Source organism: Poromitra crassiceps, assembly GCF_964638095.1.
Source record: "Poromitra crassiceps genome assembly, chromosome: 3".
NCBI lineage: Eukaryota > Metazoa > Chordata > Actinopteri > Beryciformes > Melamphaidae > Poromitra > Poromitra crassiceps.
This window is the reverse complement of record NC_139625.1, coordinates 48,000,596-48,055,970: the sequence shown is the minus strand read 5'-3', so window position 1 is coordinate 48,055,970 and position 55,375 is coordinate 48,000,596. Positions and strand designations below refer to the sequence as shown.

Here is a 55,375-nt window from a genome sequence, read left to right as displayed (position 1 = left end):
ACAGTACTGGTAGAGATTGAGGGTATCCTGAATTCGAAGCCACTCGGGTACCTCTGCTGACATCTCTGACCCAGACCCCATCACTCCGAACATTCTCATAATGGGGCGGCCGGACCCTTCCTTACCCCAAGTGGTGTATGCAGATACAGAGCTACTTGGTCGGCGTCAATGGCGACACAGTCAGGTCCTCGCTAACCAATTCTGGACCCGGTTCACGAAGGACTACTGTACCTGCCATCCTTACAATCCAGGCAGAAATGGCAGAGGGACACTCCAAACCTAGCGGTTGACAGCACTGTGATGATTGTGGACCCCAACTGCCCAGGGCTCTGTGGCCGGTTGGTAAGGTGGATCGAGTCTACCCTGGCAGCGATGGACGGATTCGAGTGGCAGATGTGAGGACGAAAGACAGAACATACACTCGGCCTGTCACACGTCTTGTTGAACTGCCTCCCCTACCGGAAACTACAAGTAACCCCCCTGATTAGTCATTCTTTTTCATGACAAATTTATCCTAAATTTGGGGGCGGCTGTAAGAAAGTGTGACTAGGTCACTACAAAGTATCCTTTCAGTGCCCTCTGGAGGCCGCCAGTGGTACTGTCTCTTTAATTGGTTATTGTTTATTTTACTCAGGCATAGTTCGGTCGGCTATAGAGGGGCCTGATCCCACATGTGCTCTGTAGAAGTCAGTTTGCCTTTTCACCTGACAGAGTATGTGTTCATGGAGAATGTAAGTTGAAGTTCTTCATCATTTGATGGATAATTTGTATATTTGTCATGTTGTGAATTATATTTGTCGAAGTTCTATCGAGTGTCACCTTAGTTATTGGGTTTTTGACCGAGAATAAGATTTATTCTCCTTTAGTTTGTCAATTAACCTTGCATGCTAATTAGCATATTAGCAGGTTAGCATGTTAGCTGATTTTGGCTAGCAGCTTAATTTACTTGGAATACACTGGGAAATAAGCTACACTTGTCGGATTCTGTCATTTCCTATTTTCATTAGCATGTTAGCTTAGCATTACGAGCTAAGTTAGCCTAACATTGAAGATTTGCATTTATTAGCCTCTGGTGATGGGTTGGCTGTGTGTTATAGACCTGTATGCTGGCAAGTGTCTACTATATATTTATGTTATTTCTGTGATGTTTCGGTAATATGCCTAGTATTTCTATAGTATTACTGTGATGCTCTGTTAATATTTTCTGTGATATTTAGAGTATTTGGTCTAAATGGTAGTTCACTTCCTTTCATTTCAGCAACCATACAATGTACAATGTACATACACTGTGCCTACCTGGAACCTGAATAAACGTTATTAAACGTATACCTGCCTACCTGTCCTTATCGGCACTCCACAGTAGATAGTCAAACTATCTGATTCAGCCATCTACCTCATCCTTCACACAGTCCTTCACAACTACCATGATCAGAATGTGACTCACTGCACAATATATCTCAATTTAAACAGATGTTCAGAGAAACAAGACTTTGGGGCCCAATTCATTTATTTGTAGAAAAGGCATGCCAAATAATGATACCATACACAATGGAACACCACTGTCATCGGTGTCACACAACTGTGAGGTCATCGACGATGTCACTCAACTGTGAGGTCATCGATGATGTCACTGCAACCATAGACATATAAAGGCTAGATGGCTTACCCGCGCTGCCGGTCAATGGAGAGCGACGTCGTCGCATGGTGGCCATCTTGCTACGGCAACACAGCTTTATATATATCTATGGGTTAAAAAAACGCTAACATTTTATTATTATTTTTGGCTCCAAATTACACCAAACTTAAACTGAAGCATCATCATCATGAGATGAATTCACGCACCTAGTTTCATGCAGTTTCATCCATTTTGCTAGGAGCTATGAGCATCTGTTGTTGGGTTAGTATTATCACATCAGATGATCATAACTCCTAGGGAAATGGATGAAACTGCATGAAACTTTGTGCCTGAATCCCTCTCATGGCATAGATGCTTCGGTTTAATTTTGGTGTAATTTGGAGCCCATCAAAAAAATAGTGTTTTTAGTGTTTTTTTTGTTGTTGTTGCCATATCTCGGGAACGGAATATGCTTGTAATAAACCAAACCGTTTGTAAATCCGTCAAGATTTCAGCGAGTTATGAGTATTTTTGTCTGTGCACCCTCCAACTGTCAGGATCGGAGTGAGAAGTGTGGATCTAATCGCGGGCAGTTGATGACCACGGGAAACTTGGTAGGTCTGGAGAAGCCGGGGTGCTGTGGAACTTGGTAGCTTGAAAGCTGGGAGCTGCACTGTTCGGGGTTTGGGAACAGTTGGTTGCAGGTTGCAGACGTTGCTTGAGATTGGTATGATCCTAATTTAGATTATCAATCACTGGCCAGAGCCTGCCGGAACAGGCCTTTATAGATCCGAGCATGACACCACCTGTGCTATGACATCATACCGTTTGTGACATCATCAGAGACATGACATCACCTGTGCTATGACATCACTAGCGAAAGGCATGAAAGACACTTATGAACCATGACATCATCAGTGATCGATGACATCATAGTCGGAATGACGACGTCAAAGTAGGAATGATGACGTCATCCTAACAGTACCCTCCCCTCAACGGACGTCACCTGGCGTCCAATGAGGCCATCAAGGATGGCATCTGGGAGACAAAAAATCCGTAGGTTCTGGTGGAGGTGCTCTTCCGCAGGTGGTTAGATGCAGGTGGTTAGGCCCCAAAGGGGGTGTAAGAGAGTGAGGTGCTCTTCAGCAGGTGGTTAGATGCAGGTGGTCAGACCCCAAAGGGGGTGCAGGACAGTGGAGGTGCTCCCCCCTAATACAGGATATCGAAGCCATAGATGGACCGATACGTGGATAGAACTTCCACCGGGTCCGGTGGATCCTCTGGGACCGGCCATCCCCCGGGGCACGATCCAAACATGGGAGGCTGGGGACCATCAAAAGGGTCAAATGCCGCCGTCTCCGAAGGCAGAGCCGCAGGGGGATCTGACACAGCGAGGCCTGCCCTCCCGACCTGTAGTTTGGGGAGGTCACCCACCGTCTCCTCCTTTAAACGCCTCTTATTTCTTCTTGCTCTTGACCGAGGGCTGACGCCACTACGGGAGCCTCCCAGCATGAGTTGTTGGTCCAGCATGAGTTGTTGGTCAAGGACAGGAATTGGCTGCTGCTGGGGTACGGGTTCAGACTCGGCGAGGGGAAGGTCCACAGGTTGTGCCTCAGGTACAGGTTCAGACTCGGCGAGGGGCAGGTCCACAGGTTGTGCCTCAGGTTGTGCCTCAGGGCCAGCAGACTCGGAGGCCCCCTGCGGGGGGACGGAGCCGATCTGCAGGCAGCGATTGAGCTTCCCAAAAAGACGGTCGACAGTCCTCTCCAACTCGTTAACCCTCTTGGAGACACACTGCCACTCCTGGGTCCTGCAGGGAGCGCTACCCAACCGTACAGATCTTTCGGCTGGACACGTAGAGTCTTGATCCAGAGAGAGTACCACGGGCCGGCGAGCGGTGGGACCACTTACTGGACGCCGGGAGCAGGAGGAGAGGTAATGCCCGGCTCGACCACAGTACAGGCAGCTCCGGGTGTCCAAACGGCGCTGCCTCTCCTCTGGTGTGATGCGAACCCTGCCGGTCAGATCACAGTACAGATGGCTGCTGGGACTCGAATGTGGCTGCCCCTGCTCTGGGATGACGCGAACTCCCCCCCAGAATATGCCCTTAGCAGCTGGGGGCGGCCGAGAGGCAGAGCTAGAAGCAACGACCGCTGTGGGCGGGGGAGTAGCAGGCCTGGAAACCTCCGGAACGGCGGTGCGCTCGGAAGCTGGGGCTTCGAGACGATCTAGCCGGCCAATCAAGAGGGCGTGCCGATCAGCGGCTGCGGAAGCCAGAGCCTGGATTGCTTTTTCCTGGTGGGCAATCAGGCGTCTTGACTCAAGTGCGAGGTCTTGCAGAGGCTGCGGGGTGACACCCTGGGGGCCTAGCCCTTCGAGACGATCTAGCCTTCTATCGAGACGATCTAGCCTTCGATCTAGGTGCTTAAGTATGATATGGAAGTCTCCGAACGTGATAGGACGAGTGGAGACATCAGGATGAGTGAAGGTATCAGGATGAGTGGAGATATCCAGCTGACCGCCTGGTGGGTCAGCTGAAGCGACCGGCCGGGTAACTGGCGTTGGGGCGACTGATCGCCCAGAAGCTGGGGCAGGAGGGGCAGGGGGGGCAGGAGACTGCGGAATGACGCCCTGGGGGCCTAGCCCGTTGAGACGATCCAGCCGGCCAACCAGGAGGGCGTGCCGAACATCGGCTTGGGAAGCCTTGAAAGCTACGTCCCGAAGGATGTCATCGAGGAGCGCCTGCCCCCGTTGCATTTCGGAAACAGCAGAAATCAGCGCTGTCAGGGGGGTGTCGCCTGGTGGACCACCTGACGTGGCCGGCGGGGAAACTGGGGTCTCGGGGGCCTCCTCCTTGACTGGCGGAAGTGTGTCCGCTGGATCCGCTTTAGAGTGATTGGGGGCCTCCTCCTTGATTGGGGTGAGAAATTTGCCCGCTAGATCCATTTTTGAGTGATTCATACTGTCAGGATCGGAGTGAGAAGTGTGGATCTAATCGCGGGCAGTTGATGACCACGGGAAACTTGGTAGGTCTGGAGAAGCCGGGGTGCTGTGGAACTTGGTAGCTTGAAAGCTGGGAGCTGCACTGTTCGGGGTTTGGGAACAGTTGGTTGCAGGTTGCAGACGTTGCTTGAGATTGGTATGATCCTAATTTAGATTATCAATCACTGGCCAGAGCCTGCCGGAACAGGCCTTTATAGATCCGAGCATGACACCACCTGTGCTATGACATCATACCGTTTGTGACATCATCAGAGACATGACATCACCTGTGCTATGACATCACTAGCGAAAGGCATGAAAGACACTTATGAACCATGACATCATCAGTGATCGATGACATCATAGTCGGAATGACGACGTCAAAGTAGGAATGATGACGTCATCCTAACACCAACAGCTACCATAGAACGTACCAGAAAGCCTGCCGTAGCAAGATGGCGGCGCTTCAACGACGCTGGTGACTCCGCCTTAAGCCATCTAGCCTTATGTCTATGACTGCAACTATGAGGTTGTCGATGATGTCACTCACTGCAACTGTGAGGTCATCGATGATGTCATAAGTGCAGTTGTGATGTCATCAGTGATATCACACATGCCAAGATATACATAAGCAATGTTTCAAGTCGACTGCTAAGTACTTTATGGGCTCTGCCTTACCTCAGCCAGATTGTCCCAATAAAAGCATTAGTGGAAGCTACAACTAATGAGAGCTTCTTGTGGTGCTGTAAAGTTAAGTTAACAATGAAGAATACCCTACTCAAACGCAATCTTCATTCCTATGGCATTATCAACATCAACTAAACTAGTTAGTTAACTTACTGGTCTTTAGCTCACACACACACACAACCCCAAATAACTTGTTTATTTTATAATGAAAATTAACAATTTAGACAAAAGCTTACTTGTCACAATAAATGCTTCTCACAAATTCGGTCATGGAGATGCTGCCAGGGTTTCCCAGCTCCCCGTCTTTCTGACTGTGACTGATACCAGCTGGAAGCCTGTCGACGCTGAATCCAGAGCTGTCTTTGGGCATGTTTGCTCTTCGCAGATGGAAATCTAAAAAAAAATCCAAAACTTTCTCCACTCTTTATCGTCACCCGGCACCCCCAAACACAAGAAGACCTAACCATTTCTCTTTTTTATCGTTATCTCTGTCTGTTTACGTTGCTACGCACGGCTTAAACCCATCCACTTGGGCTATCCATCAAAGATGGCGGCGGCGCACCCAGAATGCTTTGCGGTTCCTATTCCCGTACAATAATAATTCATGAGACATAAAGCGCTTTTCAAAGACCCAAAGACGCTGACAATATGAGTCAACAAAAAACAAGTACGAGCAACAAAGAGAAATGAGGGAGAGGGAACAGATTCGTAAGGTCGCTCTGGAGTTACTTCCTACCAAGTAATAGGAAAATAACCACCTGTTATTTTCCTACCAAGATGGCCGTGTGGTGATGTAACAGAATACTATCAATTGACAGCTAACAGCATTACCATGTGGTGCAGTTTGATTAGCACTTGCAGTTGAAAGAGACGAGCTGTTGCCTGGCAACCACTGCCTGCCTGGGAACCTGCCTGGCAGACCATACTGAGGGAACTAAGGTTCCTCAGGCAACATGAGGAACCTATAAAAGAAGGAAGAGTCATTACATCATACCAACATTCTATGAGGCCAGACTTTGGTTCCATTTAAAAGGAAAAAATGTCACAGTTCTATTGAAGCCTATGGGAGATGCAGGTAGAACAACAGACCTGGGCACTATATGGCCCGGGGGCCAGAACTGGCCCTCATGATGGTGGTTCTGCCTGGCGCCGGAGGTCGAGGGCAAACTAAACTATTTTACTCATGAAGCTAAACAAAATTGAGAAGGGAGCTCCTTGAATTTTACAAAAGTAGTATTTAATCCCGAAGTAATATATTCGTGTACACAGCAGTGTTACAGACAGAATATATCTTCAAACGGGTACACGGGCAAACAAAACGCTACGCGCGTTTCAACCACACTGGGTCTTCATCAGGCTGGAATAGCTGGGCGTCGGCCACCGCACCTGAGTATAAAAGACATACGTGGCACAGTTCAGAGGCAATGACGTGAGGTGGGCAGTACTATGACATCATACTGTAGGTAGGGCCATCATAAAGCAACACACACTCACATAGAGTAACAACATAAATAAGCACAATAAGGGTGTAAACAACAACTCATGAAGCTAAAACATCAAATGAGATTACCTAAATTGGCTGTTTGGAGTGATTTTCAATATAATACATGCTGAAGAATAAGTACACACTATGTTTTCTATAATTTAATCTAGTTATAAAATTAGGGGTTGCGGCATGAGAACATTTTCTTGGCCCCCGGCAACAATCTGGGTTTCTCATGCGGCCCCCCCCCCCAGGAAAAATAATTGCCCACCCTTGATGTAGAAGCACGCTCTCAACATATCTACATTGTATGACTTTAAGAGGAAATGCGTCTGTTTGTCTGTTCCGCGGGCAACGTTGCAGACAGAGTAGGAAGGCTGATCCGTGAGCGGCTGCTTCTGGGACGCGGGTCGGGGTCGTAATCGGCCTCGGCTGGGTCTACTGGGCGAGGGTGTATGATGTTGTCAGACCCGAAACACCCCACGACCCCAGTCAACATCACTGATGACGCGTCCCAGCGCATGCTCTAGCATGTATTCTGAACCTACGGATACTATTTGGAAACCAACAGCTAATAGACTATTCTGTTTAGAATCAGAATGAGAAAACTTTATTGATCCCAGAGGGGAAATTGGGTCATGCAACAGTTGCTCATGCTCAGGTAGGGAAAATATAAACATAGAGACATTAGAACAGGCATAGGAATAGACCATAAAAACAAAATAGAAGTATGGTAGCCTATATACAATAAAGTGTTACAAAATGTGCCTTCTCCTCCAATCTATCAAGTACTGATTTAGGCCCTAAACAAGGGCCCAGATTGCGCACATTAGGAAAAATCATTCAGTAGACTCTGGCCCCAAGCAGAGAATTAGAACGTTGTTATGATGTAATAAATGACTATTCCTTCTTTTATAGGTTCCTTGACGCAACACACACAGGACCACAAGGAAGAGGAAGTCAAAATGACGGGTGAGAGTCAGATTTACTTTCAGAAATCCAAGTAGGTCTGTAAAGCTTTGATAAGAAATACCCTGAAGAATCAGAGTTAATAGAAGAATCAAAGCATTATTAGAAGAATCAGAGAAGAATCATTAAACATTAGTTCAAAGTAGAATCAGCATCTATGTTCAATATGATCTAGGCAGATAGACATCTTGCCCCTGCTAACTAGTTCATATCACTGTATAGATTAAGATTGTTCTTCACAGCCACAAAAATCAGAATATGTGAGATGATTGGCAGAGTTCCTACACACTTTCCATTTTTAAATACAGAATATTTTTCCAGGCAGACCCTATGTTGTTGACTGGATATGATTTTGGTGCAGGCCCTATGTTGTTGACTGGATGTGATTTTGGTGCAGACCCTATGATCTTGACTGGATGTGATTTTGGTGCAGGGTATTTGATATAATGCATGCTGACAGCAGCTGAGTCATAAGAGCATCCCTCTGAACATTATTCTGATTCTAAACACAAAATGTGGACTCAAACTTGGCTCAAAATAACATCAAAGATGGAATGATGTGTGTTATGGACCTGAACCACAACATTTTCCAGACATTCTTTTCCCAAACTAACTAAACTAAATTCCCAAACTATTCAAGACCTGGAAATGATCAAATTAATTTGTAATACTTAGGGACAGTCCGTTATTTATGAGAGGGGGGGGGGTATGGTGCAGGGGCGACTTTGTTTTCGTTTTTTTCCTTCACCCTCCCCAGATCTATAAATATTTTTCCATGTCCCTCCCTGAGTGACTGGAGATAAATGCATGACCCTCCCTCCACCATAAATAACCACACTTTATCATATTCACACCAAAGGTAGTATTGAAGAAAATATGACCTTTTCCGATGATTTGGCTACATTTGATAGCGCCCTATGACATCGGGGGAGAGAGGGGGCGGGGGGCATATAACGTTTAGTAGGCTACCCAGCCCAATAACTGCCTCATCTCCTAGTTATAAAGCCTACAGTAGCCTAGCCAGGGCCAGCGCGTGCCATTCTACCGCTCTAATGTGCGCACGGCGGCGCAAGCACAGTAATATAAGACTCACAATGTATTTAGCCTATAGCCTATATCATCAGCAGATTCACAACTTAACAAAGGCGAGTTGTTGTTACGAGCTGTTGGCAAATAAAGCTTGTTTACCTTTCAGAAGTGGACACCAGCGGGGGCTGCGTCAGCAAAGGTCTTTAAATAAATCCAATCATCCTCTATTAGGATTCTCTCTGCCAGTTCATTTTATATGGAGATTGTTGCCAGTCCATTAAGTCTGTCTTGTTTCATTGTAGGCTACTACTGCAGAGGTAGTTTCAACTTTGAGAAACTTCAGATTTTGTATCTTGGAATTTTGGTCTCTCCAATGAATGGGCAGGCAAAGTGCGCACTGCGCACCGCACAGGGAAACAGATTGTTTTGGAACCCAGAAACAACGTTAGAAATATCGCGCTAATTTACTGATTACACTAATACTGGTACACACATATAAGCACATGGCCTAGGCTACCTTAACCCAAAGTTAATGATGTAAATTATTCTACTTGTAGGCTATGTCCCTTTTCCTCATTCAAGCGGGATGGAGAAGACATGATGGCCCGCCCTCCTCTGCCTCTGATTGGCTAGTAGTAGTGCTTGTTTAGGCATGAGGAGTGATGATTGGTTGGGTTAGGGTAAGAATATCAGGGTAAGCCAATCAGAGGCATAGTAGGGCGGGCGGTTCGTGCCGCGGACAGCGGGGAGAGAATGGATCTAGCGGGGAAGAGCATGGAAGAGGCAGAGTGCTGGAGAATATTTGGAGAGCTGCAAGTGAAGGCGCACAATTTGCCGCCCCTCCAAGTGCCGCCCTAGGCGGTCGCCTATATGTACGAACCGGCCCTGAGCCTAGCCAACTGCATATGTGTCAACAATTCCAGCTCTGAAACAATATAAAGCGATGATAAACGTTTCCAGTCGATGCACCAAGCAAACAGCAGGACCGAGTGAGGGCCTGTACACAGTGCATAGGAGCAGCGGTTTACGTGAAAGGAAGGAATGGGAGATACCAAGTCCAGTCACCATACAGGTATACCATAGATATAAATAGGGGAGTAAACACGAATTTTGGAACGAAAAAACGCATTTAAAATATATACAAAATTAAAAAAATGAATGTTGTATAACCCTCCCTAAAGCCAAAATAAAGTCCCTCCCCAGTACTCAAAAAAATATTTGATACCCCTCCCCCTTTCTGCACCATACCCCCCCTCTCATAAATAACGAACAGTCCCTTATCCAGACCCTGTGACTCTGGCAGAGCTGCAGCTTCCTGAGGAGGTCTGGGTCCAGGTGTTCAGCTTCCTGTCGGTTCAGGACAAACTGAGCGTGCGTGCGAGCTGTCGGCACTTCAGAGAGCTCCTGGACAAGTCCTCCTGCCTGTGGAAAGGCTTCTTTCTGGTCCTCAGTCAGTTCTCGGCCTACAATCGGCAGTTCTGGAGCAGCCTGGCTCAGAGGAACATCGGCAGTGTGGTGGTGCGGAACGGCCGGAGGAAGAACCTAAAGCAGCTCGGCATCTGGCTCCCCGCCATCAACAGCGTCGCCCTGGAGAACTGGTCTGAGGCCAGCGCCGACGAGCTCAAGCTCTTCTCCAAGCTGCGGCGTCTGGCCTTCAGGTCAATTGCTATCTTTAAAGCAGCTACAAGGAAATTTAACTTGTTATGAAATGTAATACTGATACCTCACATCTGACCTACATCAGCAAATGAGACCATCAGCGAGGAGATATGCCATTTCTATTAGTTTTTCTAAATGCCTCTGGTCTCGCAGAGTGCCCGTCACATGTTACAGTACGTCAGTGTGAAACGGGTTGTAATTTTAGTTTTGGCTGGTGGATTAAGCAGTGACATCAACCTTATGCAGTAATTAAAACAGCGAGGAGCCTCCGTGTTCAGGAAATGCGGTTTTCTTTCCAGGCGAACGGTTTCCCCTTTTGTCGACAGGCGGCGCTACAATCAACACAGAATGAGAGTTCCCTGTAGCTGCTTTAATGTCCACAACAAAACACTCAATATGTTTTACTGTGCTTTTATTGAAAGTGTTTTAACCTTCTGCGGGTTTGGCAATGCTAATGAGGCACAGAAAACAGGAAAACTGTAACAAAAGTCAGTAAACTCTTAGGGATTACGTTGCCAAGTATGGAATGCATCTACAGAGATAGAACGTTGAAGAAGGCAAACATTGTGGGTGACCAGAGGCACCCCCTTGTCTCCCCATTATGTGAATTGTTGCCATCTGGGCATTGATATTGCACCCCTCTATACCTTGTGATTATGCTGCAAACCAGTTTTCCTGTGGGGTCATATAACGTATCTGTCTATCTAGGTCGTCTGTCATCCCGCTGAAGGTCTCAGGGTTTCTGGCTCCTCTGAGTCAGCAGCTCACCCAGCTCAGCGTGTGTAACGTCCGCCTGTCCTGTCCCGCCGCCACCTTCTTCCACGCCGTGTCCACCATGACGCGTCTCACCTCGCTGCTCTTCCATCACGACGGCAGCCTGCGCGTTCCTCTGGACCATTTTCATGCCTTGCTCAAAGGCCTGCCCAACCTGCAGCACCTGTCCTGGGAGATGATCACCTATAAAACACTGACGCATGACTTCTTCAACCCCACTGCAGGTCAGCACATGCACAAGCACGCACGGACACACACTCGCACACACACACAAACACACACACACACACACACACACACACACACACACACACACACACACACACACACACACACACCCTCAGAAGCCTCATACCCATTGAAACTGAGGGGGCAGTGTTGTGTGTGTGTGTGTGTGTGTGTGTGTGTGTGTGTGTGTGTGTGTGCAAAATTCATGGCATGGCAGTCATTAGTAGTAGAGCATCTATCCCCTTTTCAAACATGTGAAAATGAAATGTTAGTTATTATAGGCATAGTTTGCATAGCAAGTTAGTTGGCTACTTGTGCAAATTTAGCATTGTAATGTTAGCCATCCCTCAATCATGTCTACATGTCATGTAGAGATGTTATGGCAGTGAGCTGATCGTTTTTACCACCACTATCACAGGTTATACTGTAGTTAGCAAAACACTGAATTCCATTTGATGTCTCCAGGCCACGATGCTGTTCTCTAAAATAATTTGCATTGTGGATATAGTCTTTTTATGTCAATAAAATTCTGGATGAAGCAAGGTTTAGCTATTTTTCAAGAAAAGTGGGAGCAGTGTAGAAGCTCGTGTAGAAGTGAGTGACTAAGCTAATAATAACCATAACAGCACAAATAATTGACAGCAATCTCTAAATAAATATACAGTAGGCTATTTACTCTGAGAAAAGGAACAATTATTGATGGTTAAAACTGAATAATGACATCACAACAGGCTATACTAATCCTAATGCAAATTTAAAATGAGATATTCCTCTAAACCTGTCTTCAAATGGCAAATCTTTTATTTATATTTTTTAAACTGCCCTCTCACATTTTTTGCTTGCATGACGTCCCTGCACATCACACACCACAATAAAGTAGGCCTATTACTATTGATTATTTTAGAATCCGGGTCCGGGGACCCACAGGGGTCCTTGAGCGGGTTCCCCAGCAAAAAGGGGAATCATTGATTTTCACTATAATTCCATCCATACTGTAAGTAACACAATGACTATATGAATACACATATGAATATATGACTATTGTGGTCATGGTTTCATATACTTTCTGTGATAAAACAACAAAAAATCTTATCAGATGGGGGACCCTGGGACAAAATCTTATTAAATTGGCGACAAAATCTTATTAAATCGGCGTCTGTGGTCTAATTTGTGTCATTTTAGGCCAGGGTCATTGATGTGAAAAAGTTTGACAACCACTGGCCTAAACTACCGGTAACCATTAGCCTAGCCTTAACCACTGACCCCAAAATCAGCTTTTTAATTGGGGACACAGCTTTTGTGCCCAATTGCACAAGCTATCCCCAATCATCTGGTCTTAAGTCTGGTGTGTGTCCCCAATTTTGGCTTAACTACCCAAAACACACACACACACACACACACACACACACACACACACACACACACACACACACACACACACACACACACCACAATAAAGTAGGCCTATTACTATTGATTATTTTAGAATATTTAGATGAAGTTGGGGTTTTATTTTTGAGATTACATTACATTACATTACATTACGTCATTTGGCAGACGCTTTTATCCAAAGTGACTTACAATAACACATTTTTGTCAGCAATAGAGCAATAGAGATGTACTTTAACTAGATTATCAGCCCACTACGCGGAATTCTGGACTGAACTCCATCAGGTCCCCCTAAGCGCACTCCCCGAGGTTGATCTGACAAATGGTTCTAGAAATAAACCTCTTTCTTGTGTTGCCAGTATGTGGGGTGATGCCGAATTGCACAAAATTCGGCACTGCAATCCGTTAGGTCCCCCTAAGTGCATTCCACAAGTTTGAAGTCGATCGGACAAACAGTTCTCGAGATAAACCGATTTTCGTGTTTACCAGTAGGTGGCGCTATGCTGAATAACGGGAAATTTGGTACTGAACTCCATCAGGTCCCCCTAAGCACACTCCCCAAGTTTGAAGGTGATCGGATGAACGGTTCTCGAGATAAACTTTTTTGTTTGCCAGTAGGTGATGCTATGCCGAATTGCATGCAATTCGGCACTGCCCTCCATCAGGTCCCCCTAAGCCAGGAGTCATTTGAAGCCAGATTTAGAGGAATAACTAATTTAAAAAATTAACAGTTGTGATGTTATTATTCAGTCTTAACAACCAATATTTGATCCTTTTCTCACTCACTCCTATGTCACCACCTGCTCTCTCTGCACGGCTTGAAATTAACTGTTTTGACCACCTGCCAATATGGCTGCTAGATTTTAAAGTTACCAGCCAATTAGAATTTCCACCAGCCAAAATGTTTTTCTTGAAATAAACCAGAATATGAGTGGGTTAATTTAAGCATAAGTATCAGTAAGTGGCCGGGATTCTCAAAGCCTGCGTTGAGGGTCACACAAGAACAAAAATGCACTCTTGAAGCTAAATAAATTCAGTTAATTATTTAAATTTTTACTTCAAACTTCCTCAATGTAGAACAGTAATTTCTTACACATGAGATTACTTTTATAACAGAAGTGGAGTATTGACCAGAATGACATGAACATTTGGACACTTATTCAGCACGTATCTTGCATGTTGCATTCATGTGCACTGTAAAAAAAATGCAATTCCAGCACGGGCCGCACAGGGGCCCTGCCCTAAGCGCACTCCCCAAGTTTCGTCGATCGGACGAATGGTTCTACATATGAACCGGTTTTTGTATTTGCCAGTAGGTGGTGCGAATTGCATGCAATTCGGCTCTGCCCTCCATCAGGTCCCCCTATGCGCACTCCCCAAGTTTGAAGAAGATCGGACAAATGGTTCTCGAGATAAACAGCTTTTTGTGTTTGCCAGTAGGTGGCGCTATGCCGAGTGTGTGTGGTGGGGGGGGGGGGGTGTCTGTGTGTGGGGGGGTGGCATCGTATCGGTCATCACAAAAGTGACATTGGGCCTGCGACTTTCGTGACACAAAACGTGACGCAAATCGTGACTGACAGACACCGCCCGTCCACCTAGGCCAGAAGTTTTCAAAGTGGGGAGCGGGTCTCCCCAGGGGGGCTCCAAGCATTTTCTGGGGAGGCTCAGTGAATGGAAGTGAAAAGATATTACATTAGTTATTACATTAGTTATCAAAAGGAGATCTCATAGAATAGCCTAAATGTGTGTGATTTGGTTAAAGAGATCTTTCAGAGATACAGTCGTTTGGTATGGGGGAATTTGACAGTTTTTCCAACTTTCCCAGAGTCAGAAACAAACATGCCTTCAGACAGACCCCTTTTATGTATTTATTCTATGGGATCAAATAACATAATCACAATCCCATAGGCATCCAGGGCATCCACGGGCAGCTGTAGCTCAGGAGGTAGAGCGGGTTGTCCACTAATCGCTTTGGATAAAAGAGGTCGGTGGTTCGATTCCTGCCTCCTCCAGTCTGCATGTCGAAGTGTCCTTGGGCAAGATACTGAACCCCAAATTGCTCCTGATGGTGTGCCAGCACCCTGCGTGGTAGCCTGCCGCCATCGGTGTGTGAATGGGTGAATGTACCTACTGATTGTAAAGCGCTTTGGATAAAAGCGCTAAATAAATGCAGGCCATTTACCATTTACCATCCAGGAATTGAGCGAGGGGGGCTCCTTCTCCCAAGGTTTGTCTGGGGGGGGAGGCCCACAGTCTCAGACTTTGAAAACCCCTGACCTAGGCAATTATAGGATTCTTACAGAAGATCTGTTGAACAGCCGTGAAACCAACAATCTGAAACTTGAAACCTTCGGCACAATGTGTTGTTCATACTGTAGTTATTGCAGTAATGGTTACTGTGTCTTTAAGAAATGCCCTGGTCTGTGTTCTGTCTACTGTGTGTAAACAGATAAAGCTGGATTAATGCCAGTGGAATGGAGCTAGCCGACCACATTATTATAAGCTTTATTTAAACAGGGAAGGTCATTGAGCAAGCTCTCTTTCACAAGGAAGCCCTGATTACAGTACATGTAAAAATAATAAAAGCACAAGAAAGTTACAGTATACAAGACAATATGAGGGACCAGGGGCAGTTTTAGACCCTTTCTGAGATAGTCTCAGCCCATCCTGGAAGATAGAATTTTTTTTTTTTTTTTTTTTACAAAAATAAGAATAGCTGGCCCTCCTATTCATCTCTCATTCATGCTTTAAAGCCATAATAATAATAATAATGGTATTGCTGATTGGTGCATGCAACATACGACCTTTATTTTGAAAATATGGTTAGGTCTAGAGGAAGTTACTTATCTACACTCCTGGAAAATTGATCACCCAGGAAATAAGGAAGTGTTCTATTTCTCCTTGAGAGCCTCAGACTGACAACAGAGACCACCAGCAAGCCAAGGTAGATTAAGTCTCTTTTCTATAGTGAGTAAGGTGTTAAACACTGTGATCATTGAGTTGGTTGAAAAGCAAAGTCTTTATTTTAAGTTATATTTTGTAAATGAACTTCTTCATTAGTCAACCAGAGTTTACTATGAAGTGAATGGGGGCAACATCATGCATCTAATGTATTGGGTACCTGTGATCATCATTGTGGGGCAACTGAGCTGAGGTGTAAACTAGGCTACTAGTGCTAAGCTGTTTGTTAATGTGTCTGTTGATATGCAAATGCACACTAGCATAATGCTAAGTGTCCAGCCATTTTGGTAATGTGTTAAATCGTAGCCTATGTTTAGAATAGCCACTGATATGCCTGTTGCAGTGTTGCTTGCTATGTGTGAAGGTTAGCTTTATTCATGGTTGCCATACAGTTTATAAAGTTAATTCCTTTAACTTCTTTGTTACCTCATTAACCTCAAGTCACTCTTAGTTTATTGTTTTATTGATTTTGTGTGGAGGTGGAGAACAGAGGAACTGTGAGAAGAAGCTGTATCTGCTAAAGCTGTGTTCACACCGAGATATTTATTTTTCTCTCTGTCGCTTGATTCAACCCTTTGGAATCGCTCTGTCGCTCTGTTTAAATCGCTCGTCAACAGGCACAATAATTGACGGACATCTGGATCTGGGGGCTATAACATTACGCAATGTCATGATATTTGTCCACTACGAGCCACCGTAGTTGTTTACAAGCTAAGCCTATCAGCGTGCTCCTAATGCGAGCTCTATACCGGTAGTACAGACTTCACTTCATGTCAGCTGTCAGCCTGTCAATGCAGTTTGTTGCCACACAATAAACCAGCGGTTTGTTCCAAGCCAGTGTGATCCTTGACTCGCTCTCACACGGCAGCCAATCAGCGTTGAACAGCGAGCGACTGATGCCAGCGTAATTTTGCTCGAGTTGGGATATTTCATCTCGGGCAACGAGCGAATTTTCTAACTATCGCTCTGTCTCTGTCGCTCGGACGCCCAGCGATTTTTCTCCCGGGCGAATATACGCTCAATCGCTCGTTTGCATTGACTTTGTATGTAAACTCGATGCCAGCGAAAAACTTTAATAGGTCGGTGTGAACGCAGCTTCAGAAGTACACACACACACACAGAAGAAAAAGAAGAAGAGTGAATCTGATAAATTGATTAAGCTTTGTTCGTAGATCTAGTCTCTTCATTTTGATCTCAAATTGCACCAGATTGATAAATTTTTACTTTAAAATGTACAAAATTTTCTGCCCCCGGACCCCGCTACGGGGGGCTGCGGTCCACCATATACATTCTTTGGGGGCTGAGCCCACCCAAAGGTGTAATTTTAAAACCGCCCCTGTGAGGGACATCTTAACACTATCACATTGTCATTATTTTGCAAAAGTTATTCAGACTGTTAGGGTTAATGTACACTGCCTCCGGAACAGATGCGGTACGGCTCCGGTATGGCTGCGAACAGACCCACACTCTACACTGTACACTGTAATCTGTCAGACAGAACAGGTGCGTAATTTTTCCGTACCACATGTATCGCCCCTCAATTAACATGGACGAGTCGATCCAAGCCGTAACGTATCTGGTGTACATTGCCTGTTACTCTATCTTGTATGTGTTATAATGTAGATTAATTTAATATAGTAAGTAACCCTAAAACAAAGTCTTCTCCTCTGCTGCAGCCTGCGGACAGGCAGCTGATCTGGTCTTATCCAGCCTGGAGCTGCTGAACTACGACACAGTAGTGTCACAGGAAGTGCTGCGGCCTTTGTCCCGCCTCCGCAGCCTGTCCGTCTATCACCTATACTCTGTCCCAGGGCCAACGTGTCACCTGCAAACATGGCTGACCAGCCTGCAGCAGCTCACCTGCCTCAGCGTGCATGGTGACGTCTCTAAATATCTATTTTATCTACACATTTCTTGACATTAATGTATTTTTGGTTCACAAACATTGAGCTTCAATGTATCTGTGCTTTGCAGAAACATAACATGCCAGTATGTATGCCTCATTGGCATTATGGTTTCGGGTTGTCCGTCCGTATGTCCCTCCGACGTCCGTCCGTCCGTCCGATGTTCGTTATCACGATATCTGAGGAACACCTTGATGGAATTTCTTCCAATTTGGCTAAAACATCTACTTGGACTCAAGGACGAAGCTATTAGATTTTGGTGGTCAAAGCCCAAAGTTCAAGGTCCCTGTGACCTCACAAACCCGATTTTCTAGCTCGTTAACGCGTTTTCTCAGGAACGCCTTTTTCAAGCTCGCTAACGCCATATCTCAGGAACGCCTTGATGGAATTTCTTCGAATTTGCCTCAAACGACCACTCAAATTTGCCTCAAATGTCAACTTGGACTCAAGGATCAACTGATTAGATTTTGCTGGTCAAAGTTCAAGGTCACTGTGACCTCACGCATGCCATTTCCAAGCTCCTTAACGCGATATCTCAGGAACGCCTTGATAGAATTTCTTCCAATTTGGCTCAAACGTCGACTTGGACTCAAGGATGAACTGATTAGGTTTTGGTGGTCAAAGTTCAAGGTCACTGTGACCTCACGGCCGATCGTTTCATGCTCGTTAACGCGATATCTCTGGAACACCTTGACAGAATTTCAGCAAATTTGCCTCAAACGTCCACTTCGACTTCAGGATGAACTGATTACATTTTGGTGGTCAACGGCCAGAGTTCAAGGTCCCTGTGTGACCTCACAAACCTCATTTTCTAGCTCGTTAACGCGTTTTCTCAGGAACGCCTTGATGGAATTTCACCACATTTGGCTCAAATGTCTACTTGGACTCAAGGATGACCTGATTACATTTTGGTGGTCAAAGGTCAAAGTCACTGTGACCTCACGAACACCATTTTCAAGCTTGGTAACGCTATACCTCAGTAATGCCTTGACGGAATTTCTTCACATCTTGCTCAAACGTCAAAGTTTGGACACACATGGATGTCGACTGCTGCCAAAAGAAAATATCCATGTATCAAGGCCTTTACAAACAAAGTGGCAAAGTGAATATACACATCCAATTTATTTGTCCCCCAAAAATAAAGTTTGAGAGCGTGAAGAGGTATCAAATTTCACTTCCTCAGTGTGAGGCACAGCAGCAACACACACACACACGGTCACATCTTGCTCGCACACACACTTAAATGTAACATCATTATAATGTAAGTTACAGTACTTTGTGTCTTTTTGACACTGGTGCGGTCGTTCTAGTTTATTGCGGTGACCGGGTTGTGTAAACCAAAATGTCCAATGTTTTGTGTTAGGGTTCTGATCCGACTCACAAAATTTGCATATCATAGCAGACTGCAGTTTTGGCCTTGGTGGAGGTCTGGCCGAGTGCACTTCTATTTTCATGGTGTGTTTTGTGTGTCAGGCGGTCATCCTCTGGGCATGTACGCAGCCTTCCTGCCCTCCTCTCTCCGCAGCCTGACGCTGTGTGTGGACCTGACAGCTGAGGACCTCCAGACGGTCGGGATGAAGCTCCCCGAGCTGCAGCACCTCCACCTGGAGCCCTGGGGCTCCTCTGGCCTCCTCATCAGCCTCCTCCCTCAACTCTTCCCCCAGCTCAAGACGCTCAAGATGCGGTGAGTCCACGCCGTGTGCTCCTCATACCCAACCCAATAGTCCTATGTTGACTATTTATCAGGACCCCTTGGCATCAGTTCTTAACGCACACGGTCAAGGCCAGATTAACCATAGGGCAACCTGGGCAGGTGCCCAGGGGCCCTCGGTGTGAAGGGGCCCTCCAAAACATTTTTTTTTTTTTTTGGTCGGGCTCATGTTGGGCTCCACAGAACTATGACACAAATCTAAGACCAATCAGGACAAAATAAAATTTGTTTCCAAGAAGATTAAGTCTGATGATTTAGTCTCATTGGATGCCTGTGGGCAAGTGGTGACCAGGGGCGCGGGAAGTGGGGGTGCTTGTGGTGCTGTGGCACCCTCTGCTGTTTTGTATTGGAAATGTAATGTCAATTAAAAAAAAAATATATATATATATATGATTAAAATGTGTTTTATATGATTAAAATTTGTTTTATATGTTTTATACTGCGATATTTAGGGTTTAGTTGAAGACTATGAGCAAAGCATGTTATTTTTGAGGTTTGGTTTATAATAATAAGATAATAAAATATAAGACTAAATAATTTCAGTGTTTCTGCCTCTGTTGCTGTCTGTTGTAGTGTAAAACGACCTAAAGGGAGAGCAGGTGGTGACATGAAAGTGAGTGCACTGGCGATTATACGTTGGTGCACCGGATGCACGTGCAACCCCTACTGGCCAGATGATTTTTTTATTTTATTTCTACGTAATAAACTATTTAGATGTCCCCCATTTGCGCGAGATAGAGCGCGAGAGACCGAGGCCGATAGAGAGGGAAAGAGAGATAAAGAGAGAGAGAGCGAGAGGGAGAGAGAGAGACGAGACATGAGAGCAGGAGAGGGAGAGAGAGCCACGGCTGGCACCCAGCTGCTTGTTAACTTAACTTAACGACACTACTGCAGCCTGAGAGACTCGTGAGTAGGCTACTCCCAGTAAAAAATATATATATAACAATACCAATAGCGTGCAAATATAGCCTACTTAACCATAAAATAGGATACCAATATTAATGCAACAGTATCTTCTTTGTACAAAGCTTACCAATGTTGTTTTAGCACAATTGAAGACAGCCTCAAATATTTCTCAACAGCATCCTGTCTTTGAGATGTCATTTGCAGATATTTCTCTACACTGCTGTTACAAAGGACATTTATAAATTCCATAAGCTGCTCTTATTCTTAATGTTTTGTTCAAATTAACCAATAATGTAGCCTACTACAGTTACAGTATGGTTCTACTTCAGTATAAGCTATTAGTACATTGTTCTAATAGAAAAGATTGACTAACTTTAATGCTATGGTTGGAAGGCACAAACATGCCATGCATTTGATATCTGAACAGAAGCCATGAATCCCATATCAGCAACCTGTCTGTTCTGTTTTATTGTAGCCTACACACTTTAGTCACATGTGTTGCTTACTGTAGGCTATTTACATAGCCTGGGAGTTGGGACAGTAGACCCTTCTCACAGGGTCTTTTTTGTCGAAAAGGCAGGGTTAACACAGGTGCAAGCAAAACACTAATGAGGGCTTCAAACTTCCATCATTGGAATTTGGAAACCCTCATTAGTGTTTTGCTTGCACCTGTGTTTATTAGACAATTATTTTTTCATCATTGTAAAGCCACAGCACAGTGAAGAGGATATTAATGTGAAGATTAGCCTCTTCCTTTTGCTCTCAGAGTGCATCAGATTCATGCATTTTACTTTAAAATATACAAAATTTCTTTGTCCTAGAAACCCCCCAGTCAGACTAATATTTTTATCCTGCTGGTGCTACCTGTTTGCAAAGCCTAGAATCGCCTATGAGTGAGTGAGAAACTGAATCTCAGAAACTGAATAATGACATAATAACAGTATAATACTAATGTTAATTTAAAATGAGATATTCCTCTAAATATAGCTAAAAAACATCCAAACATCCAAAAAAGTAAATTTTTCACAGTCCCTTCCTTGCAGCACCCCCTACTTAAAAACAGTTCCAGTGTCCCTGGTGGTGACTGGTCAGCCATTCATTTTTCCATAGACATTTTATAAAATGCTTATAAAAAAATTGATTTGCTTGGTCAAACAAAGCGATTCAGTTATATTTAGAATCAGCATTTTACTTGGACAACATTTTTTGTTTGTTTTTATCTTGTTTTCCCCCTTCTTGTGTCCGAGTGTAATGTTCGGGGGGGGGGGGGGGGGGGGAGGGGCCCTGGGAGCTTCAGTGCCCAGGGGCCCCTGGGGGTGTTAATCTGGCTCTGCACACGGTACCCTTTTTCGTAATTTTTAGATGCACAGGGTAGCCCAATAGACTGCCGTAGAACTCCCACAACATCTGAAATTGACGCCACAAGAGTGTGACATTCAAATACGCCGGGGTGGTGCAGGCGTAAATTGATTGCCTTTCATGCCGGAGACTGGAGTTCGAGTCCCTGGCAGCATGTTCAAAGTCTACATTTCAACCGTAAGTCACATTTAACGTTTTTGTTATTTAAGCCTAAACTTAAACAAGTTGTTTTAGTTGCCTACACTTAACCAAGTTGTTTTAGCTGTCTAGCCATAACCAACGCGGCCAAGTCTAGTCAAGTTTATTTGTATAGCCATAATTCACAAGCATGTCTCAGAGGGCTTCACAGAGGATATGTCTAGCTAAATCTAGCTGACACAACAATAACAGTAATAATAATAATAACATGGTTGGACACTTTTATGTTAGAGAGAGCAAGAGGAAAGAAGAGAAAGGGGGGGAGGAGAGAGCAGGGAAAGGGAGGAGGTGGAGGGGGCGAAAGGTAGGAAGAGAGAAGGGAGGGGGAGGAGAGAGAGCAGAACAGACAGAACAGACAGGGTATACTGGGGCTGGGCGATACGGTCAGGAATAGTCACGGGTCAGTTTCGAAACTAATGTATATCACGATATTGTATATGCAAAGTAAAATTTTGCAATCACGTTATCATGTATTATATTTACCAGGCAATATGATGCCACTGAATAGACAACAAACGATTAGTCTGACATTTATCGCCCACCCCTAGGGCATACAGCAGCTACTCAATCCGCCTGGCCATCCCGCCACAGCGGCCGGAGCAGCGGTGGCCGAGGTAGCAGCGGCACACTAGAACTGGCAGTGGAGCGGCCAAGCCAAACGAGCAACAGCTCAGACAATCTGACTACTCTAGCCATTAACCGGAACTAATTAGCACACAAGGAATCTAACATGTCTACATTACCCCGTATTTGATGGGTTGGCACTTCCTTTGCACCTATTATCCACCTATTGTTCTGAGCATAAATCCGTTTGATGAAACGTAGGCTTTCATTTCTGGCTATCTGACCCGTCTTCGTCAGCAAAATCCATGGTAGAGTTGGAGTGTGGACACGGGGAAAACGCAGACGTTTGGAATTCTCCATTTTAGGCTATATATAGGCTATATATAGCCTAACCCTAAGTGTTGTCGGGATTATATGGGCTACCCCCTGAAAAACGATGGAGATTCAACTTTTCAACTGAATTTTAAAAAGGCTATTGGCAATCATATAGGCTACTGTAGCTAAATATGGCTGGCAGCTAAATAAAAAAGTTTGTTTTTTAGCCTTATTTAGCCTATTTTATGTTTAAGAGAAGTACAGTAGCCATCCTGTTAACGAGATGTCCGTTATTTCAAAATGCTGTCATGTCTGCATCAAGTCTGACATTGCAGAAAAACACACAACTTGATTTAAAAATGAAAATTGGTTTGTTCTGATTTTATTCCAAATATTCCGACACTTTATTGTCACTTCCGTTCATATATTAACAGTATATACCTCTGAGAAAGGATTGTCGGCAAGTGGTCATATACTCATCTCAACAAGCCATGCGCTTGGCATGCAGTGCGCATCTACTGGTATAAGCGTTTTTGACAGCCAAATTTAACGGCCGCAATCCGGAAATTAGGCTAGGCTACTAAATAAATCGATTAAGAATTGAGGATAGCAGAGGAGTTATTGATGTATGTTCATATTACGCAGCATGGGTTTTGACTGCTGGTTTGCGCATTGCAAGTTGAAGAGACACTTGGATTTGGAGTCGGCAGGTAGCTCCACGCGGGTGCACAGCGAGATGAAAGCCTGTATCTGCCCGTCACCAGCACAATTTTGATATTTCGTAATAACGCGTAGCCGTGGTTAAGCTCTTGATAGCGGACATAGACGCTATTAACGCTAATGAAAACGTAATACAAGCTTTTAACACATTTCCCCCACCACAAACACTGCACCAAGCCCAGCGATTTTATTAACCAAATTGCTCTTGATAGCCGACATTGAAAATAATTACTGTAATATATTAACACCAATGAAAACGTAACACAAGCTTTTAACACACAATCGATTTTTAAACATATTTATTTCAAAACATCATTGTAAAATTCAGAGCTCGGCTGACAGTTGCAAATGAAAAATATAAAAAATATAAAATTAAAAATACAATAAGGCATATAATAATACATTTAAACATGCAACTGTTGGGATGGTGAATATAAACACTGTCTGATAAACTGTTGGTACTGCAGGCTGGATGAAGTTGGAGGCTGCATAAAACATGTTAAAACCATCTAAAAAGTAAATAAAGTTAACTGTTGCTTCTCAAAGTTGGCTTCACCTCTGAAGCCAGACGTCTCGACATGGATTCCAAGCTGTGGAACAGGAAAGAATATTCGTGAGCATGGGCGCCTGGCCAATCCCGGCGCTTGACTGCTGCGTAGGCGGGCACAGGGCGTGGTTTTGGCTTAACCACGGTGGGTTTCATAATAACGCACCTGCTACAAAAACGACTCTCTTCTTCTGGCGTTATTTTGTATTTCGCGCCATGACCGCTGGAAGTGTTAAAACAACCCGGAAGAATTTGGCCCACTGCCGCGTATGAACACAATAGGTGTTGCCCCACGCCCTTATATGCACTTGAGTCAAATGTATTATAGAGTTAATATAATGTAGACTATAACATACCCAGTCATCACCATCAGATTTGACCTAATCTACAGCCTAGTCTGCCCTGTCCTGACCTACTCTAATCTAATCTAATCTTAAACCTGAACGCTATAACAATCAAAAGGTCCAGCTCAGAGGTTTCCAAAGTGGGAGGTGGGCGTCCCTAGGGGCTCAAAACAATTTCAGGGGAGGCTCAATGAGTGGGAGTGATTTATTTTAGTTATTTCAGTTTTAGTTATTTGAGTAATTTGAATAAGAATGAAGGCAGCTTTTTCATAGTTTTTTCCATGATTTAACTGAGAGGAGGCCCATGGTCTCAGATTTTAGAATCCTCTGGTCTAGCTAATCTACAGCCTGCTGTTAGGCTGTAGCTAATCTATGGCCTAACCTAAACTATTCTGACCTACCAGCATCCCTCAACCAACGAAGGAGAGCACCGATGCCCCCCACCCCGGCTCCCACCCCCACACCCAAAAGATGCGAGAGTGAAGGCTGGGCCGAGACACACCGGAAACGCCCTCCACCCCCAGTGCGCGCAAGAAAACCACCCACGGATTTAAATCCCCAGGATTGCCTCAGTGACTGGCTGAGGAGGAACCTTGTGAGGGCCGATGCACCGTAGGGGTCCTCTTGGGGACCCCCTTCTGGGATAGGCCGAGATACAATGGATGCCGGGCTAAACATTTTACAGAATTTCAAATACAGAAATGAAATTTACAGAAAGAAAAACAAAGTTAAAAAGGTAAATAGGGAAAAGTGCACAAAAGAAAATGTAGTCTTTAAATGTTCATGAGGCAACATTTTCAAATTAACTGGCAAGATGTTTTTTCAAATTAACCAATGTGATGTTTTCAAGTTAATTGCGCGGCAGAGGAGCGTAACCGCTGGCATCTAAAAATTATGAAAAGGGTTCCCAGTGCATTAAGAAGTGACCCCAAAGGGTCCTGACAAATAGTCAACATAGGACGTTGGGACGCTTTAGGAATGAGAACGCGTTGTCATACCACAAGTTTGTGGAGATCCATCTCCCCACAGCAAATCAGGCCAATTCATTGCAGAAGACTGCCATCTCATGGATTTTTAACTTTACTTTACTAAAACACTGAAAGAGAAGAAAAAAGGAGAAATACAAACTATGTGGATGAGAAATACCCATAACATGTCAAAATTACATGTGGTAAAGCTAAATTCTCTTCAACTCGTCTCCAAGAGACAGCAACATACGGGTCGGACCATTTTGAGAGTGGACTTAGCCATTGCATTTTGTTTCACTTCAGCAGGTTTAAAGTTTAAACCCGACCGCGGTTGTGTCTGTTTTGTTGCAGGCATCACAACGTGCCAGACAGTGACTTCCTGCGTCTGCAGCAGCTGCAGCACCTGGAGTCTCTGGAAATTCTGGACTCATACCACCGACCCGACCGGGACGATCCGGACCGGGTCACCTACCAGCCCGGCCCACACTTACTGCACCTGATCGCTCAGCTGCAGAGCCTGACCAATCACAGAGTCCGAGTAATCACCTGCAGACAACACCGAGATCCGCTCACCTGCCTCTGTGTTTGGGGCAGATGAGGGAAAAAAAGATTGAATGCATCACTTTCACATTTGATAATTTACATGAATGTGTAGTCTGTCAGTATCACAGAAGACACCTGACCAGAATAATCTATTTATCTACATATAAAATTGAGTATGTGAGCTCTGTTTGTCTATACTCTATAGCCTATATAAAATTGAGTATGTGGGCTCTGTCCACTGTTTCAAGTTATGTGTTCAACCACAGCTATGCCGTTTTATGTGCGATCAGGCTGAAACCTTCAGGTGTGTAAAGGGCACCTGTGCGGGTGACCTGACAGAGCCAGATTTTTTAATTAGGTGATTGCCCTAATTAGCTAATGATGTGATGTGGTGAGGTGTTGACATCAGTGATGATGTCATCAGTGATGATGTCATCAGTGATGTCATCAGTCTGAGGCTATATAAGTGATGGGAGTATAAGTAGGTAGAATCGGGGAGGAACCAGACAGAGAGGATGGCTTCCGCCCCTGGGCTGTGCGGGTGACCTGATGCAGCCGGATTTTTTAATTAGGTAACATAGAGCAGGCAAGCCCGCACAGCGGTTGAGCTGCAGGGCGGGTGAGGGAGCAAATGAGCCCGCACAGCAGGCGAGGCTGCGCAGCGGCCAAGCTGCATATGCAAGCTGCAGGGCCAGCTCGGCGAGCTGCAGGGCGGGCGAGCCGCGCGCAAGATGCCTAGTGTATACAAACTTTATCTGTTCCATATTGTATAGATTGATGAAAAAATGAATACAAATCAACTGATAATTATTGCTTCAGCTTATTGTCTTTGTCTAATTTTCACACTACTTGAATGTCTAAGATAACAGTATGTTCCTTCAATACCCATGGCCTTAATCTGCCCCATAAACATGAGCTTTCTAGACGTCTTGAGAAGGGAGAAGGTTGCTTGCTATGGTTAGTGAATCTCACTTAGTACAGAGGGATGTGCACAGATTACAGAATAAGCATTACCATTTGTTAGCGAACTCTTCTAATAAAACTAAAGGGGTGCTTATTGTGGCTCGTTGCAACCTTCTATTTACCAATTTAGGTTCTGGGGATTCAGAGGGAAACTATAATTTCTAATAAAAAGTTGCTTTTGTATCCATTTACACCCCTAACACAAGCCATTTTCAAATTTGTTTGTCAATCAGTATGCCACGATTAATGACTTGCACATCAACATTTTAATCACCAATGGGATCTGTAATGTTATTCCATCCAAAATCAGTACACTGGAATGAAAGCACAATACACAGCAAGGTCTTTCTCTCTTCCGCACTGGCATTTTCCATCTGCTGCCATGGAAGGCAACCAATCAGAGGCAGAGTACAGTGGAATATTTTAAATAACATGCTGTGCAACTGCAAATAGCTGTGAAACAGGTAATTTGGCAGGGTACTTCCAACATTTCTACAAAAATCTCAATGGCACACTTATAGCTACTGTGCGCTGCCGTGCCACTGGTTACCCCTTCACGTCGCATGCCAGAGTTGGCACCCGTGCCATAGGTTGCTGACCCATTATCTAGTATAATCAATTGGGATATGGTGTCGATCAATATAACTATCATCCACTCCAGGAACCCCAATCACCAAATGATTCATTGTAACTATGCTCAGACTATACTGTAGGCTACTCCTTGTAAATTATTTCAGATGCAACTATCTCAAATCCTTAATTAGTGCATTAAGCCCCATGCCAATCCCTGGTACCTTTATACACATGGTCTGGGAATGCTCGGCCATTTCTTTATTTTGGAGCGCTGTTCGCTGTTCCTTGTTCTGTTGGAATGATTTTAATGGTCTGAATGTATTCATGAGACAGCGGCGTTGGTTGTTTCTAGGCCTTACTGCCACAAAAAGAAAAAGGTAGCTCAGAGGTGGAAAGTTCCTCATACTTTGCCTTTTGATCAGTGGGCATCTTCAGTGGTGGACTTGGTTGGCATGGAGTGTCTTTTGGTCTGTATGCATGGCGCTAAAGTAGAAAATATCACGGCATGGACTGCATTTATTGAACGGGAGTAGAGCAAACAGTTTTTCATAGGATTTGTTGATAAGAAATGCATTTAAAAACACCAGCCATATGCTTTAAGTTGAAAGTCATCTGGTTCAAGGCAAACGTGTTTTGTGGGTTGTGAAAGTCACCAATCTGCAAACTGCCTAAAATGTTACCTGGCTGTTATGTAGGAATAGCCAATTTAGAGAGAATTTTTCATTTTGACTTGTTTGGCTCACTGATGTCTTCCTACCAATACACTCCAACGCTCCACATTTACGGTAATTTAAATGTAAATCTGAACAAGTATCACTGAAATGAAGTTCAGATGACAGCTATAAGAAAACAAGGATTTTTATTTCCAAATTACAAATGTAGGCTTCACACCCATGGCTATATACAGCTGGACAAAAATACAATGTTAGAAAAGACAAAAACATCCATCAGGGCAATATCACCAAACCCCATGTATCCTCTCATTCCTGCAATCATGCAGTCCATATTAGGGGCTGTTCATATACAGCGTTTTTTCCCCCCCATCAGTAACTCAATAAAAGAAAACAGGATGCCGCTGAAAGGCACACAAAAGGCGTCCACTTCAGAAAAGCACTGCAGCGACATGAATTTTAGCTCAGAGTGCAGCTCTTTATAAAGTTGAGAAATATTCCAACATTTCAGAAAAGCGCCGGGTGATGTGAACCGCTTTTTCCAGATGACCAATCAGGATGACAGAGAAGCTGGCAGTTTCCCATAGCAACAACAAATATGGAGAAAGTGGCCGTGGCAGTGGCGAAATAGGACATTGTAATCAGTGAATTTAGGTTACCGTGTTACTGTAACAGTGATCATAAAAGCAGGATATACTATACCAGGAATTTGTATTGGAAAAATCTGGTAGGCCTTCGCTTATTAGATTATTGTCTGCTAGAACTAACCAGCTGATTACCGAGCTAGCAGCTGCTAACCAGGTGACGTTCTCAGCGGTGCCGGTCAACGTGTGGCATGATTTCAGTTTCCCGGACAATTGGAATAGCAGCCTATAATCTCAATATTGCCTAAATTCCCTGCACTAACCATGTTTCTATGACCGGTCAATCAAACTGAACGAGCCGAAATGCAAGCTTCAGGGTTAATTAATTTCTCCGTGCTGCGCGCAGCATCAACTTTGATACACGCTGCCTTGCATGCTGAGTCTCAGAAACGGCCCCCAAATTCCCCAGAATTTGGAGCCCACAGTGGAATGCGCAGGGTGTTGTCGAGACGAGTGAAGAAATGCGAAAGAGTAGTCGCCTGAAAAAATAAACCGTGGCAGTGCTCAACATGACGTAGCCTATTAAAAGAACACTGGCAAGGGCTTTCAGTTCTCAGATGAAGGATACAAGTAGTTACTAACAATAATGTATTATTTTCTTCGTTTAAAATTAAGCAAATATTCACATCTGCGCTTGTGAAGTTTAGCCTATTGTCCATTCAGAAACCGAGTTGGAGCACTGCGTGCGTGTCAATCAGCTGTAGTCTGCTTTTAATAACATTATCGTAGTCATTGACAACATTAGACCCGCTTGGTTTCAGAAACTACTTTAAGGTTTGATTCACGTTTCATCTCTTTCTCTCTGCATGTTGATATGCAGGCGCCGTGTGGTATAGCCACATTCTCCACCTGTTGAGATCTGCTGACCCAGGCACACGCATTGCGCGTGCATCCTAATTGTGAATTCAGCATTTTGCGGTTTCTTTCATCTCATAACATACAGTAGCCTACACTATAACCTACACAAAAATGATCATTTATGCTAATAGGAGGAGCTGCATGGAAATGTAATTGAGACAATTTTAATAAAACTCAATTTGTGCCGAGGGGATTATTCTCACACAACTTAGTGACTGGCGGATTTTAATTTGTCTGACTTTGATTATAACAGTCAATTAGGCAATTACTGAATAATGGAAACCCAGGACATTATCATGATCCACTTTTTATTTCTCCTCACAAAAAGCGCCCCTCCAAAGGGGTTGGTTTCCATCCATAGCCGGCCATTTTACATCCTTTGATCTGCTGAAGAGGAAATTGTAGTTGCCTGGCACGCACTGGTTCAGATAAATGCAAGTCAGAAATTATGTTCGATTCATGCCTTTGAAGCGCTCCCAAATGAACATGCTTTCTTTGATGTTCTGCTGAGCCCTACTCACTCCAAGCATCTTATACAATTTGTATGTCTGTTTGACAACCACGCCATAGCCTCTACTGAGAGGATTAGAGAAGTGTGGCAGGGGGAGCTTTGTATTGATTCATCTGACATTATATGGGAAAGGAGTCTCTGTGGTACAACTCTGCTTAGTTAATAGACATAAGCTGATTCAATTTAAAGTTGCTCATCGTATTCATTATTCCAAGCATAAGTTACACAAGTTCTTCCCTTCTATCTCACCACTGTGTGACAGGTGTCAAAGGGCACACTATCTCATGCCTTCTGGTTCTGTCCTTCACTAACGGGATTCTGGACCAAAATATTTGATTGGTACTCCAAGGCCTATAAAATAACCCTCCAACCGGAGGCAGAACTTGCCATCTTCGGCTGATCGTAGTCCTCTCTGAACTTCCCGACAGCTGTGCAACAGTCATGACATGACTTCCATTATACGGATGGAGAGACTTAGGTTTCTGAGGACCAATTCAATTGGGACCCGTTTCTAGCCTATCTTGATGAAGTTAGGGGTGACGGGTGACTTGCCTGACTGGTTTCTCATGGACCCCTTGTGAGATCTCAGGAACAATATATCTTACAAGCACCTTATGTGGCTGGTAATCACGTAAAGTTGAATGTCAAATATGTATGTTTTCTTTTCTTGTGTCTGAGGGTGTTCTGTTTGTCTTGTTTGTACATCGTTTGAGAAAAACTGAAAATAAAATATTGAAGAGAAAAAAAGCACTCCTCCAGGCAGCGCTTTCTCCATGCAATAAAAACTCTGTGAACAGCCCCTTACAGTTTATACTCCCAGAATGCAGTGGGAGTGGAGGCGTGGCATCTGAGTGTTGAACACCAAGTCCGTCAGTGAAACAGTCAGATGTTAAGCAGGATGTCCCATCATTCCGACGCCTCGCCTTCTTTCTGCTTCTTTTTCTTCTTCTTCTTCTTGGCACTTTCCCCCATCTGGAATAAGAGGAGACAGCGTGAGCTCACGTCAGAGTCCTGCGCGGGTCTGATTTTCAAGACCCGGTTCCGCCCGGCCCCGCGACGTGCAGTACCGACCCCGCTCCGCGAACCCGCACATATGATCAATCAGTACTGCAACCCACCCCGGCCCGCAGACATGAGACCCGCGCTCCGATCCGGAACCGCATATATATAATAACCGTTAATCTGCAGTGCAAACATTTTGTAGTGAACCTAACAAAACTGCCACCGTTTTACACGGGAGGCGAACAGCAGTCTTTCTGGCCGAGACTCGTCAGCTTTTAGCAGCTGCTAGCTCACTAACCAGCTGGATAGCTCTGCTATCAGACACAGACAGTTACAGCAAGCAAAGTGACTTACCAGCTATTTCCAATATGTCCGGTATAATCCATACTGCCTTTATGATTGCTGTTGGAGGAACGTAAATCCACGTTGGGATGAGACCACTTTCACGCTATCCATCCATGACATGTTGTTGCCTGTTGCTATGAAAACAGCCAGTGTGTATGTTTGACTGTAGTTGAAGCTAACGTTAGCCTACTATATTATCTGTCCAACTCGTATTGTCTCCAATCAATCACCTTGACCGCAGCTGAGTTTTGAATGTTTTGTGCAGTCCATATAGCGTCACACATTGCACAGTATGCGCATACTTGAAACGATGCCGGTTATGTAAACAAAGCGAAAACGTGCGTCAGAAACTTTTCTCCTCTTCGAGTCAGACCAGCTACCACACCCCCTGCCTCCATCTGAGTGCAACAGAAAAACATACATGGCTCATACGTTGTCGTTGTTCCACCCGCCGCCCGTCAGCATTTAGTTAATTTTTACCCGCCGCCCGACCCACCAATTTACAGAAGTGTATTTTTTACCCGCCCCCCCCCCCCCCCCGCGCGTTTTCTTGCGGGTACCCGGCGGGGCCCCGCGGAACCCTGACCCGGTGCAGGACTCTGGCTCACGTTCAACTGAGGTTTAGCCCAGTGATCCTCAACCGTTTATAGATGGTCTACAAAGTGGGCTAGATTTTCAATTGTAAAATTGGGCTGGGCAATATGGACTCTTACAAAATATATTTACACAATGTGATTTTTGATCAATAATTATCAGTGAATAATGATATAATGAATACTAACGTTAAGTGGGTAAAGGCAAATAATAGAACAGCTAGAACAGTCTGGTAAGCTCAGAACACTACTTCACTTTACTGCAGCCTTTAGGTCTCATCTAGTCACAATATTGGCCAGCCCTAACCTTGAGTGCCATGCAGAAACACAGACAATTTGCAGAAAAACATTAAAGTTGATTATCAATCTACTTCTTTAAATGGTATATTGACGATAAATTACTTTGTTTGAGACACACGCACCGGCATCTATTATGGAGCAGACGTTCTGGTTCACTGGATATATTTAACGCTACCGTAGTTTGACTGTCAAAATCCCTTTACCTCGTCTTTTGTTAAAACGTCCAAACGTGTCTATTTCTTTGCTGTGGTAAGGGACGCTAACGTTGGCGTCGGTGGATGTCAATAAACTCACTGATGAATTGGGCCGCTTGCAACAGCAGCTGCGCTCTCGTGCTTTAACGCTTCACAGCAGCATTTTACAGCACAGATTGCATTTAGCGTGTCGTCTGTCTTTCGCGAGCCATAATTGGTACTTATCTTTGAAATGCCACATATTGGTGAAGCTGCACTTCCCTGGCATGTGTCCAGTGGCATAGTACGACTTTGCTAAGTGCTAACGTTACCTCAGCTCCAGGCAGCAGGCAGATGTAGGCTAGTGGGCGTGCCTGTAACTCACTAAATTCACTTCTCACACACAACAGAAACACAGCAACTGTAAACGTTACGTGCCGTGACAATTTACACTATACTATTTTTATACTCTGAACTCTGTAAATTAACGTCATGAAAATATTTATTAAACACATTTCCATGACTTTTCCAAAACCTGTCGGATGTTGTTTTTTTTCGAAAACTTTTCCATGACCTGGAAATTGAATTTAAATTTCCATGACTTTCCAGGCTTTTCCATGACCGTATGAACCCTGAAACTAGGTTTCAAATTAAGTAATAAGCCCCAAGAGGCCATGGTTTACAGCAGTGGTTTTCAAACTTTTTGTGCCCAAGGCACTCCAAAGGGCAAGCCATAATCTCAAGGCACACCTGTATTCATAGCTTCCATTGTCTGGTAATTGCCGGAATTTGACCGTAACATTCATCAAAGTCCCGACAAATTAAAATCTGCCGGACACCAGGTCCACCACAATTCCGTGAAAACAAGTTAGCCACAGACCTCCATCTGATGAGATTTTGTCTCTCGGACTCAATATTTTTATAGTTGGATTTGATTTGTAAGTATCTGTATTTTATTGCAGGCAGAGCGATAACAGAGAAACTCATCAAAACAGTCATTCTTCTACATTTTCCAATTGTGTTAAGTTATTAAAAATGAAGTAAAGGTGAAGTTTAACAACTTGTCAAATTGCTGGGGGAACCGCTGGAACCCCCTCAAGGACCCCGGGTGGTCCTCGTGTTGAGAACCCTAGTTTAGCATACAGCAGTGGTTCTCAAACCTTTTTGGCTTCAGTACCCCCTTTCCCTGATTTCTGAATCCAAGTACCCCCGTTACTCAACTAAAACACTATGCTTAGAAACCTGCAAGAGAACCACAGTATATGATGCAAGCACTGAATGATAACCCACCTTTTTAAGAATATAGAACATTACAAAATAAATGAAGTGAAAGAGTTGCAATTAGTGCCTCCTAAGCAGATACATTTTTATATTTCATTTATCTTCATGATTTATTCTTAGATTTTTTTCCATTTTGCCCTTTCTCTCAAATACCCGCTACCTCCATGTTACCTCAGTTTGGGAAACACTGGCATACAGGAACACATTTAGTGGTCTTTACAATGACCCTCCAGCACTTCGGGTGGATTAGACCAAAGCCATTGAGATAGTCAGAGTTGCGTAAGTTCCATTCACTCCAATGGACCTTTATTTTTTAATTATTTTTTACCTCAATAGTGACGTACTTTGAAAGGGCAAGACATTTAAAGAATCAATTTGTATATTATCAGCTTTATTTTATGCATTCAAATGGCCCACCTCGTACTTCCTGGAACTATCCTTGAAGGTCCACTATCCACCTTATTTTTGAATGCCCCGCTGTACAAATAATTGTGGGTACAAGTTCCGGTTTAACGTGACTTATTGTTGCAGCTTGCCATTTCCTAAAACGGTATTCTACTTGATTTGAAAAGATGGCCGCCTACACTCCCTTGTACCCTGCCTGAATTGAACATAACTTGGCCAATAAGTATGTAACATACCAAATAAAACAAACGGCTATTTGATGTAGAATGCAGAGGACATGTAAACTGTTTAGTTAAACTCGCGTTCCAGGAATATTGTATTTACTGCACTGCTCTAAAATAACGTTAGTGGCGCACGGGTCAGAGAGCCTGTTCGTCCTAGAAGCCACTCGCTTTGCGCCAGAACACAATCGATTTGGGGGTGGAACACGCCAGGATTGGCCAACGCCAATGCCCAGAACTGTGGAATCAAATCAGCGACAGAGATGCTATGGCCCATCTCCCAGTATCCCAGAGATAGATATAACGTTAGAAATATAGCCAGCCACGTTATAAACAACTAACCAACGCTGATGTATGGAAACGGTTTTGCTCAAAATGGTTAAAAGTAAAATCAATTTGGTCATTCAGTGGCGTTTTACTGCCATGTAACATAACTAACTAGCGGCTAATATTAGCCACAGTAGGCGATTACCCATGAATGCACTGCGCTCTTAAAGGGATATTTATCGACGAGCTTTTTGCCCAGCTGGACCTGATTAGTGATTTGCTCCGTTCGCCCAGACCGGTGTCAAGCTGTCAGCAACAAGGCTGGGAGGATCACACCGGAAAGAAAAACCCAGAGGCATCATGGCTGCTAGAAATAAGGTGGATAGGTTGATGGTAGAATGGAGCCTATGGGATGGAGCTATGCGAGTCACGTGATGATCAAGCATTTTGCAATAGGTCTGGATTAGTAAAAAGGTGTAAACTGACCTCGCCCTCTGGCTCCGCCCCCCCTGATGGCTCCGCCTCCTCTGCTGCCTCCTCTAGCTTGATTTTCTTCTCTTTCTTCTTCTTCTTCTTCTCCTTCTTCAGCTCCTCTGCAGACGGAGTGGAAGGAGTCGTGGTCGCCGCCTCACTGTCGCTGTCGGTTGCCTCTCTCTTCCTCTGCACAAACATCACATTAGACCAGTAAAAATTAAAAGTTAAAATGTGTATATTGTTTTACTGGTGAGGAAATAAAAACAATGATAGGCTTTTAACTCCGCATAAATGCATTTATTTGGTCTCATTTATAAAGCATAAAACAAAGGTTGTGACTTATGGAATTATCTCTTCAAAATGGCTGGTTTACCTATTCAAGATAATATAAGGTGATGCAGAAATGGCAATAAAAATGGTCAGGAACGTTCATTTATGAACAAATTCTCTCTTCTCATAATTTACAGATAATGAGGCCTGTTGTGAATTGGATCGTGATGCTTTGTCATTTTTAAAAAGTGGGTCCCCAGAATAAAAAGTTTGGGAAACAATAGACTATACAACCACTTTACGCTTTAAGTTCCATGACCAATAGCTGTCCGATTTCAATATCCTGGGTATCATTTTGGCCACTACTTGACTAATGAAATAAAAATAAATCTAATAAAAATTATAAACTAATTGGACGCAGCAGCAGTTTGTCTACACTTCCTACTTTTACCCAAACTTCTTGAATTTGGACTCTTTTGCAGACAGAATCCTGAAAGCACAGATCAGAGACTGAAACCTTTAACACATTATTTCTGACTTTACCTTCGTCGTTGTCGTCTCATCGCACGACTCCTCCTTTAACTTGGAGACACTAAACGGAAAGAAGGAAAACATTGAAATATTGTTTCTGTAAAGAGGTCATTAAAATTTATGTTTTATTTTAACCAGTCCAAATACTGTTCTCAGGTCAGCAGCAGCTCTGCAGACAACAGGCTGCAGAAGCTGAAATCGGAGACTTTCTGTAGCAGACTGACTCCCTCAGAGAGCACGAGCAGCCCAACAAGGGATAACTGTCTGCACCGCCAACCCATAATACTGACAGTAATAATAAATGCTAGGGATGCACAATATTCAAATTTTTTGCCGATCTCCTTGTGCATCCCTACCTGGAACCATGCTTATCTGAGACTGCATTACATTATACTGTACCTGTAGTCTACGTAGTCGTTCTTCCAGTTGGCAGGTGTGCTGCCGTTGGGTTTTCCATGTTTATCTAGAAGACCTTTCTGAATCATCATCTTCTTCTGGCTGGCCTGCAGGTTGACATTGGAACCATGGGATTATTACTGTGTGCTAAGCAGTTCTCAGAAACCCAACAATAACTCAGGGATGGCTTTCTAGAACACAGCAGAGCGAATGACAGAGCTAAAAGAAAGCAGTCGTACCTTGGGGCCCAGACCCCACTTGCGGGGGTACGTGTCGCGCTCCATGATCACCCTCTTGATCTTGGCCACGATGCCGTGGTCACATGTGGAGATCACCGCCGTGGTCATCAGGGCAACACCTGAGGAGAAGAGGAGTCATCTTATTTCAACTTATTTATTATTACTTATTTATTTCAACACTTGACAGGCGGTAAAAGTAAACCAGAGTATCTTAGGTCCTTTGGTTTCACTCTGTACAGACTTGCTGTGCCTTGATAGATTAATAATCCTGAATCAAAGCATTGCTGGCATGAACATTTATTCACCCGACAGATCCATCATCGCTGTGTCAAGGCAAACAATCATTAGCTTGTCCCTAAAGGTCCTTACACATCGGGAGCGTTTTTTTCATGCGATTAATTTGCATGTCAATAATATTTTCCGAACCTATATCAGTCAATGCAACCGTGCGTACCAACGACGAAGTTTCACTGAGCGTTATGGCGGCGTTTATTTTTTCCGGACCAAGGTCGATTTTTCAGAAATTCACTTCCGACGTGTACACATCTGCTGTGATTGACAGGTGGATCAATATTCGCATCGCAATTTCGTGCTGTATATTCGCATCGCTCTTGATGTGTGAGGACCTTTACTCTTCTTTTTTCCTCAAACATCGCAGAACTGAGTTACTGAAAACTATCAGCAAGGGTTACCACACCTGCTTAAACATCAAATTCAAGAACTTTCCAGGTCCAATTCCCTCAAATTCAAGGGCCCAACACAGAATAGTTTGAGACACGGATCAATGTTAATTATTGTTACAACACTGGGAATTTTATTTTTATAATGAGAACAGCGTTTACAGAATCCCACATGCAAATATCCCATCTCATCCCGATCGACTCTTCTCATCCCTGGCACCCCAATGGTGGAACGAGCTTCCACCTTCGGTCAGGACTGCTGAATCACTGCCGATCTTTCGGAAAAGACTAAAGACTCACCTTTTCGGGCTCCATCTGGGCCCTTCTTGATCTAACATCTTTCTCTCTCTTTCTATAAAAAATAAATAAAATAAAAATCCTAAACTAAACTCGTACCACTGTTCCTTCAGAATTTGTAGTTGTCATAGACTGTGCTCCATAGTTGATTGCTCTATTGCTGACAAAAAATGTGTTATTGTAAGTCGCTTTGGATAAAAGCGTCTGCCAAATAATGTAATGTAAAAATAAAAAGAGGCTTGAATGTGTCAACACTTCCCAACTGCAACAAGTAAAAAAAAAATTTTTTATATCAAAACTCAATTACGTCCATTTTCTAATTTTCAAGGACCTGTGGGAACCCTAAATTCAGCGTTCACTGCTACGCTTTTAAGTTTTTCCCTGATGAAAAGGCCAAAATCGCTTTAGTCTCATTAGTTTAAAAGGAGGGATTCGTCCCTGAGAAGCCATCAGACAAGGGTGATAGATAGCAGGTCATCACGGCGCATTGAGCGCTGCTGCAAGCTATTCAGCTCTTCATGTGGCTTCAGCTTCAATATCCCATCTACTCCCTGTGGAGGAACGGGAGAACTCACCTATACAGATGGCCTCGCCCTTCGTTGTTATGACGACGATGTCCTGGTTGATTTCAATCCCGTCCTCATACCTCAACACACCGGGCAGCATGATCTTTGCTCCGTAGCAGATGGCATTCACCTGAGACAAACTTTTTATTAGCATTCCTGCACATTTTCAATTAAAAAAAATCCATACTTTCTCCAGACCATGATTTGTTGTGAAGGTGTTGTCTAAATGTGATTTACGCAGGCATCTTGGCCCTGCTAATTAGGTCATATCACTGTATAGATGAAGATTGTTCTTCACAGCCACAAATATCAGAATATGTGAGATGATTGGCAGGGTTCCTACATGCTTTCCACTTTAAAACTCCATATTTGTCCAAGCAGATTCTAGTTCCTGAGTGCATGTGGTTTTGGTGCAGACCCTATGTTCTTGACTGGATGTGATTTTGGTGCAGGGTATTTGATATAATGCATGCTGACAGCGGCTGGCTCATAACAGCATCCCTCTATCTGAACATTATTCTTATTAACACCACAATGTGTGGACTCAAATTGCTTAAAACATCAAAGCTAGAATGATGTGTATATCGGACCTGAACCACAATATTTTCCAGACTTTTCAAATGCCCAAACTAATCAAGACCCAATTTGAGAACCCATCGGTTAAACAAAACAAAAACAAAAAATGTTTCTCTAACATCTGGGGGCAGGGTCGTTTCACATGTGCAAACGGAACTCACGAGGCTCCGTCAGCAGCGGAAGAAAATCCCTTTCCGCTCCCTGCAAGCTCTGCCATTGGCTCCAACCATTTATGGATTTCATTTCCCCTCCCTGCGTGTCTCTCAAATCCTTCCGTCGCTATGAAACAACAACTCTAGCTCGTTGCTAGTAGCAAGAAGCAACTTGCTACACGGTGAAAACGGTAAGTTTTGACTACACACAAGTCACGTCCACTCCATTTTAAATCGGGTACAGCGCAGCATGCGAGTCTGCACCCTGCGACCGCTGTTGAACACCTTTTCACAGAGCTTGCCAACAGATTTTCAATGCAAGTAAAAAGTCTGTCTCGAGAGATTAATAAAGACCTGGAAATTATCAAATTCATTTTTTAGACTTCTCCAGACCTGCGTAGGAACTTTGATTTATTCACCTGGGGCCAGTTGCACCAACTGGTCTTAACTATGCCTGGTCGTAACTCCTACGTCGGTCTTAGTTAAGACCAGTCTTTAGAGTGGATTTACGCCTGTTGCACCAACAGGGTTTACGTCTGGTCTTAACTACGCTGGTCGTAGCAATGCGCGTCCATGTGAATTGCCAGGGAATGCCCCCTGATTGGCCCAAAAATGTGCCTCACGCCGTCACTGTGCCACTACGCTCATAGTCTATGGCCACTACTGTATGTGCGTCACTACACCCTCCCTCCTCCCACCCTCCTGTGGAAGCTCCGGGGGAAAATGGCGGCGATTGAGTGGCAGGCAGTCTGAATGAAATTAAATGTAACGTTCCCAATTCTATGCATTAAATTCTAAAAAACGACCTTCAACATTTGGGAAGGCTAAGCCACACAACTAGTTTGTTATAATTGAACGTCATGCTTTGAAGGCGACTTTACGACAATGATGACGGTGAGGACTCAATCACAGCAGGTCTCCGCTGATAGACTACGACGGAGATCTCTTACAGGCACGTTTACGCCTCCTCCTGACCAGGCGTAATATTTACGACCGGTCTTAGTGAGAAAAAGGCTTGGTGCAACCGGCGTAGCTGTTAGGTCGTAAAGTTACGACCGGCTTAGCTTAAGAACAGTCGTAAGACGAGTTGGTGCAACTGGCCCCTGGAGACCAAAAAACAATCATAATTATCAAAACCATTCTTCTAATCTCCTCCCTCAGTGTGTTTGGGTGCATTTGTTTAGACTTACAGCGCTGTCCTTCATCACCAGCCTCTTGTGAGAGACCAGCAGCTTCTCTAGAGGGAAGATGACTCTCCTCAGATACGTCTCGTCTTTGTTGTGGTCAAACTGCCACTGAGCGTCCAGTACGTCGTGCATCGTCACCATGTTGTCCTGACAACAGCAGCAGAGCAAGGCAGCATTTAATCAGTACAGGTTTCAAACTTGCACACCAAACCTGAAATTATCAAATCCCCCCCCATAGTTATTGATATATCTACTCAGTTCCCTGTATTATTACTACTAAAGGAGAACTCCACCGAAAAACAAGGCTGACTTATTCTGCACATGTTGAAGTTGTGGAGCAGTGATGTCATTCATGCACAAATGACATCACTGGTCCACAACTTCACTCAAATCAACTTCACTCAAATCAACTCCATAACTGTAAAACTAAATGAATGCCTGCAGTTTGCCTGTCAGCATTGTTTTTTGATGGCGTGCTCCCCCGAAAACAAACTACCGGTACCTAAATTTGACTTGATAATGTCCATCACATGAATCACAAGCATCGTACTAAAAGATTCATCTTAAGGAACAGTTCAGTTGACTGAAAAATGAAAACTCCGTCATCAACTACTCACCCCCATGCCATGAAGTTTGTCCAAGGTCTCCAGAGAACCCCAGAGAGAACCAGTCTTCAGCACAATACAACTGAAGTCAATGGGGACTGGTTCTGTCTGGAGCAACCTCCCTGTGTGTTTTATGGACAAACTCCACCCGTGTTTCAACTGGCATAGATTACAGAATTTTCATTTTTGGATTAACTATTCCGTTAATGTGAAGTTAGATGTTTTTACCTAATCAAATTTTACAAATCACATGTTGGCCAGAGTGAATCCCGAGTCAAAGCTGACAAAGGAAAGCAGTCACTCTGAGCCGGTTTTTGTACCAAAGTTTAATTAGCAGACCTGGGGTGTTGCCCAGGCCCAAACTCAACACTTTGGGCCGCTGCTTTCTGGAAACAAACTCAGGAAAGTAACTTCCTGTGGAGACAGGAAGCTGGTCACACTGATTCAGAGTCACCAGACTGACCTTCTCTCCCAGCACCCCGGAGCGGACTCTCCTCAGCTCCTGCATCTGACCTCCGACTCCCAACAGCAGGCCCAAGTGGACGCACAGCGTCCGGATGTAGGTCCCTGCCTCACAGCTCACCCAGAAGATCCCTGCAGCAGAGACAGTTAGCTAGCACTTAACTGACAAACACTTCTATACAGGGTATATGCAGGAATCCAATTATTCAATAGCTTTTAAGATCTTTTTTTTAAGACTTTTTCCAAGGCCTCAACGACACTTTCGTCAACACATCGGCGATAGGGGTGAAAATCACAAGTTGCATCACGATACAATATTATATAGATTTGGACAACGATGCGATATTTTGCTGATATCACAAGGTCTGCCACGATACCATATCAATTCAATTCAGGGGTCTGCATTCAATATGGGAAGATATATGCTCAGTTAACACCATCAGCACAATAGCTACAAAGTGTAATACCTCTCAAATGGCAATAAGATTTTTTAATACTTTTTAAGGGCCTTAATTTTCCCTAAATTGATTGATCAACTTTTAATACTTTTCAAGACCCCGCAGATACCCTGCTATAGACCCTTTTCACAGAAACCGATTTAAGGTGGTAAAGCAGCAAGTAAAGCAGGTGTAATCAATCACATTAATGACGGTTCCATTCCATTGTTCCAGTGCAGGGGGCCTCATTTATGTTATTGGTTACACATGCTTTACCACCTCAAAATGGATGCTGTGAAAAGCACCCATTAGGGCCTGTGTCCACCTAGCGTCTTTTCCTCAGGTCCAGCGTCTTTTTTCAGTAGTTTCCAATGGGGGGAGAGCGTATGCGAGCGCACACGGATGTCTATAGAAAGTGCGCTGCACCTAGCGTCTATTTTCAGAGCGCTCCGCCGTTTTTGTGTGGCGGCTCCCAGCGCTTCCAGCTGAAAATAATTTAACTTTTCAGAAAGACGCTGGTGGCGGGTGCTCCTTTTCTGGCAACTAATCATATGGAGAAACTATCACAACAGAGACAGAAAGGCTCAATTGTGGGAGCAGATTGGCTAGACACTTAATATTTCTGGTGAGTGTTGTGCTTACTGCTTTTAATAGCGTAGCCTACCCGTGTTGTTAGCTTGCTAGCTGTCAGCTATCAAGCTCCTATCGCACTGAACTAACGTTGCTTCCTTGTATATTGTGCGCTGGGATCAGCGCTCCCCAGTGCACTCCCAGCGTTTAACGTCGGAAAAAGACGCTAGGTGGACACAGGCCCTTAGATTATTCAATACCCAAGTAACCCTTGACCTCAACCTGTACAGGGGGTGTACAGGACACAGTCGTCTGCTTTGTATGTTCAAACGTAAAGGATAGCTGAGATGACCGAAAGTGCAACCCCCCCCCTGCCCCACACACTTTTTTAAAGTTATTGTTTGATAAGGGTAGCATACACAACAATTACCCCCATGGCAACCAATCCAGATTACAATTGGCTTGTGTGTAGATCAGAATGGAGAGGGAAAATATGTGGGAGAAAAACATATGATACTATTTCCATGACGATGATAGAGTCTATGACCTTGTGTGTGTAAAGGAAGCCCAGGGACTGTGACATCTCCTGCTACATCCAATAAAGATTGTGAGAGAATGAGGGCTAACATTTTTTGCCGCTGTTAGATCAACAAAAGGTGCAAAGCGTCTGATGAAATGAGATGTAAAGAGGTGTCCAAAGCTGCTTCTATTGAATGATATTCAATATAAGCAGCTTTGGATAATCTGTTACTGAACAGCTTCCTTACCCAGCCGCCTCTCTGGGTCGTACTCTATCAGCTTGCTCTCGTAGATGGTGCGGACTCTGAGCTGCCGCTTCACGGCAGCGATGAGCGGCGGTCTCTGGAACAAGGCTCCGGTCAGCGTCTCCATACCCTACACACACACACACACAGTAAGCAGCCAGCTGACCCTCACAATTCCCTTTCACACACGAGCGTGGGGCTGGACGATATGGTTGAAATCATTATAAGGCTTTTTCTCGATGTCTATATATCATGTATACAAAATCACATTAATGAAATTAATGTTAATCTCATTGAACCGAATGGTAATATTAGGTGTGATGTCAATTTTCAAATATTCCTACCATACCTCATTGTATCAGTTTAAATAAAATTAGCTTCGTCATCAATTTAGACAGCAGAAATGTGTCACAATATTAAAATATCTTCATATCGTCACAATATAATTACATTGAAAAATTATAAATGATCATATTGAATTATCGCCCAGCCCTAAACAAGCACTTTATTCAGCCTGCAGACTTTCAGTAAACATTTATCCAAGCCTGAATTCAGACACTTACCCGAGCCAGAGTGTGCTCGTTTTCAATAGCATTGTGCAGCCGAACTATTCCCACATACTCTTTGCCTGCAACACACAGCAGAAGAGTAGTAAGGAGCGGCCGCTGGTTTTTACTGTGACAGCCGTCAAGCAGAGTTTGGTTCAATTCACTTTCAATAAGGAAGAGCACCAACTCTGCACCAAAAGGCTTATTTAAGGTGTGCAACAACAATAATCAGGGTTGCCACACACAGTCTTAAATATCGAATTCAAGAACTTTACACTGACTTTCCAGGTCCAATTCCTTCTAATTCAAGGACACAACATGGCACAGTTTGAGACAAAGATCAATGTTTAGTACTGTTACAACAGATAATTTTTATAGTGAGTAGTTTATAGTGAGGGGGGGGGGGGTATTAATCATAGCGAAAACTAGCATGCTTTACATAAGCTCAGACAATATCAAAAATAACTTACAAATTCTATTCTTACACGAAATGTATACATTTAAGCACTTTCAATGAACCGTGTCCATTTTCAGAAACTTTCTCAGGACCTGATCCCCCCCCTCAAATTCACAAACTTTTAAGGATTTCAAGGGCTCAATGGGAACCCTGCCTAATAATCATGAAGTTTGCACAGACTCAGTGGATGTAGGTACCGGCGCTTTGCTGTGACTTGACGAGGCGTGTGGCGCGGTCCACGCAGACGATCAGGCAGCCGGTGACCTTGGGGTCGAGCGTGCCGCTGTGGCCTGTCTTCTCCACGCGTAGGATGCGTCTGATCCAGGCCACCACCTCGTGAGACGACGGGTTGGCCGGCTTGTCCAGGTTGATGAACCCGGACCTGAACACACAGCAGCGATCACGGGGAAAAAAACACATTTGAGTCCGATTCTTTGGCATTTCTTTCAATATGTCCACCGTCTGGCAGAAATCTGTACCCCCTACCACATCTGTTAACCAAACTGGGGCTGCAACAGAGGATTTTTCCCCTGACTAATCGATCAGTTGTTTGTAGGGGTGCACCGATTGCAATTTTGTTGGCCTGTTCCGATTTCCGAATAGTCTGACTTGCCGATACCGATTTTCTTTCTAAGAACAATAATTGACAGCTTACACAAACATTTTTGTAACTTTGTTTAAAAATTAAGATTTATATAACAATTCTTATAATTTGCATGAAGTAGGACCATCTCACTCAAACACATCTCAAAATAAAAGTGTTCCAGGTTACTGGACAGAGCTTTTTTGTGCAAATACAATGAATAAAAAATTAAATTAAATCCAATAGCCTACATCCCACAGCTATCATGCATTTACTTTTCCAAAAGAAAACAGGTGCAACAGAACATCAAAATGTGATCCATGGACAAGGAGTTTATAGCCTGGCTCCAGACCAGTCCGCTTGAGTAGTAGGGGAAATTAGTTTATGAGTTAAAGTAACGATCTTCAGTCTGAATATCAGGCGGAGTTTACACAGCCAAAAATTTCGTATGTGTTTTTTGTAAATCTGCCATCCGAAAAAAGATTGTCACGCACAGAACCTTGCACACTTGAGTCCGATGCATTTTTATTATGTCCGTCGTTCTATTTGCAATACGAAACAAATAAGTCCCGTTACAACATGACTGACAGGCTGAGGCAGCAGCAGTGATGTGGAACGGAGAAGGCAGGTTGGGGAATCATACTGGACACAATGCTCACGTTCACCTCGCCAAGCCGGTTGCGGCTGTGCTCGGTGGCGAAGCACCGCTTCCCGGGGAGAGAGAGAGCAGAGAGAGAGGGGCCAGTGAGGTGAAGCGAGCCGCTCAGACCGGACTCCAGCCGAGTGGGACGCGGGCCGCACCTCTGTCTCCACGGCTTATTTTCGACTTGCATGTGTGACAAACTGAGCTTTGTCTTCTTCACTGATGGTGAAAAAATTCCACAACGAGGAAGGTATGCTGGCATGTGTGGTGTGGTGGCTGCCTGTCTCGGTGCTTTGGTTGTGCGCGCACATCGCGTGAAAAGGGGGGGGGGCACAGGTCGGCTATGTAGACTGACCGGCACAGGTCACCGGTCACGGCCGATCAGCTGAAAATCGGCCATTTCCGGTCACGTGCCGATCGATCGGTGCATCTCTAGTTGTTTGGTGTATACAATTTCACAAAATGGTGGGGGATCGCAATAACCTTTTCCCCAAAGCCCAAGACACCATCCTCAAATGTCTTCTTTTGTCCTGACCAACAGTCCACAACCCAAAGATAATCAATTGACTGTCATAGAAGACTATAGAAAACAAAAATATTCACATTTAAGCTGGAATGAGCGATTTTTTTCTTCTTAAAAATGTGGTTTAGCTAGCAATTGAAAACAGGTGCACCAAAGTCACAAGCTAGCTCATTAGCAGGAATCAGTGGTCACTGGCTTCATGGAGAACAGACTAACAGGAGCCATCAGACTTGGGTGATAGATGGAAAGTCATCTTTGCACATTGTGCTCGTGACATCTGAAGTCATCATGTGGCTTCACTGACACTAAACATTTGTTCAGCCAATCAGGTTTATTCTCCATGTTCCATAGCCATCAGGTTTGTTCTCCATGTTCCATACTGCAAAACAGACCCAGAAAGGTAAATATCAAACCAACGCTACCTGACATAGTCCTGAATGGTCCTCTTCAGTGGGTTGGAACCATTGGGCAGCGGAGTGTAGTGAGCCGTCCGGATGTTGAGTTTATCGAAATTCTGCAAAAATAAAAATAATAAAGTTAAGGCATGTCAGCAGTCAACCAGAAACTGAAATGAATGAAATGCGTCAATCTGTTAAACATCAGACTGTTACACTCGACCAGTCACTTTGCACTGTACCTACCTCAATGTTCTGTGTTTCTCATTCTCTTAAAGCCATTTGGATCTAAAGGCTTCTGCTTACATGCTTAAAATTTGTTTCTTAGACGAGTATAAATAGTGAAGTTTATCCTATGTGTGAATTTCTTTCCAAAGCCTTTGCATCAAGTGTGGCTCCAAAAAAGGTCTGAAATTTGAGTTTTGACTGGATACTTTACATGCATAATTCCATTTGTGTCATTTCATAGTTTTGTTGTCTAAAATGTGAAAAATGTTGGGTGTCCAAACTCTTGACTCGCAGTGTATATCAATCTGTAACAGATTGATGTGTATCATAAATGCAGGTATAACAAATCTGTTACAGAAAGATTTGTAGAAAAGCTCCCTTGTAATCAAGTCACGGGTTAAAGTCCACATGAGAAAAGGTGAATATGAGAGCAGACATGGCAGCTGTGGTGAAGCATGTGATCAGAACAGTAAATCGTCTTGGCGGCGGTCGGTCCAGGGCCATGCGGCCCGGCCCGGTCACCCGACCCGGCAGAACGACGGGCCGGCGCCGAGCCGGTCCCCCGACACCAGAACGGCATTGGGGGTGGCAGGCAGGGGGCGCTCGGCGCTCAGAGAATGGATAAACTTCTTCATCACTTCACATACTGACACACAGCTGGCCGAGAGGCTTACCGGGTTTTAATATTGGGAGTTTTATTGATCGATTCTAGGAGCTACACTACATCTTATTCTACAGGTTTGGTCACTATTCTGCTGTTTGACTGCCACTTTGGCATTTTCCAACTGCCAAACACCAGGGCAGACTCAGAAATCATTCACTCAAGTGCCCTATGGGGTCTAAAGGTGATTGCAACAGACAAACCTAAACCCTGTTCCTAATGATCAGGGAACTGGCTGGGCATTACTCACTTTCAGCAACAACGGCCACTGAGAAGTGTCCAAACTGGCAACCCGGGACTCTGGCTTGATGAGGAAATCTCCACTCTGTTGGATTTCCTGTTATGACAAAGTTTGAGGTTAAACTCCAAGCCAACAACAGATGGGAAAAGGCAGCGAAAACAGAAGCCTGGAGCTAAAGCTACAGACTTACCCCAACTTCATCTTCTGCAACTTTCTTCGCCTTCTTCTTCTTCTTCACTGACACTGCTGTGAGACAGAAATTACATAAGCAAATATCACCAAAAGCTGACAGCTCAACCCTCTGATGACTGATAGAAGCTCCGTTTCAGAACCACACAGGATTAACTGTTTTAATTGTTTTATTTTTGATTCCATTCATATGTATCAGTTTCTCCTGGGAGCAGCACACGTGGCCTCTCCGCCAACACGTGGTTGTTAGCATTAGTAAGCTAACGCTAGCTGGCTAGCTAACACTTTTTAACAGGCCATCTGGGACAAGCTCCGAATTAACAGCAGAAAACGACAAACGCCTACATTTACAAGTCACATTAAATATGTGATGAACATATTAACGCTAGATGCTAAAAAGGCCTGACAGCAGGAAACGTTTTACGACTGCCAACCTGGTAAACAGGTAACGTTACAGGTAGCGTTAGCTAAATTTAATTTGCTATCCCATTTTGTCTTTTATATGCATGAAGTTTGCACGCAGCTTTTGCTGTAACGTTGCGTTTAACCACACCCCGATTGATCTGTGGCCTTGTCTATCTACAGAGAAGTTACCAGCAGAGATCTGACTGAGACCTAACCTCGTGTCCACACGTGCTTCACGGCCCTGGCTTCGTGCTGTATTTTTCTTTTTACAGAAGACAGATTAACAGGCCGAACAAACACAAAAACTAGACAAACGAGAAAATATGCATGCCTTAGTGAAAAGTGAAACCTGACTATTAAAAACAGATTGCATATCATTGCACCGGTTAGTGTAGGACTGGTTAGCTTTGTAGTTAACTAACGCAGAGGCACATCAACACGCCAGATTTCTAATGCTGTTTGGTGTGACGTTCTCAGAGCAGAGAGCTGTAGCTCACACAGCCAGGCTGGGTTTAACTTGCTCAAATTGATCAGTTTGAGTGAAACGCAGAGCTGCTAGCACACACTCACCTTCTGTGTCCGCCATCTTGAACTGAGAGACTCCACGCACGCCGCTGCGCCTTCGAAGCGTACGGAACCCACCGCGGTTTTGGGCAGACCATGCCCTGCGCCCGCCTACGCAGCAGTTAAACGCCGGGATTGGCCAGGAGCGAGGCTTTGTTCCCTTTTGACTGACACCTCTTGCCTTTTGACAGCTCGAATCTTCCAGCCCAGCGATTTCACTTGCCACTCGGCAGTTAACTAGTATGAGTTGTGCCAAACAAACGTTATTATCTCAAAAACTATACATCACATCACATACACACGTATTTTGACATTCTGAGCGAGAGCAGTATTAGCTCAAGAGTTTGATGTATAATATATGCATGTCGTGTTGAAGTTGTGTGAACTGTCTGTCGCCTATATCCTACTGTTGAGGTACTTGGATCTAAATGTGTTAGTTTTGCTAGAAGTTTGATGGAGCGAAAATTATGGGCACAGGGCGTGGTCTGCCCAAAACCGCGGTGGGTTCCGTGTCTTCTTCTTCTTCCCCTCCCCCTCCTCTTCCTCCTCCTCCTTCTTCTTTTATGTTTAATGGCGGTTGGCATCCAAAGAATTGTTGCATTACTGCCAACTACTGGATTAAAACGGAATTGAGTTTAACTCTACTTCACTATAGATGGTTTTAACTTGACAACAAAAACATTCTAAATTGAACCCCCGCTCACTTCCTGTTGCAGTGTTGGACATAAAAGAAAAAAAAACATTCAAGTGCAGGACTGACCATTCCGTGAAAATCGTCTATACAGCTGAGCAGCGAAAACAAAAGTAACGATGTCGAGTGAATATTTCTGCAGTTTGCCGAATGCTGAGAAAAAGGAAGTGCTGTGGGGTTGCACTCTGGTGAAAACCATCTATAAAACAAAAAATAAAATAAAATATATATCCAGTGTTGGGGAAGCTACTTTGAAAGCATAGCTTATGAAGCTACCAACTACTTCACCATGATAGTAGTTGAAACTACTGCAAAGCTACCCTGGGAGAAATGTAGTTCAAACTACTTTGTAAAAAAAAAAAAAAGGAAAAAATAAACGAAACATTAAATTGACAATGTGTGATATATAAAATAAAATATAATAGCCTACAAAAAAGCACAATGCCAGCAAAATATGCCTATCCAATGAGTTTATTGCAATAGTTGAGACCCGATATAAATTAGGCCTATATTAGTTATATTTTTGTTGTAAACAAATCTGGGTTGTTCTGGGTTTTGTATTATCAGACAAATAAACAGTAAAGACTTGACTAGGGTATAAATCTCAGGGCAAGCCAATCAGAGGCAGCGTAGGCTGTGTCTTGTCAAGAAGTACAGTAACATTAATGGGATCCTGGCTGCCTTCACGGTTTATGCTGCCTTCAAAGTGATCAGGGCGAAAGAAAAAGGGGAAGTCCTGTCAAAGGGGGCTCTGGTTCAACAGTAATGGTAAAATAAAATCTGTATATAGGTAGGCTATTCCTTTCATTGTATTGCCCAAAATTGTAGTTTATAGTTTAAGTAGGCTAGTTAAACTATACAAAAATTACCAAAAAGTAGTTTAACTACTTGACTCACTACACAAATGTGAATGTAGTTGAACTACAAGCTACTGCAAAATGTAGTTCAACTACGTAGTTCAACTAGGCTACATGTAGTTCACTACTCCCCAACACTGTATATATCTATATACCAATACCCCACCCATTTCCCATTCTGCTACAACTCTCTACTTTCCTGATGTTTGAGGGAGCTTAACATAGGCCTATATCTGTACCAGTAGGATAGCTCTGTACATTTTAGGTCCGTGATCTGTAGGCCTACTCCTTTTCGAGAAACCCCCACAACACCCAGAAACCTCTTTACTGCATCCAAAATTGAAAATTTTCTCAGACTTCTTTTCCACTGCGGCAGTAGCTACAATTAATTACCATAGCCAAAAAGGCCAAAAACTTCACCTGATCTTTATAAAAACAAAATTCATCACTCTTCCTGAATCCTGACTGATTTGTCCACTTTAGTTTCTCGTCTCAGTGAGCAGTGAGCACGGATGTGAATTTTGTAAATAAATTTAAGAGGTTGTCTGAGCTTCAGTTTTAGCCCAAATATTACAGCCCCCATTGATTCATAACAGGTCTAAAGTCGTGTTAGTAGCCGGGCGCACTTAGTGACAATAGCCTCAACGCGAGACTCATCAGTCATTCTTCCTTCTGAGTCTCGGGTCTGGACCACGTCTGGACCCCCTATCCACTGCAAGCCCGAGCTAGCGAGCCCATGCAGTGGGCGAGCCTAGGAATTGAGCACGCGTAGTGCGCGAGATGCCTAGTTGTAACAAATTCACAGTGCTAAGTATTTATACACTTCAGTGGCCAACCAAAGTTCTCCCCGCCTGGAGCTGTCCCCGAAAATGTCCCTGATTTTCTACTCCTCATCTGACATTACTCTCTTTCAGATCCTCAACGGGAGTGAAGATGCTTATATCATGAAACTTTACAACCACAAACTAGAGAGCCGAGGCATTCAGGGAACATTTACATTTGGAGGTGACAGAAATCTCCAAATGTAAAGTTTTCTAATGGTGTTCCCACTGACATAAATGGTGTTCCTCAAGGTCTTTGTGTCTTAATGTGGTATTTTGGAGGGATATCAGTCGGCTTGCTAGTTTATTACAGTAGCTACAATAGTTACCATGGTCAAAATACATGAAACCGGAATTGTCCCCCTTTTTTATTTCATAGATAATAATATTGGATATTTTAATGATAGGCTATATTGGCTGCCGAACTGGAAATGTCCCCAATCTTCATTTCAGAAATCTGGTCACCGTATCCTGGCAGAATCCAGCACCATCTTGATCTCTGACTTACCCTCTAATCCCACAGCACAGTTTTAAAAAAATGATTTTTGTATAATTTATTTATTTAGCTTCGGTTCCTTTCACCATCTGCTCATCATTTCTCTCCCATCTCTTTACAGCTTCCGTGTACAATACTCCATTTTCCTTTCTTATCTAACTCACAGTTGTCCTTCCCATGCACATCTCCCACACATTTTAACACACTGCGGCAACATGGCCATACTCCTGGCAACAGAAACACCTCAGCGGGGCCCTCTCATCACCCTGTAACTCTCATACTTGACAATAACTCTCTGGTAATCCCCCTCAAATGTCAAACACACAGAATCTTGTCAGATTGCCAAAGTCACGCCCTCTTCCAGGTAGACATACGAACCAAGGGATTTCATCCGCCATTTATTTTTCCATAGAGATTTCGTAAAATGTTTATAAAAAATAGTTTTACTTGGTCAAACCAAGTGATTCAGCTATATTTACATGTAGAATCAGGAGACCATAGATGACACTAACTAACTGACTGACCTGAAATCAACTTCATTAGTGTTGAGTGTCAGACTGATAGACTCTGGGTGCCCAAAGTCTCCCAAAGTCTATCAGTCTGATGACTAATACGACTCTGGGACAGACGGCTGATATTTCGGGGGTTTCCGGTGGAGTGGACGTCCGCGCCAGTGACATCACTGATGATATCACTGATGGCATCACTCATGATGACATAACACATTTTCGTAAAAGGAGACGAGAGACTGCAGTAACAGCGATTTGTCCCCCCCATTCCTTTGATTCCACATACTGTATTGAATTCTATGAAACTAGAATATGAGGGATCAGTTGAGCAGCATTTTGGTAAACAAACCGTGTCACGGGGTGGCAACGGCAATGGAACCCTATGGAGCCTGAGTTTGAGCGTCTGACTCTAGCCGGCTGACCGTGTTTACAATTTAAAAACTGCAACAGTTCACACAACTTTAACACGACGTGCATATATTATACATCAAACTCTTGAGCTAATTCTGTTCTCAATCAGAATGTCAAAATATAAGCAATGTGATGTATACTTTTTGAGAATTAACGTTTGTTTGGCACAACTCATACTAGTTAACTGCCGTGGGGTTACACATTTTTGGGTGGCAGTGACATCACGCTGATATATCCTATTGAGCGCGCAAAGCGAATCACGCAAATGTTTTTAACCTTGATTTTATATAGGAAGTTTCACATTTTTACAATGAAATACGAAACAAACAAAACAGGGACGGACAAGCCCGTCTTTATTGTCACAAACACCGCACACCGCACGCACGTGTCGGCGGCGACACACACACATGCTGAGTGGCGCGGTGAAATTCAGTCTCTGCAGATAATCAGTCAGTCAGTGTATGGACAAGCGTGTGGTGTGTCCGTGTCTTCAGGACAAGTTTGGAATGTAATCTCGACCATGTCCAAGTGCACTGAGTGAACACTGACATCTCCAAGACCCAAGGGCAGAGTAATTATCAGCTTCTGTCCTTCCCACCATCTACTGGTCCTATTTATACCGCCAGTGTGTGTGGGGGGTGTTATGGGAAACATACCGACTAGGCTTTAATTCATTAATATTGTTGCGGAGGGAACACTAGGGGGGCAATATCCAAACATATCCAGCCTTGACATCATGAAGAGGGGCTCCACTGCTTCATTATCACCGTTTCTGGTGAAATGGCTGGTTATTTGCTGCTCCTCCTTGGTGTGGATCTATGCACAGCTTCTGACGCAAAGACTCCAGAGTGTGAGAGGGGATCTGATCTGAGATGGACTCCAGGTACTGCAGCACATATTGGTCAGCATCAGTCAGCACAAAGCGGTGGCTGAAAACCTCCACAGTGGCTCCAATAGCCAAGTCAGCGGGTGAGTAGAACTCGGGATGTTCTACAGCAGAGCCCGGCTTGTGGATGCGTGTCTTTTCCAGGAACTTGCCACCCTGGACGCCAGAGTTACGGATGGTCTTTTCAAAAATACTGATCGTGTCGTCGGCCAGGAAGTAGGAGAGCGTGAAATGACGGCCCTCGTGATAGGGATTCTGGGAGTCCAGCTTGGCAGTGTAGCGCAACACTTTGCGGTCATTCTCCAGCATCTTGACAATTTCCTTCTTGGGAGGCAAAGGGAATAGAGACAAGCAGTTTTGGAGGGAGTCTTCCAGAGAACCCCAACCATTGTAGGGAGGAACCTCCTGCTTCCGGTCACGAAACGTGTCAGCCTTCTTTTGCCCCTCCCTGGGCTTCATCTCCACCTCTGGGTGGTGCTTTTGGAAGTAGCTTTTGGTGAAGCCATCGCAGTCACACAGCAGGAGGCGACGGCTCATCAGCTCCATCGCCTCGCCCACCTGAAAGTCCTTGGGGGAATAATACTCATCCACTTCCTGCGGCGAGACCTCCAGCACACAGCTAGGGAAGGGCCTGGAGTTCTGCTTGATTTTCTTGGCCATCCTCTGTCTGCGCATCACGATAGGGTAGGGGTCTCGGCCACTATTGGCTTCATGGACCTCTCTGATCTCCACAGTGTCGTCCACCAGGTAATAAAGGATGGTTACAGTCCTGGTGTCCTTGTGCACAGAGTCTGCATTGTCCCACAGTGCAAAGAAACGCAGCACCTTGCGGTCCATGGTGCGGAACTGGTGTAGGTTATCAAAGTAAGTGGGCATGATGTAGGAAGGCTGAGGTTTGTTGCGATGTGTGATGTAAGGGTCCACAGCCATTGGCTCTGGTTCATTAACATGAATACCTTTATTTTCCAAGAAGCCCTGTGTGTATGCATCGCAGTGTGTGAGGCGATACATGATCCCATACACCAGCAAGTCCATGCCCAGGTTGAGGTGCTTCCAGTGGTAGTGCTCCCCGTCCTTGTTCTTGGGCAGGCGCTGGCGTTTGAGCAGCTTGCCCTGCGGCATCCCAGAGTTCTCCACCACAGGCTCCACAATGTTCATGGTGTCATCTACCAGGAAGTAGTGAACAAGCACTGGACGCACACGGTACTCCTCGTCGGGCCTATACTGCACGTGCTCTTTGAAGTATGCATAGAAACGGAGCACCTTCTTGTCATAGGCCACATGAGCAGGGATGAAGTCTAGGGCTTTGCTGTGGCCGGAGGAGCGACAGATGATGTCTGGTGTCTGAGTGGACAAGTCATTAATCTCCAGCTCGGTCAGATGCTCTGACAGGAGAGGAGTCTGTCCGATGCCCACAGTGGGCCGATGGGGCAGGGCACAGCCATTCATAAAGGACAGCGTCTGGGACCGATGGAAGCCTGACTTTGTTACATCTCGGGAAGTGTATCCAGGTAAAAACGGCAAACCATGGTCATTATTTATGGACATGGTTAGTCTTGTACTATTTATTTCCAGGCTTCAGAAGATGTTCTAGGTCGTACCACGACTTGGCTAAGGGGTGATATGTGAAGAAACACAACTTAACAATGCTTCTGGTTCTGGTTCATTGGATTATGCAATTGTTATGTCAAGATCTCGAGTTGCTTGAGTTGCACCAGTCCTACTTATGGTCTCTGCAGGGAAGGATTTATGACATCACTGATGATGTCACAATGACAATGACATCATCATTGTCATGGTGATGTTATCTGTGATGCTACACGAGCAATTGTGATGTAATCAGTGATGTCACTCGAGCAATGGTGACTTCATCTGGGGACATCTGGTGACATCATCACCGGTCATTGATGATGGTCATTGATTCCTAGCTGCCATGATGCCTTGCAGTACATGAAATAGGGGTGCTTCTTCCGGTGTAATCCCTAATGTCATAACCACCCAAGACTTACTGTTGTAGAATGGAATTTAATCATCATTCTTCTCCTGCATAAGCAACACCTCTATTGCCAAGAGTGTGAAGGTGGGCAGCTTTGAGATAAAACCATTTGAGATCAAAATAATAATGAAGCCAGGAAGTTTGTCTTATGAAAGAAATACGGCCAATGGAACTTAAATTTTCTCTATTACCGTGGGCATGCTAGTTGTATATCATCCTTGTTTATTTTTAAACATTTTTTATTCGATGTCATGGAGAAGTAGGCTACTACACTACCAAAAAAAAGTGATATATTGACATCTTTAATTGGTGGAGCTCGCTGTATGATCGTCTCGTCTGTGATTGGTAGACCGCACACTGGATGCTAGGGCACTACTGAAATATCTCTGGCTAGGCTACTACG

General features: G+C 44.2%; 2 protein-coding genes and 1 pseudogene across 3 annotated transcripts; 1 reads left to right on the top strand and 2 right to left on the bottom strand.

The window, feature by feature from the left end:
- The first annotated feature begins 7,728 nt into the window (after nt 1–7,728).
- On the top strand, nt 7,729–26,610 carry LOC310773467 (uncharacterized protein). Its single transcript, XM_083633352.1, has 6 exons — nt 7,729–7,739; nt 10,051–10,423; nt 11,133–11,422; nt 17,453–17,653; nt 19,154–19,364; nt 25,664–26,610. The coding sequence occupies exons 1-6, from the start codon at nt 7,733–7,735 to the stop codon at nt 25,908–25,910; spliced, it is 1,329 nt and encodes a 442-aa protein (XP_083489478.1). The 5' UTR covers nt 7,729–7,732; the 3' UTR covers nt 25,911–26,610.
- A 1,623-nt stretch (nt 26,611–28,233) lies between these two features.
- On the bottom strand, nt 28,234–48,334 carry dkc1 (dyskeratosis congenita 1, dyskerin). The gene is made up of 15 exons (XM_083632754.1): nt 48,312–48,334; nt 47,338–47,393; nt 47,157–47,243; nt 46,045–46,136; nt 44,071–44,255; nt 43,432–43,496; nt 42,872–42,998; nt 41,099–41,229; nt 40,034–40,177; nt 38,125–38,245; nt 36,573–36,691; nt 36,337–36,440; nt 35,950–35,998; nt 35,149–35,322; nt 28,234–31,047 (listed from the first exon to the last, which is right to left on the bottom strand). Exons 1-15 carry the CDS (start codon nt 48,325–48,327, stop codon nt 30,982–30,984), a joined length of 1,536 nt encoding a protein of 511 aa, XP_083488880.1. The 5' UTR covers nt 48,328–48,334; the 3' UTR covers nt 28,234–30,981.
- A 4,519-nt stretch (nt 48,335–52,853) lies between these two features.
- LOC310773124 (EF-hand domain-containing protein 1 pseudogene) lies at nt 52,854–54,524 on the bottom strand (annotated as a pseudogene). The gene has a single exon. The product of its transcript is annotated as an EF-hand domain-containing protein 1 pseudogene (transcript).
- Between the last annotated feature and the right edge of the window lie 851 nt (nt 54,525–55,375).

Coding starts and splice junctions, on each gene's coding strand:
- LOC310773467 (XM_083633352.1), top strand. Junction 11,423..17,452: donor CTTCTTCAACCCCACTGCAG/GTCAGCACATGC, acceptor CCTCTGCTGCAG/CCTGCGGACAGGCAGCTGAT. Junction 17,654..19,153: donor CACCTGCCTCAGCGTGCATG/GTGACGTCTCTA, acceptor TTTGTGTGTCAG/GCGGTCATCCTCTGGGCATG.
- dkc1 (XM_083632754.1), bottom strand. Junction 38,246..40,033: donor TGGTGATGAAGGACAGCGCT/GTAAGTCTAAAC, acceptor AGTTTGTCTCAG/GTGAATGCCATCTGCTACGG. Junction 36,692..38,124: donor GGGCGAGGCCATCTGTATAG/GTGAGTTCTCCC, acceptor TCTTCTCCTCAG/GTGTTGCCCTGATGACCACG.